Raw genomic sequence first — 72,089 nt, 5'->3', positions numbered from 1 at the left:
CGAAAAAGAAACATGGATAAGCTCTGAAGCCACCAAGAAAGACACAGAGGAGCCAAATCAACCTCCAGTCAGGAGATCAGAAAGACCAAACAAAGGTATCCCAGTTAGATGCCTTTCTTATATGGTCAGAAGTTGAACACTTCCTGAACCAGAACCACAGTCATGGCAAGAGATGCAAAAACTGCCTGTCAACGAGTAGCAGAAGTGGATAAATGCCGCTAATGAAGAAATGGAGTGCCTTCACCAACTCCAGACATGGGAGCTTACTGAGGTGATACAATGAAAAGGAAATTGCAAAGCTAGGTGACATTTTCAACCAGCACTTTGAGACTAAGGCCGGTTTCACATTAGCGCTTTTTCAGCGCGCGCACGGCCGGGGGTAGCTCCGCCCCCGAGCCGGCTCTCTGCCCGGCGTGCCCGCCCCTTGCTTGTAGCGCCGCCTACTAGCGGACAGCGGCGCCTGCGATCGGCGCACCCTATCTTTAGCATAGGGTGCGCAGATCGTGCGCAGGCCGTGCGCTAGTTGCGCTTTGACCTGCGCTGCGCACTTTTGACGGTGCGCCGTGCGCGCCAAAATCCGAAAAGTTTGATTTTGGCGCGCACGGCGCACCGTCAAAAGTGCGCAGCGCAGGTCAAAGCGCAACTAGCGCATGGCCTGCGCACGATCTGCGCACCCTATGCTAAAGATAGGGTGCGCCGATCGTAGGCGGCGCTACAAGCAAGGGGCGGGCACGCCGGGCAGAGAGCCGGCTCGGGGGCGGAGCTACCCCCGGCCGTGCGCGCGCTGAAAAAGCGCTAATGTGAAACCGGCCTAAGGACCTTGGAAATGTCACATATATTATTTGGGAATGGAATCCAAATCCAGAGAGAGGAAGATGGGAGTTTTCTTCTCAACCAAAGTTCTAAAATTTCGGCAATACTAATCCAGTTTGGAATGTCAGAAGCCAAAGGTGTGTCAACACCAATGGATCTGTCCTATTTATAGTTGGAAGGAGAAGAAGATCTGTTACCCAGCAATGAGAGTTACAGAGAATCATCTCGACAAGCTTAGCATGTCATTCTCCACAAGGAGAAATGATGCTTCTTGGATATCGGTCAGACGCCTCTCTCACAGCCAAACCAGATCTCACACTTTGCACTGACGAGGGGCAGTACCCCGAAACACAGTGTCTGCAAATTGAGATTCTGGCTTGGCTTTTATCCTAAGTCATGTAACAAGGCTTGTTAAAGGGTCAACATTGACTTCTAGGATTGCTACTTCCAATAGGTGGCACTAGAGTTCTAGTCCCCTTCCTCTCTGAAGAGACAATTTGCAGAAAAAGAATCAGTGGGGGCGCTTCTGTACAGGTAGCAACCACAACTCGTCCGGATATCACAGCCACAGTTGGAATTCTCTGCCGACGTGTAAGCAAGCTACACCAAAGAGACTGGAATGCAATTAAGAGAATTCTTAAATATCTTTAAGAATCTCAAAGGCTAAGTCTTAAGATATCTGCTTCAGGAGATCTCACTCATAGAGGTTATGTGGATGCAGATTGGGCTGAAGATTCAACTGATCAGAAATCAACAAGTGGTTACTTGTACAAGTTAGGAGAAAATTAAATTTCTAGGTCCAGCAGAAAACATGTGACAGTCGCATTATCTTCTACAGAAGCAGAATATATGTCTGCTGCTTATGCAAGTCAAGAAGTAATTTGGTTGAAACAACTTTTGGAAGATTTTGGCAAGCCATTAGCTCAACCAACAGTTATCAATGAGGACAACCAAGGATGCATTAAACTTGCCAGCAGTGAGACGATTAGTGCAAGGACTAAGCACATTGATGTAAAACATCACCACTTATGTGACTTAGTGGAATGTGGTGCACTCGAGTTTGTTTATTGCGAGTCTGACAAGATGATAGCTGACGGTATGACAAAGCCATTATCCAGAACCAAGTTCATGGACTTCAGAATCGCAATGGGACTAACAGGATAAGTAGTTGTTGAGTGGGGTGTTGGAATATGTTTAGTGCAACAAATCCATTCCTGTTTATGAGTGTTCAGTTGCTAGATTTGCATGCTGTTTATAAATTTTTTTTTTTTTTAAAAACTCACAGAGGCTCACACAGGGAGAGCATGTGACTGTATTTCCTGTTTCCTGTGTCTGTGTATAAGAGAAGCAGCCTGCTGTAGATGATGCACAGATAGAGAAACACAAATTATTTATTCCTGATCTATTAATCTTATCATATATTGTTCCTGTTTGCTCCTGAATAAAGAAGCTCTGTTGTCACACGCTTGGAGAGTATCCTGAATAATCCATTGTCAACAGGTTATGGACCCAGAGTGACACAGAACCCCAAAGTAACACACTAATAGAAGTCCAGAGCAAAAGTAGCACAGAGCAACAGTGAAGATGTCCACTAGCCGCAATCCTGCAAAGCTCTCAGTGCCAAGCCTCACTAACCAGAACTACCAGTCCTGGAAATTCAAGGTGAAGATGCTGCTCATAAGAGAAGGTACGTGGAAATATACTCAGGAACAAGTGCCTCATCCATTACCAGATGATTGGCTAGAGTAGAATCAGAAAGCACAAAGCACGATCTCCCTCAGTCGGGTGCAAACATACGGCATATGCAACCGGTAGTCAAACTCGAATGAAGACAGGCTTAGATATACGCCAGTCATTGCAAAAAAGTCTCAAGTCCCTCAAAATAACTTCAAATTTGATGTGGTCCCTAAAAAAATGGTTTTGTAAATTTTGCTGCAAAAATGAAAAATCACTGGTCAACTTTTAACCCTTATAATGTCCTAACAAAAAAAATTGGGGTTCCAAAATTGTGCTGATGTAAAGTAGTCATGTGGGAAATGTTATTTATTCACTATTATGTGTGACATATCTCTGTGATTTAAGGGCATGAAAATTCAAAGTTTGAAAATTGCGAAATTGTGATCAATTTTCAGTTTTTTTTCTCATATAAACGCAAGTCATACCGAAGAAATTTTACCACTATCATAAAGAACAATATGCCACAAATAAACAATCTCAGAATCACCGGGTTTCATTGAAGTGTTGCAGAGTTATCACCTCATAAAGCGACAGTGGTCAGAATTGTAAGGCTATGTGCACACGCTGCGGATTTTGCTGTGGATTCGCAGCGGATTTGGCCTCTGCAGATCCGCAGCAGTTCCGCAGACAGTGTACAGTACCATGTAAGGGTACGTGCACACGCTGCGGATTGGGGTGCAGATTTGGCCGCGCAGATTTTGTAAAATCCGCAGGTAAATCTGCAGGTCAAAAGACCTGCCGTTTTACCTGCGGATTGGCCTGCAGTTCTGCCCTAAAAGTTGGCCCGGTTGCTAAGGTGCAAAACACCTTGGGGGGTAAAGGGGTTAATAAATTACATGCAATTTTGTATCAAAGTAATTGTTTTGGTTGTGGTTTTAACAAAAGTTTGAGCAGTATAACAAATTTTACACAAACACAAAATATGAAAAATAAATCACTTTTTTCCACCTATACCTCATGTAACTTGCCAGTAATTATTATTTACCTGTGTGAACAGTGCTTAAAATGGTTTATTCTGCATAAACTAGTGCTGAAATTAACACTGTTTCTGCTGCATAAAAAACAGCCTTTTGTGTGGGAGCTGGTCATTGAGGCCAAGATAGACCTGATTATTATGTTGTTAATATACATGTGTGTAAATGACAGTCTTTCTATAAGCTGTTGATTATATACCGTCGTTAGTGATCCTTTAAACCTCATTTCATACCTCACTGTGCAGTTCATTGCTAGATCACTTATCATGCTGCTTTAAAGTGATAACATAAACTTCCTGCAAATTCGGCCAGTAGGATAAATAATCCCTGTTCTAGTTGTCACGGTCACGTGTATCTGGATGCAGCGAGTACCGCAAGGCGAACCCATGACACGCGTGACCCTGGATACACTGCCTCCAGTAGGGCGAATTTAAATAATAAAGCGTGCAGCTGGATACACCGCCTCCAACTGGCGAATTTAGGTAATACACGTTATATATACAGTAGTCTGGAAACCCTGCCTCCAGTAAGGCGAATTTAAATAATAAAGGGGAAACCTGGGTAACAATAACAATGGAGGGCCCTGCAATAGGGAAACGGGGAAGTGGAGAGCTCCTGCACTCCCCTGAGTCAGTGTCCCTGCACTCCTAACGTTCCCTATGCCAGTTCCGCACCGGGCGACGCACGCGTACCTCAAACCCTGACTCACCCTGCACCTAAACCCTCACTAGGGAATTGGTCGGTGCGGAAACTAATCCCACCACTGCACTAAACACACATAAGGGAAAATGACAATACAGGGGGAACACCACTTAGCTTTGCTCTGTTGCGTACGCTCCTAGCAACAGAGCCCAACACCTGCGTGCATCTTCTCCTCCAACCGGATCCATCACCATAACTGGATCCATCACCATAGTGCAGCCTTGGAGAGTCCACCACCAGTTGCAGCTGCCCAGTAAACAGAGTCCCAAAGATGAGTCCAGCTTCTGCCAAAAAGTCCAGCATACTCGAGTCCAACTTTTCTGCCAATAAGTCCAGCATGCTTGAGTCCAGCTTTCAGCAACCAAGTCCAGCATGCTGAATGCAACTCTCACCATAGTCGCCACTCCACCAAGCCATGCAAGCACTTCCTGCTGACACCATAAACTGCGACTCCACCATGCCATGCCAGCCCTTCCTGCAGACACCAACGTTGAACTCCACCAATCCATGCCAGCACTCCCTGCAGACACAATAGCTGACTTAACCCCTCTGGCTGGGCTGCCCTGGACTCTCATTCAGCTCCTTCATCACCCAGGCTTGCTTCCCAAATGACGAACTATCAATATCACAAGTGATCATCAAACACACCTGAAACTCTTTTATAGAGCCTCACACCTGATTTGTAATACGTGCACATTAAAACTAAAGTGTAATACCACTCACCACCACCGGGGCAACTTAGAACAAACAACACCACGTGTAATAATTCTAATGGCCACCGGGGGCAATCAACCCATTTTGGCACCAAGCCAAAGGAAAAAAAGTTCACTTTGTCCATTTACTTGTCAGATCGACCTTGGATGAGGGGCCTCTGGACCCTCAAGACCACTCCCCATAAGGGAAACACCTACAGCGGGGACGCCCAGATCCTGGGTTCACCCCACCACCACCTGAAACTTCAGGTTTATGACAAACGCACCACTGGTATTGGCAATACATGTTCTGGAGGCACCACTCATCTCCACAGCGCTGACCTGGGGAACGAGTTTATGTATGTGTATGTTTGCTATGAGCTGATCAGACTCCACAACACACTTCCACAAGATGTTTTTTGGTGGCCACCCATACATGCTCGTTCACACACAGGTCCGGACCTGAACGTTTTTTGCCACACATTCGTTTGACATATTTTGATGAACTCATTCTGGACTCGACAACAGAGGCATCCCCCTGTGTCACCACACTCACACCCTCGCTATTCACCAAGGGACACCACCCTCCAACCCTTTCACCATGAGGTCTGCACCTCCCAGGGTTGGTTAATGGCGAGGGGTGAGATTTGTTCCTACTCCCCCGCAGCACACCTGCTGCTCACACCTGGAGGAGAAGGGGACAGGAATATGGAGGGAATATACACTCGCTGGTCGCCTTCCTCCACACGACCAGGAGGGGGCGGCTTCTTCGGTGGTATTGAAGATTTGGCGTGAGCCCCGCGGACTATACACCAGTCTGCTCACTACAGGGACGTACCCCTTCACCTCAGGGAACCCCAGACAGCACCATGGGGATCACCAACTCCACCCACCTGTGTGGGTACGTCCGCCTGTATGAACAAGTCCCGCTCCCCAGCAGTGACTCTAGGGGGCACTTTGCTAGAGCTGCAGGAATATGGAGGAAAAATACACTCTCTGGTTGCCTCCACACGACCAGGAGGGGGCGGCTTCTTCAATGGTATGGAAGATTTGACATGAACCCCGCAGACTATACACCAGTCTGCTCACCACAGGGATGTACCCCTTCATCTCGGGGAATACCAGGCAGCTCCGTGGGGCACCAACTCTTCCCACCTGCCTGGGTACCTCCGCATGCATGAGCAAGTCCCGCTCCCCAGCAGCGACTATAGGGGCTTTTTGCCAGACCGCAGCTGCCTTTTGATTTTCTGGTTGAGCCCAAGGAAAGTCCCCAGACCCTGAATACTGCTGCTGGAACTGCTTCACACCATGCAGCTTCTCACACACCTCAGTGAGGCCCGGCAGCAATTACTTACAGGTCTCCACATGGCCAGGGCTCACCAGAAAAAAAAATGTAAGGTTGGTGATAATGTCACGGTCACGTGTGTCTGGACGCAGTGAGTACCGCAAGGCGAACCCATGACACTCGTGACCCTGGATACACCGCCTCCAGTAGGGCGAATTTAAATAATAAAATGTGAAGCTGGATACACCGCCTCCAACTGGCGAATTTAGGTAATACACGTTATATATACAGTAGTCTGGAAACCCCGCCTCCAGTAAGGCGAATTTAAATAATAAAGGGGAAACCTGGGTAACAATAACAATGGAGGGCCCTGCAATAGGGAAACGGGGAAGTGGAGACCTCCTGCACTCCCTTGAGTCAGTGTCCCTGCACTCCTAACATTCCCTATGCCGGTTCCGCACCAGGCGACGCACGCGTACCTCAAACCCTGACTCGCCCTGCACCTAAACCCTCACTAGGGAATTGGTCAGTGCGGAAACTAATCCCACCACTGCACTAAACACACATAAGGGAAAATGACAATACAGGGGGAACACCACTTAGCTTTGCTCTGTTGCATACGATCCTAGCAACAGAGCCCACCACCTACGTGCATCTTCTCCTCCAACCGGATCCATCATCATAACTGGATCCATCACCATAGAGCAGCCTTGGAGCAGAGTCCACCACCAGTTGCAGCTGCCCAATGTCGTGGTCACTGTGTGTCTGGGCGCAGGTGTTACCGCAAGGCGAACCCATAACACACGTGACCCTGACATTATCACAGGCCCTACAGTTTTTTTTTTCTGGTGAGCTTTGGCCATGTGGAGACCGCTGAGTAATTGCTGCCGGGCCTCACTGATGTGAGTGGGGAGCGGCAAGGTGTTTAGAGCCGCTGCAGCAGCAGTTATCACGGTCTGGGGCCTCTGCTCAGATAACCAGAGAAAAAAAATGGCGGCTGCGGTCTGGCAAAAGCCCCTAGAGTCGCTGCTGGGGAGCGGGACTTGCTCTCGAACGGGGAGGTACCCAGGCAGGTGGGAGGAATGGTGCCCCACGGAGCTGCCTGGTATTCCCTGAGGTGAAGGGGTACATCCCTGTATTGAGCAGACTAGGTGTGTAGTCGCTGCTGGGGAGCGGGACTTGCTCTTACAGGGGACGCACCCAGGCAGGTGGGAGGAATGGTGCCCCACGGAGCTGCCTGGTATTCCCCGAGGTGAAGGGGTTCATCCCTGTAGTGAGCAGATTGGTGAATAGTCCGCGGGGCTCATGCCAAATCTTCGATGCCGCCCCTCCTGGTCGTGTGGAGGCGACCAGCGAGTATATATATTTTCCTCCATATTCCTGCGGGGCTGTGATAATATCATGGTCACTTGTGTTATGGGTCCGCCTTGCGGTATCATCTGCGTCCTGACACACGTGACCATGACACCCAGTAAATAGAGTCCCAAAGATGAGTCCAGCTTCTGCCAATAAGTCCAGCATGCTTGAGTCCAGCTTTCAGCAACCAAGTCCAGCATGCTGAGTGCAACTCTCACCATAGTCGCCACTCCACCAAGCCATGCAAGCACTTCCTGTTGACACCATAAACTGCGACTCCACCATGCCATGCCAGCCCATCCTGCAGACACCAACGTTGAACTCCACCAATCCATGCCAGCACTCCCTGCAGACACCATAGCTGACTCAACCCCTCTGGCTGGGCTGCCCAGGACTCTCATTCAGCTCTTTCATCACCCAGGCTTGCTTCCCAAATGACGAACTATCAATATCACCAACGATCATCAAACACACCTGAAACTCTTTTATAGAGCCTCACACCTGATTTGTAATACGTGCACATTAAAACTAAAGTGTAATACCACTCACCACCTCCGGGGCAACTTAGAACAAACGACACCACGTGTAATAATTCTAATGGCCACCGGGGGCCATCAACCCACTTTGGCACCAAGCCAAAGGGAAAAAAGTTCACTTTGTCCATTTACTTGTTAGATCCACCTTGGATCATGACACTGGTTGTGCAGACTAAAATTCCTGTTTATTTGGTATAGAGCATGACTAATACCAATGCAAGTTTTTCTGCAAAACACTCAATGACTAAACATTTTCAAGGATGTCAGACTAATAGCCCTTTAAGACAAGCCGAAATTTGTCGAACAAGCGTTTGTAGAAATGATTGTTCCTGATTATTGACTCATGTAAATATGCCAGCAATCAATCACACAACGAAAAAGCTCATTCATAGGGTGATTTGATTTTTTGCCAGCATAAAAATGTTTGTTATTTCCAGTACATTGTCAGCAATGGGTGGCTCAGTGGTTAGCACTATTGCTTTGCAGCACTGTGGTCCTGGGTTCAAATCCTACAAAGAAAGGAGTTTGTATGTTCTCCCCGTGTTTGCGTGGGTTTCCTCCCGATTCTCTGGTTTCCTCCCACACTGCAAGGACATACTGATAGGGATTCTAGATTGTGAGATGCAATAGGGACTGTGATGATGATGTCTGTAAAGCCCTGTGAATATGATGGCACTATATAAGTAAGCATAATTAATAACTAATAAATTACAAGCTGATAACATGTAATGTATAAGGAGACAGAATTATCATATGAGCCATCATCCTGTCCCCATCATTGCTCGTTTGATCACCAAACAGCTTCTATATAGACGATGTTGACATCAGCCAACATAAATGGGCCCTAAACCTGTGGCTATTAAATGGAAGGCCTCAGCTTGTAAACTCAGTCTCTGAGGAACCTGTAATGATGGTGACTTCACATATTAATCATACCATTTACTAAGTTCAGTTTATAGTTATATTTTGATTTGTACAAAGGCTTTGGAACATATATATTTCCTTTTTCCACTGGCCTTATTGTTTAAATGTCACTAACAATTGCAGTCCTTTTACAAATTGCACATTAGGGACGTAAGAGAAATGTTAGATCTTCTCTAGCCTCGCCAGCATGTCCAGACATGACTACATTCTTCAGCCAGGCTGCCTGTGATACTGAAGTTATAAGCTTCCTCCTCTAGAAAATGGAAGATGTATGTTATTACGAATGCTTTGTATGTTCGTATATGTATAGGAGAATCCATAATCCCATTCATAGTCTTCACCGTAGTAATGTGCTTTCTATAATCTGATACCTGCAATATACATACATCTTATAGGGGCATGCTAATCATCAATTTTCAGGAGAACACTGTTCCCCTGCCGCCCGGCTTCCTGCTGCCATAGGAAATGTGCTTCTGCACATTGCCAGTGCAGGGCCAGCTTCAGGTTTTCGTGGGCACTGGGTAAAAGAGTCTCAGTGGACCCCATTAACATGTATGATGATACATAATGTACAGATGCGGAAGACAAATATAGGAATATAACACATATGCAGACATGCACACACATACAGTACACAGACATGCACAAACATACAGTATGCAGACATGCACATATACAATATGCAGACATGCACATATACAATACGCAGACATGCACATATACAATACGCAGACATGCACATATACAATACGCAGACATGCACACATACAATATGCAGACATGCACACATACAATACGCAGACATGCACATATACAATATGCAGACATGCACGCACACAATACACAGACATGTACACACACAATACTGTTAAAGCAGCGGCAGCACCCATGCATCAGTACCCTTCCTCCTCTCAGTAGGGACTACGCGATGCTCCTGCAGTGTCTGTTTCCTCCCAGGACCTACGCAAGGGACAGCACGCATGCTTCTTAAACCATCCCCAGCCAATATCTTGGAGATGCCTGACATTTAAGGAACCCTCCCCTATTTGGAGGTGCCTTAGCAACCTTAGTTTCAGTGTGTTTCCTGCTACATAGTTGTAAGGTCCCTGTACCTGCGCTCCCTGAATCTGATCCTGTCCTTTATGTCCACCTGAGCCTGTCCGTTCTGTTTGATCTTCCAATGTAATCTGTTCCTGTGCCCATTCTGTCTCTATTGGAGCCTGAACCCCCTTGTCCACACCTATAACACTACCCTTATCAGTCCAGTATGAGCATGCACCATTGACCCTGAACCTATCCTTTCATCCTGTCAGTTCCTGATCCTAAGCCTGTTCTGCCAACCAGCCGTGTAATCCTATACGGAACCTGTTCTGTCTAACCAGTCACACATCCTCCTGTTTACCAGTTCCTAGCCTGTCCTGCTTCCATGCCCCTTTGGGGGTCAGCTGCTGCGACTCTGTGGTTTGTCATGGAATAGCACCTGAAGTCCAACTGGGTTTAAGTCTTACCACACCATAAGGGGTTCTAGTGAAGAACCAGGTGGTAGCTTAGTTACACCTATCCAAGCTCTGCCAGGAATGGGGCACAGTGGTTTCACAATCACATGCGCAATATATACGCAGACATGCACGCAAACGGTATGCAGACATGCACACACACACATAGACATCCATACACATGCAAACACCCAAACACGCAAATATGCACACATGGGCAGATATGCACTACACAAACGTATACACAGATACATACGTACATACAGTTGTACTCAAAATTTACACACTCCTGCAGAATTTTTGCTTTCTTGACCTTTTTATCAGAGAATATAAATGATAACACCAAAACTTTTTCTCCACTCATGGTTAGTGGTTGGGTGAAACCATATATTGTCAAATTACTGTGTTTTCTCTTTTTAAATCATAATAACAACTCAAAACATCCAAGTGACCCGGATCAAAAGTTTATATACCCTGGTAATTTTGGCCTGATAACATGCACAGAAGTTGACACAAATGGGTTTCAATGGATACTAAAGGTGACATCCTCACCTGTCACCTGTTTGCTTGTAATCAGTGTGTGTGCATAATAGCTTAGTGATTTTCTAGGATCCAGACAGACTCTTGCATCTTTCATCCAGCCACTGACGTTTCTCAACTGTGAATCATGGGGAAAGCAAAAGAACTGTCAATGGATCTGTGGCGCCCCTGAGGCTCAGTCGCCACAGAGGTACTGCACCTTCTCCTAAGGTGTGGTGCCCCACCATCCAGGTAAGTTGGAGGCTCCTGACCACGCTCCAACACTCGCACCCCACACAATAGAGTAGTTCAGCAAAACCACATTGCGGCTCCTTGCTTAGAGAGAAGCAGAGCACCTTTGGTGGTTCCCTGCTTGGAACACTAGACGTGCTGGGAGGTGGGTGGAGTTGAGAATACATATAAAAGAGCGGGAAGGTTTAGGATTAGAGGTCTGTCTGAGAGAGGAAGCCACTCGGAGAGGAGTGGGGATCCCTGGAAGAGGGATGGAGGAAGGAGTGCTGCAGCTGCCTCAGTGATCTGAGCCAGCTGGCATGGGAAAGGAGAGAAGGAGAAAGACATTGAACTGAAGCCTGAGCTTCCATAGGAGAGAAAGACAAGTACGGAACGTAGGAGTGAAAGGGAACACAGAGGACGTGGGTTAGAGGAAGAACCTTGCCTAGAAGTTCTAAGCGCAAGGCCGGGGCCCGGTCCCCGAGGTTGTATGGACACTAATGGTTCTGCAGCAGACACCGGTGGAGTAGTGGGCTGTAAATGCACTACTCCCATCTAAGGCTTGGGGGCATAACAGCAACACGGATAGAGAGCCGGGACTCAGGAGTAGAGAGTCCCCGAAGCAGGCTACAGCTGTCTACCATACAAGTAGAGTTCTTGGGAACATCTGTCAGGAGGAACTCCAGTGTAACTCAGTACTAGGAGATCTTCACACTCAAAGGCGCTATAGAGGAGACGTTCAGAAAAGGCACATAAGTTGGCGGAGTGTGGAAGGGAGCATTCCATCTTGCCTGGAGGTTGACTGAGTCCCTGACCCGGAGGACACGGCACAGAAGCGGGCACTACAGACTGTGAGTAAAGCTTTGGAACTACATGTGGGTCACCCTCCCAGGGCTGTGGGGTACTCGGTACCGGGCTGGTGTCAGTGGGATATGTCACGGCAACTGTGACCCGGTCCGTGGCCTGGGCGCCCAAATCAATGGTGGTTTGTGATATAGTTTATGTGATAGTTCGTGACGCCACCTGTGGTGTTTGGTAAGCAAGATGTTAAGCCAACGCTGCGTGCAGATCCTCTGGAGCTGATGTTGTGTTGCAGCATAGATGGTGTAGCTCCCCACAGGTGAAGCTGTAACCCCAGGGCAGTGTATAAGCGCAGGCGGTGTGAGGATTGTTGGTACACAGATGTAGCAGTGCTGATGGTGTTGGCGCACAAATGAATGGAAGACACCAGGGCCTGCAGTTCCAAAGCTTTACTCACAGTTCGTGGTACACACTGGTGCTTGCCTCCGTGCCGTGTCCTCCGGGGTAGAGACTCAATCAACCTCCCGGGCAAGTCAGGATTCTCCTCTCCAACACTCCGCCAACATGTACCTCTCCTGAACAACTCCTCTATTGCGCCTTAAGGTGTGAAGAGCTCCAGTACCGTGGTACTCTGAAGTTCCTCCTGTCAGATGTTCCTAACAACTCAACTTGTATGGCAGACAGATGTAGCCTCTCTCGGGGACTCCCTTCTCCGGAGTCCTGGCTCTCTATTCAGTTGCTGTTGTGCCCCAAGTCTTAGATGGGAGTAGTGCTTTTACTGCCAACTACTCCACCGGTGTCTGCTGCAGAACCATAAGTGTCCATACAACCTCGGGGACCGGGCCCCAGCCTTGCGCTGAGAACATTTAGGCAGGGTTCCTCTTCCAACCCACAACTCCTCTCTGTTCTCCTACTCCTTCGTTCCACACTGTTCCTTCTCTCTCTTATGGAAGCTTAGGTTGCAGTTCTACGTCTTTCTCCTTCTGTTCATTTCCCGTGCCAGCTGGCTCAGTTCACTGAGGCAGCTGCAGCACTCCTTCCTCTCTCCCTCTTCTAGGGATCTCCTTCCTCTCGGACCCGTCCTCACACTCTCCTTACTGACTGTCCAGACTCCCACCTGACCTCCCATCAGACTGACCTCCAGACTGATCTGTAATTCTAAACCTTCCCAACCTTTTATATGGATCTCAACTCCACCCACCTTCCAGCGCATCTCGTGTTATGAAGCAACCCTCTAAGCATGGAGCCACAATGTGGTCCTGCTGAACTATCCTGTGTGTGGGGTGCAGGTGTTGGAGAGTGGAAAGGAGTGCCCAACTTACCTAGGTGGTGGGGCACTACACCTTAGGATAAGGTGAAGTACCTCTGTGGCGATTGAGCCTCAGGGGCGCCACACATGCCCTGGTGTCCTCCATTCCTTCCTGCGTCCGTCCGCCTGGTACTGCTACATCCCCTGTGCCAAACACTACCCCATCTAAGTGTCTCTTCACCTATCCTGCCCTGGGACAACAGCCCTGCCTGTTGAGGGCTATAACATCATTGCTGCACCACACCATCTGTCCCGGAGGATCTGTCTGCAGCGTCGGCTTAACACCTCCCTTGCCGAACACCACAGGTGGCGTCATGAACTATTCATCTAACTACATTCCACCATTCACATCTTCCTATTACTTGAGCGCCCAGGGCCACGGTCTGGGTCACCGCTGCTGTGACACATCCCACTGATACCGGCCCGGTACCGAGTACACCACGGCCCTGGGAGGGCGACCCTGATCTACGGGACAATGTAGTTGAACTGTATGAAACAGGAAAGGGATCATCTCCACAAGGTCTTTTGCCTTTGGGTTGATATACACATGCCAGACCAAAGCACGTTCATCTCTGGGACACAGAACCCATCTCTTTCCTGAGCAGTATGATGGCTGGACATTCCCATCTTGTTTGTACTTGAGGCACCTTCAGCTATCGTGAAACTGTACCCAAGGATGAGTCAGACTTGGGCCAGACTTGTGCAAGTCCACAATTCTCTTACTGATAGCTTGGCTGATTTCTTGACTTTCCCATTATGCTACACAAAGAAGCAGTGTGTTTCAGGTGTGCATTAAAATACATCCACAGGTGTGTGTTTAATTAACTTAGATGTTGCAACAAAAAAAAACTATCAGAAATTTCCAAACACAAGACATCATCATATGGGCAGTCCTAAACTTTTTAAAGTCATATTAATCTTAGTGTATGTAAACTTTTGACATTGTAGTACTTTCTGATTTCATTTCAGATATTGAGAAAAACATGCATATGTGTCTTTTTATATAGTGTATGTAAACTTCTTGTTTCAACTGTACATACCAGACATGCACACACACAGACATACAGACACATTAGAAATATTTTTAACATGGGAAGGTGGACGCGTGGTGAACGGCAAGTTGTGCGGATGGTGTCCCCGATGATGAGTGGGCCCCCTCTGTTTGTCCAGGGCCCCGACACTTGAATGGGTGTGCCATGTGGTGACGTCGGCCCTAAACCAGTGGCATGGTTCTGCCGCTGGTCAAAATTGTGTGATCTTCCATGCTGCAAGCAGACAGCTTTACTCAGGAACCTAAGCATTGAGCATTAAATTATAGCATTAAAACTCCCACCGTTCTTGAGGATTTTTAATGAGACAAAGTTGCTTGTTTTCTAAAGTACTTTGTACTTTTATCCATTTAACAAGATGATACACCCTCTTTAACCCCTTTATGACCCAGCCTATTTTGACCATAATGATCTGGCCATTTTTTGCAATTCTGACCAGTGTCCCTTTATGAGGTAATAACTCAGTAATGCTTCAACGGATCCTAGCGATTCTGAGATTGTTTTTTTGTGATATATTGGGCTTCATGTTAGTGGTAAATTTACATCAATAATTTTTGCGATTATTTGTGGAAAAAATCGGAAATTTGGCAAAAATTTTGAAAATTTCTCAATTTTCAAATTTTGATTCTGTTAATTAGAGAGTTATGTGACATAAAATAGCTAATAAATAACATTTCCCACATGTCTAATTTACATCAGCACAATTTTGGAAACATTTTTTTTTGTTAGGAAGTTATAAGGGTTAAAAGTTGACAAATCAATTTCTCACTTTTACAACAAAATTTACAAACCATTTTTTTAGTGACCACCTCACATTTGAAGTCAGTTTCAGGGGTCTATATGGCTGAAAATACCCAAAAGTGACACCATTCTAAAAACTGCACCCCTCAAGCTGGTCAAAACCACATTCAAAAAGTTTATTAACCCTTCAGGTGTTTCACAGCAGCAAAAGCAACATGGAAGAAAAAATGAACAATTAACTTTTTAGTCACAAAAATGATCTTTTAGCAACAATTTTTTTTATTTTCCCAAGGGTAAAAGGAGAAAGTGGACCCCAAAAGTTGTTGTCCAATTTGTCCTGAGTACGCTGAAACCCCATATGTGGGGGGGAACCACTGTTTGGGCGCACGGCAGGACTTGGAAGGGAAGGAGCGCCATTTGACTTTTTGAATGGAAAATTAGCTCCAAATGTTAGCAGATACCATGTCGTGTTTGGAGAGCTCCCCCACAAATGACCCCATTTTGGAAACTAGACCCCCTAAGGAACTTATCTAAATGCATAGTGAGCACTTTGAAGGTGCTTCACAAATTGATCAGTAAAAATAAAATATTTTTTTTCACAAAAACATTTTTTTAGCCTCAATTTTTTTCATTTTCACATGGGCAGCAGGATAAAATGGATCCTAAAATTTGTTGGACAATTTCTCCTAAGTACACTGAAACCTCATATGTAGTCATAAACCACTGTTTGGGCGCATGGCAGGGCTCGGAAGGGAAGGAGCGCTATTTGACTTTTTGAATGGAAAATTAGCTCCAATCGTTAGCAGACACCATGTCGCATATTGAGAGCCCCTGTGTGCCAACACATTGGAGCTCCCCCACATGTGACCCCATTTTGGAAACTAGACCCCTCTAAGGAACTTATCTAGTTGTGTGGTGAGCACTCTGAACCCCCAAGTGCTTCACAGAACTTTATAAAACAGCCATGAAAATTAAAAATAATTTTTTTCCTTAAAAAATGATTTTTTTGGCCCTCAATATTTTATTTTCACAAGGGTAACAGGAGAAATTGGACCCCAAAAGTTGTTATGCAGTTTGTCCTGAGTACGCTGATACCCCATATGTTGGGGTAAACTACTGTTTGGGCACACGTCGGGGCTCAGAAGGGAGGGAGCACAGTTTGACTTTTTGAACGCAAAATTGGCTGGAATCAATGTTGGCACCATGTCGCGTTTGGAGACCCCCTGATGTGCCTAAATAGTGGAATCCCCTCAATTCTAACTCAACCCTAACCACAACACACCCCTAACCCTAATCTCAACCCTAACCCTAATCCTAACTACAAGCCTAACCTTAATCCCAACCCCAACACACCCCTAACCCTAATTTTAACCTTAATTCCAACCAAACCCTAATCCCAACTCTAATTCCAACCCCAACCCTAATTCCAACCCTAATTCTAACCCTAACACAAATTTTAACCCTAACCCTAACAGAAAAATAAAAATCTATTTTCTTTATTTCATTATTTTTGCCTACCTATGGGGGTGATAAACGAGGGGTTTATTTACTTTTTTTATTTTGATCACTGTGATAGGGTTTATCACAGTGATCAAAATGTATCTGGAATGAATGAATCTGCTGGCCGGCAGATTTGGTGGGCGCACTGCACATGCGAGCACCATTTTGGAAGATGGCGGCACCCATGAAGGATTCGGGAGGGACACTGGGAGGTACATCGGGACTCAGGAGGTACCGGGGGGGTGAGGGGGGGATTGGAAGGCGGGGGAAGCGGAGGGCAGGGGAGGGGGATCAAATACTGATGGCGGCGGGGGCAGATTGCCCCCGTCAGTCGGTGGAGGGTCAGATTGAAGTCTCCAACCATGATAGTGCAGCATCGGCCATGGCTGGATTGTAATATTTCACCAAATTTCATTGGTGAAATATTACAATTGGTCTGATTGGCTGTTTCACTTTCAACAGCCAATCAGAGCGATCGTAGCCATGGGGGGGCAAAGAGACCCCCCTGGGGTGAAGTACAAAGCCTCCTGTACCTGCGGGTCGGGTGACCTTTCATTGACCCCGGTCACCCGACCCGCAGGAACGCAATCATTTCATGAAACAGCATATGCGTCACAGGTTGGATTGGCACCGACTTTCATGATGCATACGCTGTGTCAAAGGTCGGGAATGGGTTAACCCCAAGCCTGTTGTCACCTTTGTGACCAGGCCAATTCTTATAAATTGACCACTGTCAGTTTATGTGGTTATAACTCTAGAACACTTCAACGGATCCCATTGATTCTGAGTTTTGTTTTTTCATGAAATATTGTACTTCATGATAGAGGTAAAATGTATTCAATATAACTTGCACTTATTTGTGAAAAAAAATGGAAATTTGGCAGTTTTCAAACTTTAAATTTTTTAGCCCTTACTGTACAGTTATGTCACAAAATGGTTAATAAATGACATTTCCCACATGTTTACATTATTTCAGCACAATATTTGAAACATATTTTTTTCATTTGAAGTTAGACTTCTCAATTTTCCAACAAAACTTAGAAAAACATTTTTTTAGCGGCCACATTATTTGAAGTGACTTTGAAGGGTCTGTATAACAGAATATGCCCCAAATGACACCATTCTAAAAACTACACCCCTCAAGGTGCTGAAAACCACATTCAAGAAGTTTATTAAGCCTTCAAGTGCTTGTTAGGAACTGAACCAATATGGAAGGAAAAAAATGAAAATTTTACTTTTTTCACAAAAGTTTTACTTTGGACCCATTTTTTCTATTTTTACGAGGCTAAGGGTATGTTCACACTGGCCGTATTGGCTGCATTTTTTATGCTAGTTTTCAGCTGCTTTTTACAGTACCAGAAAAGCCTATGAGATTTCAGAAATCTCGTGCACACACATTGCCATCAGAATTTTGTGCTTTGTAGCATTTTTTTTTAAATAGAGCCTGTCACTTCTTTCAGCGTTTTTGCAGCATTTTTCACTGATTGACTTGAATGGATGGTGAAAAATTCTGCAAATACGCAGGTTGACTATTTTTTGCAGCTTATTTGCTGCAGAAAAGTCAAGGATAGCAGAATGTGACCTCACAGTCAGCTATCCTACATCTAGATGGCAGGCTGCATGGTTGCATGATGCGTCCATACAGCCTGTCATCCAGCAGAGCGGACCCGAACCCGTTTCACTTCAATGGGGGGCCCGACAATACAGTGTTTGACACCCTGTCATATGCATAACAGTGCGGCAAACACCACTGCTGATCGGCGGTGAAACCATCCCCGCAGGTCAGAGAAACACGGTTCCCACACTGTTTAAATCGGAGGTATAAAGTCTACCTCCTGTCACTGGTGTCAGCTGATGGGACTACCGCTCCCATCATCTGACACCTGCTTCCACTAATAACAGTGAGAGCAGCAGCGGCAGATGGAAGTATTCATCAGCCGCTCCTGCGCTGTAAATGAATTAAAAAAAACCTGCGTGGGTTCCCTCATATTTTTGATAACCAGCCAGGCAAAACTCATAGCTGGGGGCTGCAACCCTTAGCTGTCAGTGTGGCGCCCCTGCGGTCTCAGTCGCCACAGGGTACTGCACTTCATCCAGAGGTGTGGAACTCTGCTCTCAGGTAAGGAAGGGGCACAGCCAGGACTCACACACCTGCACCCAACATTAGTCCCCATCTGGCCAGGGGGGAGTTAAGTAGAGGGTGTGGGTGAAGAAAGTAGAGAAGGGGCGGAGCTTAAGTGAGTGACAGTTGGTGGGAGGAGTCAGTGCTGAGGTAAAGAGATTGTTCTGGAAAGAGTCAGTTAGTCAGAGAGTGGTGTGAGAGGACAGAAGTTAGTCACGAGGGAGAGAGAAGGAGTCACTTGTGGAGATTGAAGCTGAGTGCAACTTGTCTTCAGAGAGTGAGAGAGATGGAGTGAAGATAGGGAAGACAGGAAAGAAATCTCCAGGAGGAGAGGAAGAAGAGGTTTTAGGGGCACGGATAGCGAGCAATCCTCCGTCGGGCCCGCATCCACCGGCATGGTCAGTGGCGGGACCAGGTTGCAGTTTAGGGGACCGGCCCCAAAACTAGTGGAGAAACTAAGGACTCAGCTAGGAACCTGGAGGTGACAGTATCTTTAAGTGCTGCAGCTGACCCCACACTCATTCGCCTAAAAGGCAGACATGTAGGATCCAGGTGTCTGACCAACATCGCCCGACAAGATCTGAGTCTGCTTGCGCGGGACTCTGTGTGTGAAGGCGCAGGGCAGGAGAGGTGGTAGCCAGTGTAGTGAGAAGGCCAGGAAAGGGAGCCCTGGCAATGTACACCCCAAGCTACCTGAAAGCTGTCTGGTTGACATGCCTTGAGGACACAGCACCTCGGCTGGGGACTAACTACAGAACTGTGAGTAAAAGAGTAAAAACTGCAACCTGCTGTGTCCTCAGTTTATTTGCTGCATCATCTGCCCTGCACTACAACCACCATTATCTTCCACACCATAATCTGCCCTGAGGAATAGCTCTGCATGTGGAGAGCTGAACCAACTCTGCTGCATCAACAACTGCCCCAGTGGACTGAATCTGCAGCGTCGGCTAACACCTTACTTGCCGAGTACCGCAGGTGGCGTCACAAATCTTTTATAAATTTTATACCCCTTTTCATTATCTTTATTGGACGCCCAGGGCCACGGACAGGGTCATTGATGCCGTGACACATCCCTTTAAGAACTGACCGGGTCCAGTAATGAGTAACCACCAGCCCTGACGGGCACTCCATCAGGGTTAGCAAGGCTGGTTATCAAGAATAGAGGGGTCCCCATGCTGTTTTTTTAATTAAATAAGTTAAAAAATGGTATGGGGTCCCCCTCATTTTTGACAACCAGCCTTACTAAAGCAGACAGGTGGGGCTGGTATTCTCAGGCTGGTATGGGTCAATGGATATTGCCCCCCCAGCCCAAAAATAGCAGCCTACAGCCACCCAGAAAAGGCACTTCTATTACACACATGGTCAAAATTGTTGGTACCCCTCGTTTAATGACAGAAAAATCCACAATGGTGACAGAAGTAACTTGAATATGACAAAAGTAATAATAAATCAAAAATCTATGAAAAAGAACAAATGAAAGTCAGACATTGATTTTCAAGAATGCTTCCACAGAATTTAAAAAAAGTAAAACTCATGAAATAGACCTGGACAGAAATTATGGTACCCTTAACTTAATATTTTGTTGCACAACCTTTTGAGGCAATCACTGCAATCAAACGATTCCTGTAACGGTCAATGAGACTTCTGCGCCTCTCGGCAGGTATTTTGGCCTACTCCTCAAGAGCAAACTGCTCCAGTAGTTTCATGTTTTAAGGTTGCCTTTTCCATACGGCACGTTTCAGCTCTTTCCAAAGATGCTCAACAGGATTTAGGTCAGGGTTCATAGAAGACCACTTCAGAATAATCCAATGTTTTCCTCTTAGCCATTCTCAGGTGATTTAGCTGTGTGTTTTGAGTCATTATCCTGTTGCAAGACCTATGACCTGTGACTGAGACCAATCTTTCTGACACTGGGCAGCAAATTTCTCCCTAGAATCCCTTGATAGTCTTGAGATTTCATTGTACCCTGCACAGATTCTAGACACCCTGTGTCAGATGCAGCAAAGCAGCCCCAGAATATAACAGAGCCTCTTCCATGTTTCACAGTAGTAGATGATGACGTCCTCCGCCCGCGTCCATGTGTCGCTCGTCGGCGCCAGCAAGAAGCTCTGCAGGAAGCCGCCTACGAGAAACAGCCCAGGATGTTATCGCGCGATCAGTGATAGCCAGCGGGGGGAGCCGGTCGGAGGTAAGTATCACATGTAGCGATATCACTAACAATATCGCTGCTGTGTCACAAAATCGGTGACACTTTAGCGATATTGCTAGCGATATTGCTATGTGTAAAGCCCCCTTAAGACCTCACAGCTCACAGTGCATGTCAAACCATTTGAGAATCATGAGGTCAAAGGAACTCGCCAAGAAGCTCAGAGACAGAATTATGGCAAGGCACAGATCTGGCCAAGGTTACAAAAGAATTTTTGCAGTACTCAAGGTTCCTAGGAGCACAGTGGCCCCCATAATCCTTAAATGGAAGAAGTTTGGGACCACCAGAAGTCTTCCTAGACCTGGCCGTCCAGCCAAACTGAGCAATCGTGGGAGAAGAGCCTTGGTGAGAGAGATAAAGAAAAACCCCAAGATACCTGTGGCTGAGCTCCACAGATGCAGTAGCGAACTGGGAGAAAGTACCAAAAAGTCAACTATCACTGCAGCCCTCCACCAGTCAGGCCTTTATCACAGAGTGGCCCAACGGCAGCCTCTACTCAGTACAAGACATATGAAATCCCGCATACAGTTTGCTAAAAATCACTTGAAGGACTCCCACACAATGAGAAATAGGATTCTCTGGTCTGAACAGACGAAGATAGAACTTTTTGGTGATAATTCTAAGCGGTATGTGTGGAGAAAACCTGGCACTGCTCATCACCTGCCCAATACAATCCTAACAGTGAATCATGGTGGTGGCAGCATCATGCTAGTGGGGGTGTTTTTCAGCTGCAGAGACAGGACGACTAGTTGCAATTGAAGGAAACATGAATGCGGCCAAGTACAGAGATATCCTGGATGAAAACCTCTTTCAAAGTGCTCTGGACCTCAGACTTGGCTGAAGGTTCACCTTCCAACAAGGGAATGACCCTAAGTACACAGCTAAAATAACAAAGGAGTGGCTTCAGAACAACTCTGTGACCATACTTGTGTTAGGAACGGTGGAACGCACTAAATAAAAATAAATAATAAAGTGTGTTCGCCGCTCGGGGTCCACCGTGCAGTAGATGTTACACCGCGCTAGATAATGACAGACAAGCAATATGGCGATATAATGCGTGCGGGTTAGACTTCACCCAAAGTGCGCAAAGCGGGCTCTGTTCACACACAGAGACGCCGCAACATAAACACACAAAAACGCTGAGCCTTTTAATGTCACAGACCACAGGAAAATGCACACACGCTATCTGGTCACAGGACCCAAGGCAGAGGAGCTGCGTCCTTCTAGACCTACCGTGTGTGCAGCGTCGCTACTGCGGACGCCAAGGAGGGCTGCAACTGCAGAGTGGCGTAGGGCACGGCCGCTAGTCGACAAAGCTAGGAGGCAGGTGTAATGTCGGACGCTAGAGTAGAGGTGCGGAGAGCACAGTGGCCTAAGGCTTGCCACTGACTGGCGCTGACTGCTGCACTAATTCCCTAACCACATGCGTAATATCAGAGGGAAGGGGTTTCAAATGAGTCAGTCACCAGAGTCATACATCCGTCACCATTCACACATTAGCTTGAAAAGTCTATACTAGCGCATGGCCGAATGGTCATGCGCACTTTTTATAGCCGTGCGGGACCTTCCAGATCTCCGAGATGGACCAATGAGATCTGGAGCAGGACCTGGGCACATGACTCCCTATCTCCAATGGGAGATCGCCTCGTAAGCATGCCCAGTAGGAGCACAGAGGAACCTAGTCTCTGGAGCGGTCTGCTGCAAAGTAATCTTCTCTGCAGTAGATATACAGCAGGAGACCGCAGAATGTGAGGCTCTGGATTCCTGTAGAGCAGGCGCAGAAACCAGACGCCTAACAACTTGACTGCACCATCCAGAGCCCTGACCTTAACCCAATTGAGCATCTCTGGAGAGACCTGAAAATGGCTGTCCACCAACGTTCACCATCCAACCTGACAGAACTGGAGAGGATCTGAGAAGAATGGCAGAAGATCCCCAAATCCAGGTGTGAAAAACTTGTTGCATCATTCCCAAGAAGCTTCATGGCTGTACTAGCTCAAAAAGATGCTTCTACTCCATACTGAGCAAAGGGTCTAAATACTTATAACCATGTGATATTTCAGTTTCTCTTTTTTAATAAATATGCAAAAATTTCTTCATTTCTGTTATTTTCAGTCAAGATGGGTTGCAGAGTGTACATTAATGAGAAAAAAAACTTTTTTAAATTTACCAAATGGCTGCAATGAAACAAAGAGTGAAAAATTTAAAAGGGTCTGAATACTCTCCATACCCACTGTAATTATTATTATGAAATTCCCTTACTAATCAGTTAAAAAGCATTGTGAATAGATTAATAGTATAATATACAGGTAATGTCATATAAGGAAATAGCACCATCTAGTGAGTAAAGGGAGAATCACATATCCATTTCTAAAGTGCTAGTGAAACCAAAACCATTATAAAATATAAATAACTCTATAGCGTAATTCAAATGGTTGTTAACCCTATGTAGATAAATATATAAAAATATGTAGAAATTCATAAAGTGCATTATACAGTGATGAGCAAAAGGGTAAAAATGTTTTGCACTTTTGACTTTCAGGCTTCATATCTCACTATCCACTACTGCTTTGATCGTGAGACTGCCATCATTTTATAGACAATCATCTTGGCTGTCTCATACATAAATTTGACCTGCAACTATTTAGCATATGATTAGTTATGCAGATTCATGTAATGTCACTGCATTGTTACTGTTTGCTCCTGGTTGTGGAAAAAACTTTTTCTTCCTTTATAATACACACTTAAATATGTTCTCACATTTCCTAATAGCTCAGTGTGTTTTTATGTTGATTCCCAAGCGAAAGGTCACTGGTTCAAATTGAGGAGCAGCCATGAAAACTATTTGATAGTGATGAGCGAGCATGTTCACTCAAGTATCGCTATACTCACAGTACTTGGCAAGCACCAAGCATTTCCGGGATTATTTGGCGGGAGCTCGGGTCTCCACCCTGCAAGTTTGGCGCCCTTAAGAGCGCCAATCGACATGCAGGGATTGTCTGCCACGCACTGTAATGCCGCAGCCATCTTTGTTGTGGTATTACAGTGACCTGCCGTCGCCCTGCTCATCACAGTGACATCCGGAATCAGGCAGGGTACGGAGAGCTGCTGCTGAGATAGGGAGAGATTTGTGCTTTATTAGTTAGTGTGGGTATACCATTGTTGAATCCACATATCCAACTAAACCAACAGTCCTTCTAAGGACTAATTACGGAATATATAGATTGCATGCAATGCTAGGTAGGCAGGGAGTGTATGCGCGTATATATGTAGGAAGATGGACCGGGTCAGTGGTGCCTCTCGTGTGCCAATCCCGGAACCAAAGGGACTCTCATCATTGTTGCAGGGGGAAGGCATTCAGACCTGGACCAACCTTTGCACTGGACTGAAGGGGGCATGACTGAGATAAAAGGGGCTGTGCGTGGGAACCGGGGAGACTTGGCGGGAAGACAGAGTACGCAGCAGGAGACAGTTCACTCTCTGTGAGATGACTCCTGGATACCGTTCCTCACTGTTGTACTCTGCCGGACATCTCCCCTGACCGTGAAGGCATTGACTGCGTGTCTACACCTAACTCTGAGACAGAATTGACCGCGTGTGCCATTCTGCAGACCAATGTGGGCGCACGGCCTACCCTTGAACAGCGTTGTCAGCTGGAGCCGGCTGGCTTACATCCCTTCTCTGACTCTGAATTCAGCATAACTCTGGTGAAGTTAGAGACTGCTCCACGATCCGCACGTTGCTCCATCTCTGAAGGACCTCACCCAAGTGAATCCGGACACACCACTTTTGTCAGGAAACAGTACCTTGACTATCTTCGGGACCAAGCAAGAGACTTCACGCGCTTCCTTTGGTGCCACTGTGGGAGCACCAACAGGCATCGCCCTGAAAACTTCAGACTGATAAGTTTGCCAGTTATTTAGCTAACTTTATTGTTTCCAATGTGTTTTATGCGTTCGGCCTTCATCCCCTTCATTATCAATAACCTCCCTGCTTGGAGTATCCTCTGAAATAAATCCCCTTTAACTCTTGATCTGCCTTCTGCTCATCACTGCGTAAGATACCGACAGGGTTGTAGTCATGGCCCCATTCCCAGGGCTTCGCTTACCCTAACTCTTCTCTTCGGACAGACAGGGTCTCTCTGTCATATCAGCACAGCCCACACTCACTGTGCTGTCGGCTCCTTCTTCCCTGCTGTGTCCCCCATTCTTCCTGGTGTTCAAAGGACAGGAGGCAGAGTCCAAAGCAACTTTAAACAACACAGCTTTATTATCTTCAGGACACAGCACATCCATTACACATCCAGCACAGTCTTCACAATACCAGCAGCACATTTCTCTGTCTTTCCCTGCTTCTTCCTCCACTTCATGGAATAAGCACAAAGATATAACGGGACTAGGTGCCCGGTGAAAACGCCACTGCGAAATATCCCCCTTCAGCCTGCTTCGACTCAGACTCAGAAATACTGTCTACAGGGTGGTCCACCACGTCAACGGTTAACCTGTCCGTGCACTTTTACAATGGCCCACTCTATCTTCTTCTGCTACTCACTTCACTTTCCACTCCACTGCTGTGCATACTGTGCTCTTTACTCTTCTCTTTCTTTCTTACTGTTCTACTACTTTCCAGCGATGGCTGGGCTTCTGCTTATGACATTACATGGCAGCTGAGCAGCCCAGGCCAAAGGCCACCTGAGCACACACAGGGCTCTACCCCTGACTGACTATGTACAGGAAGACTATCTTATTCCCAGCTAAACCCTCCTATTGTTAACTCCCAAGTGTCCTACAGCTAAACCTTGCTACGCAGTGTACTCAGTGCCCCCACCTAGTGGCCCTTTTCCCTGTCCCTATCTTACATATAGTATAATGCAGATAACAGCAATAAATATATGATATATAGCAATTATATACACGTAAATATAAATAGCAACATAAGAATTTAAAGGGGTAAAGCTCACACCCCTTACAACTGCATCCCACATTCTTGTGCTTTCCTACACTCGGCGTAATCGGTAGGATGCAGTCTAGCAGCATAGAGGCGGCAGATCAAGCAGTTGTGGTTAGCCCACGTACCAGCATTTCTCTGAGGGCAATGTTGAATAATCTGCCAAAGTTCACAGGGAGTAATTCTATGTTATGGAGCTAGACCGAACACATGGGGGAATGCTGAGAATGCACCCCATGATCCCTGCTCTAGAAGCCGAAGTGGGCATGATGGCTTTATATGGGGAGCCTAGAGACTCCGTCATTGTACGACCCCCGGGGGACCGAAATACTTTTAACAATGTGCTGTAAATATTAGAGGAGACTCATGGGGACCCCACGGATGTAGGGGAGTTAAGGTCACGTCTATTCAGCCATATTCAAAAGGAGGGGGGAGATGGTGACACAATACGTAAATGCCCTCCAAGAGATTCATGCTGCTGTCATTAGAAAAGGCGGCATGGGTGTAGGACTAATTGACGTAGTCCTGCACAATCAAATGGTGATGGCCTTGCGGGAAGTGTTGGCAAAGCAGGCTCTGTGGGAACATTTGTGGGTTAACCCTCGCATGACCTTGTCTCAAGTGGGTAGCGAGGCATGCACATGCGAGCAGGAACAGGGTGTGACAGTCCCGGTGGGAAGGGTCCGCAGTGGAGAGGTATCAGTTAATTTGACCAGAGAACCCCAATGGATGGAAGAATTACGGGGAAATCCAAGAGATTCAGGGAGAGCTGGCAGAAAGTAAAGAAACCAATTGGAACTGCCGAGTCTCTCAGGGGTAGAGGGGGCCCCGAACCTTGTCCAGAAGTCAGGATGTTCCGTAGAGGGAGACGTCTCGCTTGTTACAATTGTGGAGAAGTTGGACATTTGGCTCGGGAATGTCCATGGCGGGGTAGGCCCTTCCGACGACGTCCATTAAACTAGAGGGCTCTGAGCCCGGGTGACACCTGCCAGAGCCTGAATTGTCATGAAGGAGTAATAAAAGTCCTACAAATTTAGTTTTCACGTGCCCCCTCGTGTGGGCTGAACTGGACGGCAGAGCAGTACGTTGCCTGGTGGATACAGGCTCACAGGTGACAACAATGTCTGAAACCTATTTCCGAAGACATTTCACTGAAGCGAAGCGACCTGAGTGGGGCCCCATGATATAATTAATAGCTGCCAATCACTTTCCCATCCCGGTCGCAGGTGTGGTCTGGATGCAGGTGACCATTTGTGGCAAAGATCTGGGGCGTAAGGGGGTAGTGTTGACTCAGGGAGAAATCGGTATGAACATTTTGAAAGAGTTTGGAAATCTTCTTCTTAACGAGCCCCCAGAAATAACCCTGAAGCAGTGGAGCCCACACCCACCCAATGGAGAGTGTTCCAGCAACTGATATGTGTGGTGCAGGCCCAGTAAACGGTCATTGATGGAGGAACGTTGGGGCAGGTAATTGTACTGACTTCTGCCAAACTCGTCTTGCCACCAGGACAGACTGTGCTTACCTTACCTGTGCGGGCTTGCACCCCGTTGGAAGGGGTTGAGATCCAAATTGAACCAGCTACTACTGAACAACTGCCCTCGGGACTCCTTGAGGCGCAAACCCTGGCCATTATATGTGACGAGATGATACCAGTACGTTGGTAAATTTAGGAGAAGATAACATCACGCTAACATCTAGGAGTGAGGTAGCCTGAATCACTGGGACGCCAGAAGAAGTGATACTGTGCCAGGCTGTGCAGTTGACTGTGAAACAGGGGGACCCCTGGGTTGTGACTGTAGATACGTCCTTGACCCCGGATCCTCAGCATGTCTGTGAAGGGCAGCGTTTATTAGATCAAATGCGGGCCGAGTTGACCGACCTTACTCCGTTGCAAATTCAATCAGTGGAGGCCCTGTTGGGACATGTTTTCCCATCATGAGGATGATTTTGGCTGTACTACAGCAATCACTCACAAAATTCCGACTGGGGATGCTGCACTCATCAGGGAGCGGTACCAACAGATTCCACCACAACTCTATCAGGAAGTGAAGGGTATGCTAACAAATATGCTCCAGAGGAGTGTTATACGTTGAAGCCAAAGTCCATGAGCTGCCCCCATCATGCTGGTTCGGAAGAAAGACAGCACTCTGCGGTTCTGTGTAGACTATCAGAATATCAATGCTTGCACCCTGCAGGATTCTTACCTGCTACCTCGGATTGAAGAATCCTTGTCTGCCCTGGGAAAGGCCAACTTTTTTCCATGTTGGCTCTAGCCAGTAGCTACTGGCAAGTGCCGATGTCCGAGAAAGACCGGGAAAAAAAAACAGCTTTTATACTACCCATGGGACTATATGAATTCAAAAGAATGCCGTTCGGATTGTCCAACTCTCCGGGAACATTTCAGCGGCTAATGGAGAAGTGTCTAGGGGATCTAAACTTTGAAGCCACGCTTACCTACCTAGATGACATCATAATTTATGCAGCTTCGTTTGAGGATCATCTGCAGAGATTGGAACAGGTGTTGAGTCATCTCCAGAGACATGGACTAAAAGTAAAGTCTCAGAAGTGTCATTTGTTCCGTTCCCAAATAGAGTATCTGGGTCATGCCGTTTCCATGGAAGGGGTGAAGCCATCTAAGGAAAAGATCGCTGCAATATGGGATTGGCCCACACCGAAGACTGTAAAAGATGTCTGAGCATTCTTGGGACTGACCAGATATAATTGTCGCTTCGTGAAAAATTTTGTGAGTCCCCTACTGGAGCTTCTGAGGAGAGTGCCTTCTGGTGCCAAACATCAGAAAATTTGATGGAAAGAACATCAGGAAAAGGGGTTTTAGGACCTGAAGAAGGCACTAACAGAGGCACCTGTGTTGGCTTACGCGGACTCGTCTCTGCCGTTCATTCTCCACACTGACGGTAGCTTACTTGGATTGGAGGCCGTGTTGTCACAGATGCAGGATTGGAGAGAGAAGATGCTCGCTTATGCGAGTCAGTCCCTTCATGATTCCAAACAAAATCCTGACAACTACAATTCTTTCAAGCTAGAGTTGCAGGCGTTGGTGTGGGCTATGACAGAGAAGTTCACAGAATATCTGCCTGGGTCTGAAGTGCTGGTATGTACCTATAACAATCCTCTGGCCCATTTAGAGAATGCGAGATTGGGAGCTCTGGAACAGCAGTGGGTGGGTAGGATGGCGATGTTTCAGTAGAAAATCGCCTACAAGAGAGGGGCGGAGAACACTCATGCAGATGCCTTGTCCCGGGCGAAACATGCACAACCAGGGCAGAACAGGGATGAAGAATTGGAAGATGAAGTTTTCCCCAGATTCCAGAACTCTACCAGAATGGTGGTAGCTATGCAGGAACAGATGCAAGTGTTGACCCATCAGGGAGTTTTTAGTCACTCTCGTGATGAATGGGTTCGATTGCAACAGGAAAACAAAGACCTAGCCCAACTCCTGTGGTGGGTGATGTCCAAACAGCTTGCCAGTCAGGAAGAAAGAGATGCTTTATCCCCAAAGACTCTGAAGATTCTTCAGCAATGGAAAATACTTCAGATGCAGAATCGACTGCTGTATCGAAAGGTTCAGTTACGGCAGGAGTTCGGCGCCACCTGGCAAATAGTGATCCTGGAGATGCTGTTATCTGATGTGACCACAGAAGCACATGAACAGGGGGCACACTTCAGCCAGGAAAAGACCTTCCAATGGTTACAAAGACTCATATAAAATCCCCGGTTAAGACCAGTAGTGGGGGAGACTTGTAGATTATGCAGGAACTGCGAGTTGGCGAAACCACCAGAGCAGAGAGCTCAGATAAGAGAAATATCCAGCTCCACACAAGGATCGATTTCCAAATTTATTCCAATAGAGATAATATACAGATCAGCTCCAGGGCTGCATCAGCTCACACAGGAGCGACATAAGCGACGCGTTTCGATCACTACATGCGATCTTTATCAAAGCTACCATATCAAAATCACACACAGGTTAAAAAGGAGCAAAAACCAATCCTGAGTCTAATACAAGTCACATGATTGGAAGGTCCTGTTCTAGACAATACAATAAAGAAAGTCAATAAAAATGCATCAATGTTGCCCATAAATATACAAGAATGAACCACAAAAATATAGAAAAAATATATAATAGAAAATGTTCACAATTCCATCAAAAATTGCTGAAATTACATGTAAACATGAATCATGTGATCACGAAAACTTGTCTCCTATCACATATATCCATTAACGATATCACATATAACTTTAAAGATTCATGAAAAAAGGATGTGATTATAAAAAAATCTTTGATAGAAAATATTCACAATTCTACCAGAATTGATGCAGTTAAATGCATGATCATGAATCTTGTGACCACGAAAAATTATCTCATCATCACATATCTATTAGCAACATCACATATAATTATCAAGATTCATAAATAAGGAAAGAATATGAAGAGAAAATATCCAAGATAAAAAATATTCATGAAACAATTATGAATATATAATTATGAATTATGTGATCACAAAAACTCATTTCATCGGCACATATAAATCGCATATATCCATTAGCGGTATTGTATATAATTTCAGAGATATTGTAAAAGGACATGAATATATAAAAAAGTCCAAAATCAAAATATATTCATAATTCCATACAAATTAATTCACTTACATATATGTAAAGAATATGGCCGAAAAATCATTTCACCGACACATGTATCTATTAACAGCATCACAAATAATTTTCAAGGTTCATCAAATAAATGTACAAACAAAATCATACAAAAAAAGAAAACAAATTAGTTAAAAAAACATTATTAATACAAATATGCTCTGAAATATTAATAATGGAACATGATTTCATTCTTTTTGTTTAATCCATCAGGAAATCTCGTTCCCAGATTAATAATCCAGAAAGCCTCCCGGGTAAGCAATGTTCTTCTAATATCACCACCCCTAGAAGGTTTCTTGATTTTTTCAATACCCGTGACCTGGAAAGAAGCAATATTATGAGAATGGAAATTAATAAAATGTCTAGCTGCAGACGAAATATTGCGGACTCCATTAGTTACATTGGTTACATCATATAAATGTTCAGCTATTCTAGTTTTTAATTTTCTAGATGTGCACCCTACATAAGACTTAATACAAGTAGTGCAATCGATTTTATACACCACAAAGTCAGTATTACAATTAATAAAATTATTAATCTTGAAAGATGTAGTATTGTCATTATTATAGAATATTTTAGTATTTTAGTTTTTACCATGTGTTTACAGGTCCTACAATTATTGCCTCCACTAGAGTTGAGCGAAACGGGTCGAAAAAATTCAAAAGTCGCCGACTTTTGGCAAAGTCGGGTTTCATGAAATGAAACCCGACCCTAGGATGAGGTCGGCCACGAGGTCGGCGACTTACGCGCCAAAGTCGCGTTTCAAAAGTTTGTTTTGCGCTCTTTTTCAGCCAATCAGGATCCACGGACACTGTGGGCAATGTGATGACATAGGCACGGGTCACCACCATCTTTCAGAAGGGCATGCAAGTGATTGGCTTGCTTTGGTGGGCGTCACAGGGGGTATAAAAGGGCGTGCACGCCGACCGCCATCTTACTTCTGCCGATCTTAGTATAGGGAGAGGTTGCTGCTGATTCTGTAGGGAGAGCGTTAGGCAGGGAAGAAGACAAAAAAACTGCTTCTGCTGCTAGCGATTTGGCCTGCACAACACACCAGTCACTGTGTGTGCAGTGCAAGGGGAGGCTATATAGTGGTGTATCAGTGGTGTTGGTTGTTGGGCTGCCTTCTAAGGCTTCCTGACATTCCTGCATTGCTGTTTACCCACTGCTCCGCAAACTGCTTTTTTAAAAGCAATCCAATCTCCCTTATCCTCTAGTCACTTTTGTCACAGCTGTGCCATCGAGCCTGTCACATAGCGCTCAGATATTCATTGGGCCTCACACAATCCAAAAGTGTCCAGTGTCCAAAAGTGTGTGCAGAGATTCAAAATCTCCCTTATCCTCTAGTCACTTTGGTCACAGCTGTGCCATCGAGCCTGTCACATAGCGCTCAGATATCAGTGGGCCTCACACAAACCAAAAGTGTCCAGTGTCCAAAAGTGTGTGCAGAGATTCAAAATCTCCCTTATCCTCTAGTCACTTTGGTCACAGCTGTGCCATCGAGCCTGTCACATAGCGCTCAGATATCAGTGGGCCTCACACAATCCAAAAGTGTCCAGCGTCCAAAAGTGTGTGCAGAGATTCAAAATCTCCCTTATCCTCTAGTCACTTTGGTCACAGCTGTGCCATCGAGCCTGTCACATAGCGCTCAGATATCAGTGGGCCTCACACAATCCAAAAGTGTCCAGTGTCCAAAAGTGTGTGCAGAGATTCAAAATCTCCCTTATCCTCTAGTCACTTTGGTCACAGCTGTGCCATCGAGCCTGTCACATAGCACTCAGATATTCATTGGGCCTCACACAATCCAAAAGTGTCCAGTGTCCAAAAGTGTGTGCAGAGATTCAAAATCTCCCTTATCCTCTAGTCACTTTGGTCACAGCTGTGCCATCGAGCCTGTCACATAGCGCTCAGATATCAGTGGGCCTCACACAATCCAAAAGTGTCCAGTGTCCAAAAGTGTGTGAAGAGATTCAAAATCTCCCTTATCCTCTAGTCACTTTGGTCACAGCTGTGCCATCGAGCCTGTCACATAGCGCTCAGATATCAGTGGGCCTCACACAATCCAAAAGTGTCCAGTGTCCAAAAGTGTGTGCAGAGATTCAAAATCTCCCTTATCCTCTAGTCAATTTTGCCACAGCTGTGCCATCGAGCCTGTCACATAGCGCTCAGATATTCATTGGGCCTCACACAATCCAAAAGTGTCCAGTGTCCAAAAGTGTGTGCAGAGATTCAAAATCTCCCTTATCCTCTAGTCACTTTGGTCACAGCTGTGCCATCGAGCCTGTCACATAGCGCTCAGATATCAGTGGGCCTCACACAATCCAAAAGTGTCCATCCAGTGTCCAAAAGTGTGTGCAGAGATTCAAAATCTCCCTTATCCTCTAGTCACTTTTGTCACAGCTGTGCCATCGAGCCTGTCACATAGCGCTCAGATATTCATTGGGCCTCACAAAATCCAAAAGTGTCCAGTGTCCAAAAGTGTGTGCAGAGATTCAAAATCTCCCTTCTCCTCTAGTCACTTTGGTCACAGCTGTGCCATCGAGCCTGTCACATAGCGCTCAGATATCAGTGGGCCTCACACAATCCAAAAGTGTCCAGCGTCCAAAAGTGTGTGCAGAGATTCAAAATCTCCCTTATCCTCTAGTCACTTTGGTCACAGCTGTGCCATCGAGCCTGTCACATAGCGCTCAGATATTCATTGGGCCTCACACAATCCAAAAGTGTCCAGTGTCCAAAAGTGTGTGCAGAGATTCAAAATCTCCCTTATCCTCTAGTCACTTTGGTCACAGCTGTGCCATCGAGCCTGTCACATAGCGCTCAGATATCAGTGGGCCTCACACAATCCAAAAGTGTCCAGTGTCCACAAGTGTCTGCAGAAATTCAAAATCTCCCCTGTCCTATAGACACCTTGTACCTTGTTTTACATTACTATATAGTTTGTTGGATTTTGTCTACATTTCTACCAAAAATGAGGAAGGCTGGTGGAAGAGGCCGTGGAATTGGGCGGGGGTTGGCAGCTGGTAATGATGGTGTTGGTGGTGGATCTGATGGTAGTGGCAAGAGCAAAATAGGACCGAATGCAGGAGGTGCTGACCCTGCGTCATCATCTGGCTACATAAGGCCTCGAACGCTTAGTTTTCTAGGAGTTGGCAAACTGCTTTTAAAGCCAGAGCATCAGGAAAAAGTTTTGTCTTACATTGCTGACTCAGCCTCCAGCTCTATCGCCTCCTCTTCTTCAGTTGTAAAAAGTAAAAGCACTGAGTCGTCATTGGAGGCTCATGTTCATGAACCACACCTTTCCTTGTGTCCTTCACCCCAACCAAGATTGAAGGATGACGCAGGCCATACTACTGATTACTCCATGGAGCTGTTTTCACATACCATGCCTGGATTATCAAGTGAAATGGTGAATTACCCAGGCCAAGATGAATCTGACATGGAGTGCACTGATGCACAGCCGCTGATGGATGATTCTGCTGGTACATTCACTCAGAGCACTACATTGTCCTCGCAGTGTACAGAGCCAGATTCTGACCCTGATGAGACTCAGGTGCCCTTTCCCGCACACTATACCACCATACACGGTGACACAGAGGAAGGTGCACATGACATAGAAGAGGAGGTGATGGATGACCCAGTTGTTGACCCAGATTGGCATCCATTGGGGGAAGAGGGTGCTGCTTCCAATAGCTCAGATGAGGAGCATCCACAGCAGACATCGACATCGCAACAGCTGTTATATGGCAGGCCCGGAGCACTCCAAAGACAGGTTCCAAACATCAAAAGAGTTGCTGGACAGCTTGTCCAGAGGGTCAAAAGATCACAGCGTGCTAGGCCGCAAAATGTCTGCCAAAGTAGGAAGAGTGCAGTGTGGCACTTTTTTGAACAAAATCCTCATGATCAGGCCAAGGTTATCTGTAAGAAGTGCGCAAAGACCTTTAGCCGAGGGAAAAATCTGAAAAATTTGAATACCAGTTGCATGCTTAGACATTTAACCAGCATGCACTTGCAAGCGTGGACACAACACCAAACCTCAAGTGCCACATGTGCAACTGATCACAACGAAGGTAGTCAGCAACGCTACATTGTTTCCCCCACTGTAAGCCCACCGGTTAGCACAGCAGCAAATGTTGAGGTGTCGTTGCAAGACCACAGCAGTCAGGGAATCCCACTGTTATATCAATGAAAGACTGATTCTAGGCCATCAGAAAGAACACCAACTCCATCACCATCATCAACCCTCTCTCAGTCCGCCCTGTCCACCGCTACTTCCACCATATGCAGCTCTCAAGTCCAGCTCACCCTCCCAGACACTATGAGTAGGTCAAGAAAGTACTCAGTCTCTCATCCGCGTACACTGGGTTTGAACGCCCACATTGCCAAACTAATCTCGTTTGAGATGATGCCCTTTCGGTTGGTGGAAAGCACAGCTTTCCGCGAACTCATGGCCTATGCAGTACCACGCTATGACCTACCCAGTCGCCACTTCTTCTCTCGCAAAGCCATCCCAGCCCTCCACCATCATGTGAAAGACCGCATTGTCCATGCACTCAAGCAGTCAGTGAGCGGAAAGGTGCACCTCACAACTGATGCATGGTCCAGTCGGCATGGCCAGGGCCGTTACGTGTCCATCACTGCGCACTGGGTTAATGTGGTGGATGGAGGGTCCACAGGGGACAGCGGTGGTGGGACAGTGCTGCCTAGCCCACGGTATAGGAAACAGTTGGCTGTAGGCGTTCGACCCTCCTCCTCCTCCTCCTCCAGAAGCGAAAGCTCGTCCACAGAGCGCAGTCGTACGAGCACTCCATCTGCAGCTGCCACTGTTGCACACGATGTGTCCCCCTATCGAGCAGCTAGTGGAAAGCGTCAGCAGGCTGTGTTGCAGATGATGTGTTTGGGCGACAGACACACCGCCGAGGTGCTGGCCGAGTACTTGAAGCGACAAACTGAGTCATGGCTGGGCAGTGTACATCTTGAGGCAGGCAAGGTAGTTAGTGATAACGGCCGTAATTTTGTGGCAGCCATAGCCCTTTCAAAACTCAGCCACATACCTTGCTTGGCTCACACCTTGAACCTGGTGGTGCAGTGCTTCCTCAAAAATTATCCGGAGTTAACAGCCCTGCTCCAGAAGGTGCGAAGACTGTGCTCGCACATCCGCCGGTCGCCTGTACACTCCGTTCGTATGCAGAAGCTGCTGCGATTGCTCCACCTTCCCAACCACCGCCTCATTATCGACATTGCAACAAGGTGGAACTCCACCCTGCACATGGTGGAGCGGCTGTGCGAGCAGAGGCAGGCCATAATGCATTTGTGGGAGGATACACGGCCAGGCACTTTGAGAGCAGACATGGAGTTGACAGGTGTGCAGTGGTCGAAGCTGAAAGACCTTTGTAAAGTCCTTCAGTGTTTTGAGGAATGCACACGGCTGGTAAGCGCAGACGACGCCATCCTAAGCATGAGCATCCCACTTATGCGTCTGCTCATGCAAACTTTGACGCACCTTAAGGAGCAGGCGTCTGCAGCCAATGTTGATGAGGAGGAAGAGGAGGAGGGAATCCTTGATGACATTCAGCCATTGTCTGCTCAGGGACCTCTCCTGGACGAGGTGGAGGAAGAAGAGGAGGAGGAGGATGATGATGGGGATGATTACTTAGGGGAGGAGGATGCATCTCGTGGGGCAAGTGAAAATGTTGGCGTGGCAAGGTCTGGTACAGGGTTTGTGCGTGACTGGAGGGATGTGGATTTGCCAGAAAGTGCTCCTCCACCCAGCACTCACAGTGCATCATTGACACCGGGAACATTGGCCTACATGTCAGATTATGCCTTGCGGATCCTAAAAAGGGACCCATGCATTGCCAAAATGATGAACGATGACGACTACTGGTTGGCCAGCATCCTGGATCCACGCTATAAAGGCAAATTACAAAACATCATGCCACAGGAGAACCTTGACCTAATATTGGCTAATAAACAAGCAACTCTGGTAAATCGGTTGCTTGAGGCATTCCCAGCACACAGCAGCGGTGATGGTTCTCACACGAGCCGTACGGGCCGGGGGCAGCTTGGCAGAGGTGTTCGTGGTGCACACAGCAGAAGTGGCGTTGGAGACAGGGGTTTCATGACAATGTTGTGGACTGATTTTTCAAATACCGCTCACACAACTGGTAATACTGCATCGATGGAAAGTGACAGGAGACAGCAGTTGTCAACTATGGTTACAAACTACTTTTCCTCCCATATCGATGTTCTCCCACACAGGTCATTCCCCTTTGACTATTGGGCCGCTAAACTGGACACCTGGCCTGAATTGGCCCAATATGCCTTACAGGAGCTCGCTTGCCCAGCTGCAAGTGTGCTATCGGAAAGAGTCTTCAGTGCAGCTGGATCAATCCTGACAGAAAAAAAGGACCCGTCTGTCAACCCAAAATGTGGATGATCTAACCTTCATTAAAATGAACCATGCATGGGTTTCCAAGGATTTTGTCCCACCTTCCCCTGATGACACATAGGGTGACAGAAAAATGGCTTGCTTTGGTCCACCTCTTCCTGGTACTTCACCTATTTCGCTTTTTGCATCAGCTGAATGTCCAACATCAACATATGCCACTTTCTAAAACTCCCTAACTGTGCTGCCTCCCCCCCCATGGCCGGGGTCACCGCCTAGCGCACGACACCGTGCGAGTGACGTTGCCCTGGACAGGTGGGTAGGCCGACTCTTGGGCGCGGGCACTGGCACAGGGTCCCTCATAGTGCAATCAAGTGTCTCTGACGGTGGTGGTGCACACCCGCCGTCAGACACACCGCTGTACTATGAGGGGCCCAGTGCCAGTACCGACGCCCACGAGTGGGCCCCCCTTGCTTGGGCAGGGCCCCAGCATTTGCAATCTTTACCTCTCCCTGCTCCTCCGCCTTGTAATCTGGGCCGTCAAATCCATACTGTGCCTGACACCGTCTGAGCCTGCCTCCTGAGACATATATTTTGAATGTGTACGCTATCCATACATGTTATCTGGGGATACGGTACCCTTTCTAACCTTTGTGCAATCACATGCAATCCATACTGGGCCTGACACCGTCTGAGCCTGCCTCCTGAGACATATATTTTGAATGTGTACGCTATCCATACATGTTATCTGGGGATATGGTACCCTTTCTAACCTTTGTGCAATCACGTGCAATCCATACTGGGCCTGACACCGTCTGAGCCTGCCTCCTGAGACATATATTTTGAATGTGTACGCTATCCATACATGTTATCTGGGGATACGGTACCCTTTCTAACCTTTGTGCAATCACGTGCAATCCATACTGGGCCTGACACCGTCTGAGCCTGCCTCCTGAGACATATATTTTGAATGTGTACGCTATCCATACATGTTATCCGGGGATACGGTACCCTTTCTAACCTTTGTGCAATCACGTGCAATCCATACTGGGCCTGACACCGTCTGAGCCTGCCTCCTGAGACATATATTTTGAATGTGTACGCTATCCATACATGTTATCTGGGGATACGGTACCCTTTCTAACCTTTGTGCAATCACGTGCAATCCATACTGGGCCTGACACCGTCTGAGCCTGCCTCCTGAGACATATATTTTGAATGTGTACGCTATCCATATATGTTATCCGGGGATACGGTACCCTTTCTAACCTTTGTGCAATCACGTGCAATCCATACTGGGCCTGACACCGTCTGAGCCTGCCTCCTGAGACATATATTTTGAATGTGTACGCTATCCATACATGTTATCTGGGGATACGGTACCCTTTCTAACCTTTGTGCAATCACGTGCAATCCATACTGGGCCTAACACCGTCTGAGCCTGCCTCCTGAGACATATATTTTGAATGTGTACGCTATCCATACATGTTATCTGGGGATACGGTACCCTTTCTAACCTTTGTGCAATCACGTGCAATCCATACTGGGCCTAACACCATCTGAGCCTGCCTCCTGAGACATATATTTTGAATGTGTACGCTATCCATACATGTTATCTGGGGATACGGTACCCTTTCTAACCTTTGTGCAATCACGTGCAATCCATACTGGGCCTGACACCGTCTGAGCCTGCCTCCTGAGACATATATTTTGAATGTGTACGCTATCCATACATGTTATCTGGGGATACGGTACCCTTTCTATCCTTTGTGCAATCACGTGCAATCCATACTGGGCCTAACACCGTCTGAGCCTGCCTCCTGAGACATATATTTTGAATGTGTACGCTATCCATACATGTTATCTGGGGATACGGTACCCTTTCTAACCTTTGTGCAATCACGTGCAATCCATACTGGGCCTGACACCGTCTGAGCCTGCCTCCTGAGACATATATTTTGAATGTGTACGCTATCCATACATGTTATCTGGGGATACGGTACCCTTTCTAACCTTTGTGCAATCACGTGTAATCCATACTGGGCGTGAGAACGGCTGGCGAGCTGTTAAACAAGATACAGCACATGTGGTTTGCACACGTAAGTTTTTCATTTTTTCAGGAATGACGGTTAGGCCTAATTCCGGAACTGCGGTTGACCTGCACTTACTGGGAAATCATTGTTCGCGGGTAATAATTGTAATCAGTGATCCCCATCACTAACGTTGTTCAGCGGGTTATCTGCACCTGTAAGCGACAAACGCTGGCCTTTTCAGTGTAGCGCACATGCAGCCATGGACATGTAAGGGCATGACACACCAGTTATTGGCCAATCTCATGTGCCAGAGCCTCACGTGTCCCTCTAGTAAGCCGGACTCGGACCGCGGGGCATGACGGAGTCTTGTTCGTTAATGGAATTAAGCTTGCAATGTGTGCATCTGTTCTGTAGCTGGCATGGTTGAGGTTTCCCAGGTGGAGTCGAATTTAACCGTAGGCTCCACTCCTGGTGGTGCCCTTCTGGACATTCCTTTAAGGTTCAGCTTTGCAACCATACTGCCCACGTAAAACAAACACTTTGCCTTCATGAACGCTGTTTGGAGGGTCATGACTCGTGGGAATAACGCCGCCCAATCAGTTAACCTGCTAGAGAGATCCTTCGTTGCTCCCAAGCATGACATCACACTCCCTAGGAAGAAGGTAATGCCACTGTGGCGACCGTACTTTGTGGAATACATTAATTCCAATGAATATAATTTAAAATTTACTTTTGTGCACAATCAATATGAGATTTCTTTTTTGGATTTATTTTTGCAGGGTCTTCCAGGTCAGCTCATTTCTACCTGTACTTATTCCAAACCAATGTCAGGAAATACTATCCTGCATGCTAATAGTGGTCATCCTAAACATACAGTGAAGTCGATTCCTGTTGGTGAGCTAACCAAAATTAAAAGGAATTGTAATAACAATGATAATTTGCAGCAGGAATTCAACAAATCTTGTAATAAATTGAGAGATAGGAATTATTCGGGGTAGATGTTGAACAGAGCTTTGAATCTAGTAACAGAAGACAGTCAGTCTTCAGGTGACAATAAAATGAAAAAAATCTATTATGTCCAAAAAACCATTCATATGCTTTCAATTTAGCTCACAATTTAATGAAATTAGAAAGATTGTAAATAAATTTTCACCTCTATTACATGAGGACCCTATATTAGCTGCAGTTTTAGAAGATGGTTGTAATGTAGTGGCTCGTAGAGCCCCCACTTTAGGTAATATTTTATCATCGAGTCTTTTTTCATCTAGGAATAGCAGAGGTACATGGTTGGATAATAAAGGGAATTACAAATGTGGAGGCAATAATTGTAGGACCTGTAAACACATGGTAAAAACTAAAATATTCTATAATAATGACAATACTACATCTTTCAAGATTAATAATTTTATTAATTGTAATACTGACTTTGTGGTGTATAAAATCGATTGCACTACTTGTATTAAGTCTTATGTAGGGTGCACATCTAGAAAATTAAAAACTAGAATAGCTGAACATTTATATGATGTTACCAATGTAACTAATGGAGTCCGCAATATTTCGTCTGCAGCTAGATATTTTATTAATTTCCATTCTCGTAATATTGCTTCTTTCCAGGTCACGGGTATTGAAAAAAATCAAGAAACCTTCTAGGGGTGGTGATATTAGAAGAACATTGCTTACCCGGGAGGCTTTCTGGATTTTTAATCTGGGAACGAGATTTCCTGATGGATTAAACAAAAAGAATGAAATCATGTTCCATTATTAATATTTCAGAGCATATTTGTATTAATAATGTTTTTTTAACTAATTTGTTTTCTTTTTTTGTATGATTTTGTTTGCACATTTATTTGATGAACCTTGAAAATTATTTGTGATGCTGTTAATAGATACATGTGTCGGTGAAATGATTTTTCGGCCATATTCTTTACATATATGTAAGTGAATTAATTTGTATGGAATTAGGAATATATTTTGATTTTGGACTTTTTATATATTCATGTCCTTTTACAATATCTCTGAAATTATATACAATACCGCTAATGGATATGCGATTTATATGTGCCGATGAAATGAGTTTTTGTGATCACATAATTCATAATTATATATTCATAATTGTTTCATGAATATTTTTTATCTTGGATATTTTCTCTTCATATTCTTTCCTTATTTATGAATCTTGATAATTATATGTGATGTTGCTAATAGATATGTGATGATGAGATAATTTTTCATGGTCACAAGATTCACGATCATGCATTTAACTGCATCAATTTTGGTAGAATTGTGAATATTTTCTATCAAAGATTTTTTTATAATCACATCCTTTTTTCATGAATCTTTAAAATTATATGTGACATCGTTAATGGATATATGTGATAGGAGACAAGTTTTCGTGATCACATGATTCATGTTTACATGTAATTTCAGCAATTTTTGATGGAATTGTGAACATTTTCTATTATATATTTTTTCTAGATTGTTGTGGTTCATTCTTGTATATTTATGGGCAACATTGATGCATTTTTATTGTCTTTCTTTATTGTATTGTCTAGAACAGGACCTTCCAATCATGTGACTTGTATTAGACTCAGGATTGGTTTTTGCTCCTTTTTAACCTGTGTGTGATTTTGATATGGTAGCTTTGATAAATATCGCATGTAGTGATCGAAACGCGTCGCTTATGTCGCTCCTGTGTGAGCTGATGCAGCCCTGGAGCTGATCTGTATATTATCTCTATTGGAATAAATTTGGAAATCGATCCTTGTGTGGAGCTGGATATTTCTCTCCTTTCTTCATTGAACTGACCATTGCAGGATGGTGATCCGTGCTCCCATGGAAGTCGGTGAGCTGGCTTTACGCTTTTGAATGACAGAGAGCTCAGATACAAACCGTCATGACTTGGGCCCCCCTGGAGGTGCTAATGATTGACAACCTGACGATTGGGCCAGCCCATCAAGGGTATAAACACTGTTTAGTGATGGTGGACCACTTTATGAAGCTTGCTGTTGAAACTCCTACCAGAGATCAGACAGCCAAATCCACCGAGAATGCCATATGTATAAACTTCATTCAAGTATACAGCTGCCCAAAATGAATCCATTCTGACCAGGAGGCATGTTTCTTGGGGAAAGTGATGGAAGAGTTACATCGGTTATATCAGATCGAAAAGTCCCACAGTACACCCTACCACCCATGAGGAAATGGAGCCTGCGAGTGATTCAATTGTACTCTCATTCAAATGCTGAGGACACTGGAAGAAGATCGGAAGGCTCAAAGGTTTGCCTGCCGGATGCCCGGAACCTGCCGATCGTAAGCTGGATGACTGCGGCCTGATGTCCGGAGCTGATGTCCGCAGCCTGATGCCTTGATCATGTCGATCGTCGCCAGCGGTCCGGAGTCCGATGCTATTGTGCCTTTACCTGTACCTAGGCGTGCCACCTGGCACGTACTATGCTATAGACCTTGGCATGCCCACGCGCGCACCTTGCACGTTTTGCTTGTTTTCACGTTTGCACTGAATGTGATCCTGAAGATCTTAATGAAGATACCTCTTGTCTTTTCTTGCTTCCTGCTTGTCTCTGGTCATCAGACACTCCCATAGTGTCCCCTTGAGCCGGCCGTCTGGTCCCAGCAGTCATGGTGGCTCACCCCCTTGGTCTTGCCCCTGACACTCCCTGTATAGGGGGTGGATTCTCACAAGGTCAGCTCGCCCTCAGTGGGTTGGTGCCACAACCCAGAGGGTCCACTCAAAAAATGGGCTCAGCAGGAGCTGAGTCCGTCACAGGTGAGCACAAGGAGAGGGGGAGTGTAGGAAGATGGGCCGGGCCAGTGGTGCCTTTCCCGTGCCGGTCTTGGAACCAAAGGGACTGTCACCATTGTTGCAGGGGGGAAGGCATTCAGACCTGGACCAACCTTTGCACTGGACTAAACTGGGTGTGACTGAGATAAAAGGGGCTGTGCGTGGAAACCTGGGAGACTTGGCAGGAAGACAGAGTACGCAGCAGGAGACAGTTAACTCTCTCTCCGTGAGACGACTCCTGTATAAAGTTCCTCACTGTCATAGTCTGCTGAACATCTCCCCTGACCGTGAAGGCATTGACTGCGTGTCTAAACCTAACTCTGAGACAAAATTGATCTTGTGTGCCATTCCGCAGACCAACGCACGGCCTACCCTTGAACAGCGTTGTCAGCCGGAGCCGGCTGGCTTACAACCCGCCTCCAACACTGAATTCTGCATAACTCCAGTGAAGTTAGAGACTGCTCCGTGATCCGCACGTTGCTCTGTCTCTGCAGGATCTCACCCAAGGGAACATGGACACACCGCTTTCGCAGGAGACAATGCATCGACTATCTTCGGGACCAAGCCAGAGACTTCATGCGCTTCCTTCGTCGCCACTGTGGGAGCACCAGGCATCGCCCTGAAAACTTCAGACTGATAAGTTTGCCAGTTACTTAGCTAACTATTGTTTCCCCTGTGTTTTATGTGTTCTGCCTTCACCCCCTTCATTACCAATAACCTCCCTGCGTGGAGTATCCTCTGTAATAAATCCCCTTTAACTCTTGATCTGCCTCCTGCTCATCACTGCATCCTGCGTTCCTGTGTTTTCCTACATATACACATCAGTGCAAGGCATGCAGGCACTGTATGTGGGTATATAGATATCATTGCATACATCAAAAGGGACCATTACTGTCTGCTGCTGCTGCCTTTATATACACCTAGCTCCAGATATCAGTGACTAGGAATAATTTTTTTTCCACCTTAATCCTGATTATTTTGTTCCAGAGCAATCCTGAGCCCCTCTTTTACTCCATTTGCTTGTTGACACTGCAAACTACAGCCAGATCCTTTTAATACTACAGCGTGAAAATCCAGAAATTTTAAACGGCTTTGCCCATCACAGGCATCACATCTGAAAAAAAAATTCTGGCATTTTTTGTGGTACTGTAGTATTTTTTGGAGTATCTTATAAAAATTTTTGACACAATTTTGCTGCCAAAAAAACAAAAAAATTTTTAGCTGCCAAAAAAATATTTAGCTGCTCAAAAAATATTTAGCTGTGTGATAAAACACTCCGGGATCGCCTTTGCTGGGGTCAAAGGTCACGTGCATTCAGCATGAAACTCAGGCGCAGAGCTGGGATTTGGGTGTAACTGACCCTGGGTCAGGTTTATTAATGGTGAAAGCAATGCAAAAGGAAATAAAACATAAAACAAATCCTTGCCTGTCCGGCACTAACTAAACAATGGACAACCTAACTACTGACTGGCGGGCTTCTCCTGTCCAGCCAAACCACAGTTGCAGTGGGCACTGCTTCCACTCACGTGTGTCTCTCACACAGACAGGCTCTCTGTGTTCCCAGGCTGAGACACTCACACAACCACCTTGCATCCTTTTATATCCACCTCCCATTATCCATTAGTAAGCAGGTGCGATACTGACCAGACTAGGCCACATAGGAAAGGAATCTGGGCGAGATATACCTGCCCTCATCCACTATTCCCACATGATTCTCACAGCTGCCAAAAAAATATATTTAGCTGGCAAAAAAATTTAGCTACAGTTCATATATTTAACACTGTTTTTCCACCACATGCATCACATATCATTGCGCTAAATATTTTACAATTTTAGCCCTCCAAAGAATTTTTTTTGTATCATCATAGCCTACTTATTGACACAATTTTGAAGGCAAAAAAAAAATACAGGCCACATATTTAGCAGTGTGCTATCTCCACAATGCTCACACCACCCACTAACTGAGATACAACAAGAAAACACAGAATGACAGATTTGCAAAAATACTCTGCAATAAAAAATGGCAGTAATCAGCAAGTGCTGGATAACGAATACAGGGTATTTAGTTGATACTTTTTTTGCGCAAAAAAATATAAACCAAGCTGCTCCACCACGTCAAGGTAACCCTATTGAAGCAGTCCCTATCTAATGTATTAAAAACCTGAACATGTGAACAGTGTCTAATAGGAACAGGATTCAGACAGGCCGCTCCCTAGTATGGGCTTGTGGTCTGAGAGAGCTCTTATGTGCACGTCACAAATGAGAGGGGTGGGGTCTCCTAAACCATGCTAAGCAAGGAAAAAACAGATTAAAAACACAAATGTGACATGCACACGTGAACACATCGATCAGACAATGCTCACACCACCCACTAACTGAGATACAACAAGAAAACACAGAATGACAGATTTGCAAAAATACTCTGCAATAAAAAATGGCAGTAATCAGCAAGTGCTGGATAACAAATACAGGGTATTTAGTCGATACGTTTTTTTGCGCAAAAAAAGTGTGCTATCTCCATCAAAACCTGATCTATCTCTGGGATACAAATTTGGGCATTTCAAGCCTGCATTCACCTTTTTTTGCTGTGTCTTACCGTAATTCTATACAGTATTTTTCTGTAAAAAACAAACATACAAGCCACATATTGATCAGTGTGGTATCTCCATCACAAGCAGATCCGGCAGCTCTGGGTAGCTTTTGAGAAACTGTTGAACAACAAGGTTAAGCACATGGGCCAGGCATGGTACGTGTGTGAGCTTGCCTCATTTCAGAGCTGCTACCAGGTTCCGGCCATTGTCACACACGACCATGCCTGCCTGTAAGTTCAGTGGTGTCAGCTACGCATCTGCCTGTTCTTTTAGAGCTGTTGACAACTCTTCAGCATTGTTCGGTTTGTCACCTAAACATATTAGCTTCAGCACAGCCTGTTGCCATTTGGCTGAGGCAGTGATGAGAGCTTACAGCTTGTGACAGCTTGTGACTGATGTGATTCATTTCGGAGATGGAGGCTCAAGAGGAGGAGGTGCAGGAGCTGTAGACTGGGGGCAAGCGTAATTGATGTAGGGCCCTCAATCCTCGACATTGGGAGGTCGTGTTCCATCACAATGTCCGACTGGGTCCCAGCTTCCATTATGTGAAACCAGTGTGCTATCTGTGAGATCTGCCATCCCTACCCGCAAGCACTTGTCCACGTGTCCGTGGTTAGGTGGACTTTGCCAGTAACAGCATGGTTGAGGGCTCAGGTAATGTAGTGGGACATGTGCTTGTGTAATGCCGCTATGGCACACCAGGAGAAATAGTGGCGGCTGGGGACAGAGTACTTTGGAATGGATGCCGAAATCAGGTTGCAGAAAGCTTCTGTCTTTACGAGGCTAAAAGACAACATTTCGAGCACACGCAGACGAGAAATTTGTGGATTTAGTATTGTGTTCTTTGGGGCGTTGACTTAATATTTCCGCTTGCATTACAAGGACTGGGGTATGGACAACTGAACACAGCGCTGGGACAAGGACGTGCTTTTTGATGGTGCTATTTTGAGTTTGTGTGCAGCGACAGATGCAGGTCAGGAGGCATCCTCGCCACCTGTGTTTCTGGCTCAGTTCTAGGACCCCTACTCTTCTCCATCTACACCTTTGGCCTGGGACAGCTTTTAGAATCCCATGGTTTGCAATATCTCTACATCGATGACAAGAAAATCTACCTATCTCGACCTGACATCACCACCTTACTGACCAAAATCATACAATGTCTGTTATCTATTTCATCCCTCTTTTCTGCTCCCTTTCTAAAAGTGAACATGGACAAAACAGAATTTATCATCTTTCAACCATCTCACTGTGTCCCTCCACCAGAACTATCCATCAATGTTAATGGCTGATCACACTTTCTCCAGTCCCACATGATCGGTGCCTCGGGGTGATCCTCGTCTCTTGCCCTCTCTTTCAAGCAACATATCCAAGCCCTTGCCTCCTCCTGTTGACTCCAACTCAAAAACATTTCCTTACATTCCTTGACCAAGAAACTGCAAAAATGATTTTGCACGCTCTTATCATTTCCTGCCTCGACTATTGCAACCTTCTACTCTCTGGTCTCCCCTCTAGCACTCTTGCTCCACTCTAATCTATCCTGAACTATGCTGCCTGACTAATCCACCTGTCCCACTGTGATTCCCCAACCTCTCCTCTCTAAACCCTAAAATTATGACATACAAAGCCATCCACAACCTGTCTCCTCCATAAATCTGTGACATGGTCTCCCTGGAGTTACCTACACACAACCTTAGATCGTCTCAACATCTTCTCTACTCCCCTCTTATCTCTTCTTCCCCCAACCGCATGCAAGGCTTCTCCCATGCTTCACTCTTACTCTGTAACTCTCTACGCCAACACATCAGTCTACCGCCTACCGCAGACACATTCAAAACGAACCTGAAGAACAACCTCTTCCGACAAGCCTACAACCTGCAGTGATCTTCAGTCTACTGAACAGTATGACCCACTTTACCCTCTCCTAGTGTATCCTCACCCATCCCCTGTAGTATATGAGCCCTCGCGGGAAGGATCCTCTCTCCTTCTGTACTTGCTTGAGCCTTGCATTGCTCATGTTTAGTGTACTTGTCTATGTATGGCCCTTTTTCACATGTAAAGCACCATGGAATAAATGGCGTTATAAAAATGACTAATAATAATAATATCCTCCACCACCTCATCTTCCACTTCCGCACCCTGGTCCTCCTCCTGACTTTCTGGCAATTGTGTCTCATCATCGTCCAACTTTTGTGTCACGCCTTCGTATGACCATGGCTGCTCAAATCTTTGGGCAGCACTACATGCGATATCATCTTCAAGTGTATCGTGCAAGAGGCACAAATCTATAAATGGTAAAGTGAACAGCTCTTGGGAGTGTCCAAGTGTGGGATCAGTTGTCTACAGGCAATCGGCATGGTGGGAGGAAGGAGGATCAGGGTGAAGAATATGCGGTCCAGACTCAAGGCTACTCAGACTTGACCATGTGGAAGACAGGGTGCTGGTGGCAAAGTGACTGATGGTGGCAAAGTGACTGGAGGCATTATCCACTATCCAACCAACAACCTTTTGACACTGCTGTGGGTTCAATATGTGGTGTGCTGATGCGTTCCCCTAGGAATTGGGACAGGAAGGTCGAGCGTGAAGATGTGGGTGTGTGGTGTGGCCCAATTTCAGCTTGCCCACAGCCTCAGCCTCTGCATGCACCCTCACCATCATGTCCACTGCCCCATCCCTTGCTACACGCCTTGCCCCTTTTAAATGTACTACATTATTTTCCACATTCACTCCAAATGGCTGAATTTGGAGCGAACGTACATGTTATCCGTGTGTGTGAAACCTACAGTTTAAAATATCTGGCCTGTAGGTAAAAAAATGTTTTTCATCAAACTGGTGTCAACAACTTAAGTAAGAGACAGGAAAAACAGTTCAATGGAGGATTCAAATACCACAATTTGTAGCCCACAGATAGATGAGGTGTCTGACAGAGAAAGGCCACTATCAAATATATTGCTTGTATTTTTTTTTTGGGGGGGGGCAGAAAAATTGTGTGAATAAGTAGGTTAGGACACAACAAAAAAAAATGATGGAGGCCTGATACCTTATGCATATTAAAACTGAGCTGGGTCACCTGATCAAGCCTGGGAGGAGAAGATTAACCCTTTTTGTGCTGCCTGTCAGCAGGTCTCACAATGAATTTAAAATGCCCAGTCCACATAAAAATGGCGAGCATTTATATGACAACGCACAATATATACAGTATCCCATACAAATGGCTTCTTAGTGGGATACCACACATCCTCCACATCTCTTCAGACACCACATCTCTTCAGACACCACCACTAAAACACCAGGGTGAACGTGTTCTGTGATGCAACAGCCACGTATTTGCTTGCAAAGGGATGTTTGGTCTCAGCAGAGTTCACCTATCGTTTCTTGTGTCTCCCCCCCAATGAGGAATACAAATAAATATCAATTATTACAAAAATTATAGGGTTGTACAGGAAGACCAAATAGATAGTCGTGGTATGGCACTGCGCCCTGTCAACACTAGCGTACCTTTTTTTAATTACCAGCATTACATAAAAATTTTAAAATGCAGCTGAAGTTGATAGAAAACCACAATCTATGTCCTCCCATCTGTACACATCTCAGTATTTAGATCACTATTAGCGTGATCTATTTCCCTTTAACATTTCTCTGTCTTTAGATCACAGATATCACAACATGCTTCAGCCGCAGGGCAACAAATATGGCCACAATTGAACAGTTCTGGATGACATTATTAAAGTGTGAAACATTAATTAATCATAAAAAAAAATATTTCTCTAGAACACAGTCTGTGGACACTTAGTAATTCCTCCCCCCCATTTACTGGAATATGAAGGTCTTGAGATCCATTTGTAGGAATCCAGGTATTAAAGCTACCAAACAACAAATATTATCTTTTAAGTTGAAACAGATAATTGAAGACATTTAAACAAGTTATTCAACATTTATTTAGCCCCCCTTGACAGAACAGTAGAACCATGATCGTGCTGTATCACAATACTAGAGCAAGGGGAAAACAGAAATTCTTGATGAAATAACGCAACTGCGCCACAACAAAGGTCAACTGTACTACAATGCTGTGAACAGGATAAATTGTCCAATGTCTGATACCAGACTCCTTCAAACATCAACTACCTGCTGGTGTTCATCACCAGCATTAAACAAAAACCAAAAAGAAAAAAAAAAATTTAAAGGAGTCTCTGAACGAATATGTGAATTGCAAATCTCTGTTATTACAGTCTCCAAGTTGTGTTGGTGTCATCAGAGCTTAATCTTTAATGCCGGTGTTTGGGTGATTGCTGATGACCCTGAGGATTTAAAGAGTGCTTTTAAGATCGTATTAGGATCAACTTTAGCTGGAGGATTTTAAGCAATGCTGGTGGAGGAGGAGTTTGTGTTTCTTTGACATTAACCTTCATTCTTTCATGGGGAGTCACTTATGTGCTGGTCTGATGTTATCACACTACCATTCAAAGGAAGATTGAATTTCATTGGTTGTCCATCAAGGTATCTGTTGTTGTATTTTTTGTAGGCACCAACTGCGTCTTCCTTTCTTACAAACACATCCTCTGCAACTTCAGAACTCAACAAGCAGGTGCGCTTCAAGGCACCGCATACACAGAAAAGCTACATGATCCCTTCCTCTGTGACTTTTGGATGCAAATTATTAATGGTCATTTTTGTGCCTTCTAAAGAGCTAAAGACAGACTCTTTATGAGTGAGCCCTACTGATGAACTGGTCTTTTTTGTGACAAGTGTCTGTGACATGTTGGTTACAGACATTGTGTGCAAAAGAGGTGGCAATTGGTGAAGTGTCGTGCTGAGTAGACATGGTAGCTGTGTATGCATCAAGAGAAAATTAATTTCCAGACATTCACGGCCTTTTTTGCACATTGTTTGCAGCTGTGATCTTCATCTTCTTGGTGTGTTTGTGTTAAAGTTCCAAGTCGTCATCAATACCATCATCGTTCATATCTTGCAAAGAGGAAATCAGTTGTTTCCCAGGTTTGAGGTTGTTTCCACTCCTCTTTAAACTTAGTTTTTCATGAACATCCATCAGTTTGTTTGGTTTTCCTCCAACACTGATCTGCTTTCTAGAATTCATCATCTCACGAGCATGTTGCACTTTGCCCTTTATACAGACACGAGTGTCTTTGGCAAACATATTTCTTACAGGCATCTTTTATGTAGAGCTTCAGACACGCATCTGTTACACGGATCTTCTGTTGGGCATGAAACGCATTCTGGTGTTTGGTGGTGGCTAAACAACTAATCATTGTAAGCTGTATCCTGTACCTCCCATAACCACCGCTGTTATCAATCCTGTACATTCTCATTCCAACTGCATCTTTCTTTCTTACAAACACAACCTCTGCAACTCCAGAATTCAACAAGTGGGCGCGCTTCAAGGCACCGCATACTCAGAAAAGCTACATCCTATCTTCCTTTGTGACTCTTGGATGCAAATTATTAATGGTCATTTTTGTGCCTTCTAAAGGGCTAATGACAGACTTTTTTGGAGTCGGCTCTACTGAAGAACTGTCCTCCTTTGTGATAAGTGTCCATGACACGTTGGTTAGAACCTTTGTGTGCAATAAAGGTGATGAATAGTGATGGGCGAGGATATGCTCGGGTGCTCGTTGCTCGGGTTGAGCAAATTGAAATACTCGGGTACTTGAACAGAACAACGAGCCCAATGTAAGTCTATGGGAGACCCGAGCATTTTTACCGTGATCCCCCCCCGGTGGTCCTTTTAAGGTCTAAAAACATCTGAAAATGATGTAAACACTGCTCAAATGACACAGGGACATCATGGGTATCGCCCCTGGAAGCATTCCTGACTCCTAGTTCACAGATTTAAATAATGTTGTCAGAGTTTCATGCCATTTTTACCGATGCACCAAAAAACATACCAAAACGGATTTTGCTGGGAAATATGTAAAGGTTCATCCTTTCCAGGTTAATGACTTGTATATAAGGAAAAATAAATAACCCCAGACCAAAATGTTCTTCCACCACTTGGACTATGTTCAGACGCAGCGTTTTTGAAGCGTTTTTCAACTTTAACATTGCTTTCAACCAAAACAAAGCATTCACTGGGAAATGTCATTGTAACATTTACCAACCCTAGCTGGCCATGTGGTGTGTGACACATAAGCAGACATATCTTCTTTCATTTATGGAAGAGGGACTCTTAAAGTCACAAAGCCTATTTTTACAAGGGCATCAGGCAGCATTAATCTGGTTAAAGGGCCATTATTAAACAGTGGGTCTCCTAAACTGTTATAGCCTATGTGGGTCGCCCTCCCAGGGCTGTGGGGTACTCGGTACCGGGCCGGTCTCTCAAAGGGGAATGTCACAGCAGTGGTGACCCGGTCCATGGCCCTGGGCGCCCGTGTAAAGGGGTTAAGTGATGGAATAAAGTTTATGAGTGGATGATTCGTGACGCCACCTGTGGTGTTCGGCAAGGGAGATGTTAAGCCGACGCTGCAAGCAGATCCTCTGGGACAGATGGTGTAGTGCAGCAATGATGGTGTCACCCTCCACAGGTAGGGCTGTAGTCCCAGGGCAGAGTAGGTGAAGTGACGGTGAGGGGAGGCGTGGATGGTGCAGTGTTAGGCACAAAGATGTAGCAGTGCTGAGTGGGTTGGCGCAGGAATAAGCGGAGGACACCAGGGCATGTAGTTCCAAAGCTTTACTCACAGTCTGTTGTGCATACATTTGCTCACATCCGTGCCGTGTCCTCCGGGTCAGGGGCTCAGCCAACCTCCAGGCAAGATGAAGTGCTCCCTTCCAACACTCCGCCAACATACTGTATGCGCCTTTTCTGAACTTCTCCCTTCTTGCGCCTATAGTGAAGTACTCACAGTACTGAGCAGAGGCGTATCTAGGCTTTCTGGCAACCGGGGCAAGAATTTGGTTCGGCGCCCCCCCCCCCAAAAAAAAAGTACATATGTGACTTGCACACTTAGCCATGTACCCACGAGCTGCTCTCCCTAATGCTCTCAATGTTCAGTAAAAAACTGAAAGCAGGAAGAGAAGCTCGTTGTCACAAGACCACATCTATGAAAATCGCATATGAGTGAAGTGTCCATGTGATGACTACGGCAACCTGCAGCGCTGAGTCCTGACATTGGAGCTTCTGAATTCTCACAACGAATGCACTGCACACTTTTAGGATTCTCCCTTGCCGATGTACAGTCATGTCAGCACAAGTATGTGATTTGTATACTTCTGGCCACATTCCAACTAGACGTGCCCGGCCTCGCTCTGTTCATTTTCATTGAGTGAGGCCACACACGTCTAGTCAGCATGTGACCGCATGTATGTAAATTACCGGCATGAGAGAATCCTGACAGTGTTCAGTGAGCACTGTGAGAATTCAGAAGTCTGCAGTCACATAGAATGACAGCAGACTCAGCACAAACCTGGACAACCCCTGTAATGTTCCTAACAAATAAAAACATGAGAATTAGTCAGTATCACTAATAATATTTACATCCAGGTACCTTATAGATGACGTCGTCTATGCAGTAGTTCTCCTTTTCTTCTTCTTGTCCAGACCCCATGATGAGTTTTCTCATCCACATCTCGTCTCAGCAGACTTCCATCTTCTCCGGTCTTCTGCAGCAAATCTTCACACGATGCCCTTAAAGATAGAAGTGTCATTATAATGCTCCTAAATAAAAATGTCTGCAATATACTGTCGCCTCACACTATTCCCCTCCCTCCTCATACTGTCTCCTCTATCATCCTCCTGTTCACCATACTGTCTCCTCATATATTTACCCCCTCACTCTCTATACTGTCTGCTCACACATATCCTCGACTCCCCATACTGTGTCTGCACACATCCCATCACCCTCACTCCCCATACTGTGCCCACATAAATTCATCCGTTCGCACCCCTTACTGTCTGCACCCATACTGCTTCCTCATATATGCCCTCATACATACTCTTCATTTTGTGTCCTCAAATCTCCCCACACACGTTAAATACCATCCCCACTCCAAATCCACCACACACATTAAGTACCCCCATCCCCACTCCAAATCCCCCCACACATTAAGTACCCCCCATCCCCACTCCAAATCCCCCCACACATTAAGTATCCCCCATCCCCACTCCCAAATCCCCCCACACATTATGTACCCCCACTCATTAACCCCCATCCCCACTAATTAACCCCATCTCCACTCATTAAACCCCATACATTAACCCCCTACACATTAACCCCCCCACTTATTAACCCCCATCCCCACATTAACCCCCATCGCCACTCATTAACCCCCACACTCATTAACGCCCCACTCATTAACCCCCATACTTTAACCCCCACACATGAACCCCCCCACTCATTAACCCCATCCCCACATTAACCCCCACACTTTAACCCCCATCTCTACTCATTAACCCCCATCCCCACATTACCCCCCATCTCCACTCATTAACCCCCCACTCACTCATTAACCCCTATCTTCACTCATTAACCCCCCCACTCATTAACCCCCATCTCCACATTAACCCCCTCACTTTAACCCCCATCCCCACATTAACCCCCATCTCCACTCAATAACCCCCCACTCATTAACCCCCATCCCCACATTAACCCCCATCTCCACTCATTAACCCCCCACTCATTAACCCCCATCTTCACTCATTAACCCCCCCACTCATTAACCCCCATCTCCACATTAACCCCCCCACTTTAACCCCCATCTCCACTCAATAACCCCCAACTCATTAACACCCATCCCCACATTAAACCCCATCTCCACTCATTAACCCCCCACACTTTAACCCCCACTCATTAACCCCCCTACTCATTAACCCCCATCCCCACTCAATAACCCCCCCCCACTCATTAACACCCCCCCATCTCCCATCTTCGGTGGTTCTTCAGCTCCACAGAGGAGCACACTTACCACCAGCGTTTGCTCTGGGCGCCGGGAAGTGACGTCAGCAGAGTGATCACATGACATGATCACGCTGCTGACGTAGCTCTGACCCGGCGGTCAGAGCTAATTGTACAGGCGTCTGTATAGACGCCAGTACAATTGCTGCCTGAGAGCCGGCGCGGCCTCCTTCTCTGCGTCGGCTGTCAGCTTGACAGCCGTCAGAGAGAACAGCCGGCTCACAGGATGGGGGGCGGCAGAGCGCAGCCACCGGGGGGAGACACTGCGGACCGCTGCATTAGGCGGCCCGACTGCGCCCCCCTGCTGGCTGCGCCCGGGGCAACTGCCCCGGCTGCCCCCCCCTGGATACGCCACTGGTACTGAGTTACACTGGAGTTCCTCCTGTCAAATGTTCCTATGAACTCTACTTGTATGGCAGACAGCTGTAGCCTGCTTCGGGGACTCTTTACTACCTAGTCCTGGCTCACTCACGTTGCTGTTGTGCCCCCAAGTCTTGTGTGGGAATAAAGTGGTGACAACTTCTATTCGTCCGGTGTCTGTCGCAGGACCATTAGTATCCATACAACCTCGGGGACCGGACCCCGGCCATGCGCTGTGAACTTGGGAAGGGTTCTGCTCTGACCCTAATCCTTAGTCCTCCTCTCCTTACGTTCCGTACTAATCCTTCTTTCTTATAGAGAGAGTCAGGCTTTCCATCAATGTTCATTTCCTGTGCCAGCGGACCCAGGTCACTGAGGTCGGCTGCAGCAATTCCTTCATCCATCCCACTCAGGGGATCCTCTCTCTTCCTCTGACTCTGTCAGACTGACTGACTGACTAAATCCTAAACTCTTCCCGCTCTTTTGGTGCCAACTAAACTCCACCCGCCTCCCAGCACGCTTCATGTTCCAAGCAGGGAGCCACCAAAGGGTGCTTTGCTACACTACTGTGTTGTGTGGGATGCAGGTGTTGGAGCTTGGTCAGGTGTCTCCACCTTACCTGAATGGTGGGGTACCACACCTCAGGAGGAGGTGCAGTACCTCTGTGGTGACTGAACCCTCAGGGGTGCCACATATGCAGTGAGTGAACGGGCTGCCAAGAATTACGATGAACTCCAATACCCCTTTCATGAGATGTCCAGGAGGGCTTCCATAAAAAATGTTGCATTGAATGCAAGGCCTGTCCTGCTACCAAGTCATATGCATATGCATCCCAATATGCTTTAGAACCCAGGTACTGGAATGGCCCAGGAAAATACACTTCACATTATGCATTTTGTACTCCCATTCTGTTTTCTTATGCATTCACTGCAATGCCTGCCCTACTACCAAGTCATATGCACCCCAATAAGCCTTTGACCCCACATACTGGATGGGCACGGGAAAATCCACTTCTCATTATTCATTTTGTACTCCCATACTATTTTCTTATGCATTGACAGCAAGGCCTGCCCTGCTGCAAAGTCATCTGCACCCCAATATGCTTTTGAACCCAGGTACTAGATGTGCACAGGAAAATCCACTTCACATTATTCATTTTGTACTCCCATTCTGTTTTCTTATGCATTGACTGCAAGGCCTGCCCTGCCACCAAGTCATATGCACCCCAATAAGCATTTGAACCAACATACTGGATGGGCACAGGAAAATCCAATTCACATTATTCATTTGTACTCCAATTCTGTTTTCTTATGCATTGACTGCAAGGCCTGCACTGCTACCTAGTCATATGCACCCCAATAACCCCAATCCCCCTGGAAGAAACATGGAGGAGGGCCTCTTAACAAAAAATGTCCCATTAAAAAGGAGCGGGTCTCCAAGACTTGGAATGCCCATACACTTAGTGTAGGGCTGGCAAGCATTTTCCCCTGTGGGGTGCACCTCAACCTTTTCCATAACAAGTACTTAACGCCCAGCAAAAACACCCACCCTTGTTAGGATTTTGACACTGGCTGTAGCAGCATGGAACACATTAACGCTGGCGATCTAGTGGTGGCGGATGATGAGACGTGGAGGAAGGCCTGATTAAAAACTATGCCCAATTTAAAGGAGCAGGTCTCCTAGACTTGGAATGCCCATACACTAAGTGTGTTGGCAGGCAAACATGTGGGGTACACCTCAACCTTTTCCATAACATGTATTTAATGCCCAGCAAAAACACCGACCCTTGTTTGGATTTTGACAATGGCTGTAGCAGCATGTAACATGTTAATACTGGTGATCTAGTGGCGGTGGATGATGAGACGTGGAGAAAGACTTGATTAAAAACTATGCCCAATTTAAAGGAGCAGGTCTCCTAGATTTGTAATGCCCATACACTAAGTGTGTTGGCTGGCAAACTGTCATGATCCAGGTTGGATTCTGACAGATTTTGCACAAGTAACCTTTTTTTTTCCTTTAAGCTGTTTGCTTAAAGTTAGTTTTGTCCCCGGTGGCCATTAGGGTCATTACACTGTGGTTGTTGTAGTTCTAATTTTGCCCCTGTGGCCGTTAGGGTTATTGCACTCTGGTTACTTTAGTTTAGTTGCCCCCGGTAGCCACAAGTGTTATTGCACGTGATAATGAAGCAGGTGTGATTCCTTGGCTGCTACCTATAAAGGAGTAGCAGGTGGTCTCACTCACTGTTGGTGATATTGCTCATTTCCAACCAAGTCTGGTGAAGGTAGGAACTACAGAGAGGAGTTCCTGGCAGCTCAGGGGAGCTCTGGTGTAATAGCTTCAGGCGGAAGCTGAATTCAGGTGTCGAGCTTCAGGGGTGAAGCTGAACTTTGGTGTTGTACTCTGTTGCTGGGAGCAATAGCAACAGAGCAAAGCTAAGTGGTGTTTTTCCCTGATTGTTACTTTCCTTGTGTGTCTATTAGTGCAGTGGTGGGATTAGTTTCTGCACCGTCCAGTTCACTAGAAAGGGATAGGTGCAGGGCGAGCTAGGGATTTGAGGTATCCAGCTCATCACCAGGTGTGGAACCTGCCTAGGGATCGTCAGGAGTGTAGGGACACTGACTCAGGGGAGTGCAGGAGGTCTCCACGTCCCCGGTCCCTATTGCAGGGCCCTCCATTGTAACGGTTTCCCTGGTGTTTCCCTTAACTCTGTTTAAATTCGCCCTGCTGGAGGCGGTGTATCCAGGTTCACGGGTGTAATAGAAATTCGCCCTGCTGGAGGTGGTGTATCCAGTCACACATGACATTACATTATCACCAACCTTAACATTTTTCTCTGGTGATCCATGAACCAAGTTCAGACTGGTGAGCAGTTGCTGCTGGCCCTCACTGAGATGAGTGAGGAGCTGAATGATGCGTTTAAGCAGCACCTGCAGCGGAATTATGGTTCTGAGGTCTACCCTCTGCCTCAACTTGAGGGTCCATTTGTGGCTTTGGCGAAGATGCGCCTTGGAGTCCCTGCTGTGGAGCAGGACTTGCTTATACAGGCGGACGTACCCAGGCAGGTGGGAGGAGTTGTTGTCCCCATGGTGCTGCCTGTTGTTCCCCCAAGGTGAAGGGGTATGTCCCTGTAGGGAGCAGACTAATCATTTAGTCCTTGGCACTGACGCAGAAACTTCTGTACTGTCAGAGAAGCCGTGCCCCCCTGGTCGTGTGGAGGAAGAAGACCTGGGAGTGTATATTTCCTCCTCGCCCTCAGAATGTACTATGTCAGCAGAGGTGATGGTTGGCGAGGTACCTGAGGGCATGCCGGTGCTTGTTAACAGTGGAGCAGAAGTCAGTCTGCTTGATGCTCAGTTTGTCCATGGTCTGAGGTGTGAGACACCAGACAAACCCAGAAGCGTCCAGGCCATTAACTCTGTCCCACTGAGCTGGGGGGTAAACCAAGTCGTAGAAGACATTGTGCTGCATAGTGGACATCATGATGAGTCCCAGTCATACTACGTCTTGGAGGGAAATCCAGCACCTATCGTTGTGGGCCCCCCTTGGTCTAAAAAACACAATCCGGTCTTAGATTGGCGGACTAGGGAAGTAGTCAGCTGGGAGCAGTTGTGAGAGGGCTGCTGCCTACGGGCTACTGTCTCTGCCGTCTCTCTACAAACGTCCCCTTCCTCTCCAGTGGTAGCAGCTGAGGTTCTGCAGGAGAGATGGGGCAAGGCTCAACCCTCGCCATTAGCCAACCCTGAGAGGCGCAGACCTTGTAGTGGGAGGGGTTGGAGGGTGATGTATCCCTTGGTGAATTGCGGGGGTGTGAGTGTGGTGACACAGGGGGATGCCTCTGTTGTCAGTTCCAGAAAGAGTTCACCGGATTGTGACAAACGAATGTGTGGCAATAAACGTTGAGGTCTGGACCTGTGTGTGAACGAGCATGTATGGGTGGCCACCAAAAACATCCAGTGGAAGTGTGTTGCGGGGGTCTGGAATTTTCAGGTGATCGGGCCGTATCTGGTGTCGGCCATCATCGGCCCGGAGACTTACCAGCTGGAGTTACCCACAAACTTGCCCATACACCACTCGATCCCCAGATCGGCACTTTGGAGAGGGGTGGTGCCTCTGGAACATACATTGCCAATACCAGCGGTGCTCGTTTATCATAAACCTGAAGTTCAGGTAGTTGTTGGGGTGAACTCTGGATCTGGGCGTCCCCACTGTAGGTGGGTTTTTTTGGTGAAGAGCGGTCTTGAGGGTCCAGAGGCCCCTCATTGAGGGAGGGTACTGTCATGATCCAGGTTGGATTATGACAGATTTTGCACAAGTAACCTTTTTTTTTTCCTTTAGGCTGTTTGCTTAAAGTTAGCTTTGCCCCCGGTGGCCATTAGGGTCATTACACTGTGGTTGTTTTAGTTGTATTTTTGCCCCCGGTGGCCGTTAGGATCATTGCATTCTGGTTACTTTAGTTTAGTTGCCCCCCGGTGGCCGCTAGTGTTATTGCACGTGATAATGAAGCAGGTGTGATTCCTTGGCTGCTACCTATAAAGGAGTAGCAGGTGGTCTCACTCACTGTTGGTGATATTGCTCATTTCCAACCAAGTCTGGTGAAGGTAGGAACTACAGAGAGGAGTTCCTGGCAGCTCAGGGGAGCTCTGGTGTAATAGCTTCAGGCGGAAGCTGAATTCAGGTGTCGAGCTTCAGGGGTGAAGCTGAACTTTGGTGTTGTACTCTGTTGCTGGGAGCAATAGTAACAGAGCAAAGCTAAGTGGTGTTTTTCCCTGATTGTTACTTTCCTTGTGTGTCTATTAGTGCAGTGGTGGGATTAGTTTCTGCACCGTCCAGTTCACTAGAAAGGGATAGGTGCAGGGCGAGCTAGGGATTTGAGGTATCCAGCTCATCACCAGGTGTGGAACCTGCCTAGGGATCGTCAGGAGTGTAGGGACACTGACTCAGGGGAGTGCAGGAGGTCTCCACGTCCCCGGTCCCTATTGCAGGGCCCTCCATTGTAATGGTTTCCCCGGTGTTTCCCTTAACTCCGTTTAAATTCGCCCTGCTGGAGGCGGTGTATCCAGGTTCACGAGTGTTATAGAAATTCGCCCTGCTGGAGGTGGTGTATCCAGTCACACGTGACATTACATTATCACCAACCTTAACATTTTTCTCTGGTGATCCATGAGCCAAGTTCAGACTGGTGAGCAGTTGCTGCTGGCCCTCACTGAGATGAGTGAGGAGCTGAATGATGCGTTTAAGCAGCACCTGCAGCGGAATTATGGGTCTGAGGTCTACCCTCTGCCTCAACTAGAGGGTCCATTTGTGGCTTTGGCGAAGATGCGCCTTGGAGTCCCTGCTGCGGAGGAGGACTTGCTTATACAGGCGGACGTACCCAGGAAGGTTGGAGGAGTTGTTGTCCCCATGGTGCTGCCTGTTGTTCCCCCAAGGTGAAGGGGTATGTGTGACGGGAGTATTCTCCAGAGCAAGGAGGGACAACAGGCCTGGGAACGATCCAACAGATTTATTGACCAGAAAACAGGAACAACACAAAGGTAATTTGCAGAGTCCCAAAATAAGTCCACAGAAAACTGATTCGGGGGCACCTCCCGACAATCCTTGTGCCAGATCACAAAACTATAGTCCTTTAAGAGTCCCAGAAATCCACCACGATCACACAGAGGCCGAGGCTTCCTCAGACAGCCTCGTCCTTCTCTTTTAGCATCCAACTCACATCTGATCTTAAAACAAGAATGTATTGTCAGGGCTCCTGGGATCAGCCCATCTGAAGGGGGGTAGGGGTCACACCTACTATTCAATGGTTTGGTCCATCAGAAGATTCTAGAAATGTAAGGGCTCCACTGAGTCTACAGGGTGTGTATTGTAGGTTATCTTCTGCTTAGGAAATCAATAGCCAAAGTTCCACTAGCTGTTGACACAAGCCTAAATTAGATTATGGTCCAGGTACATCACAAGACATTGCAAAGTATTGGGGGAAGGAGACATGGTTAATTTACAGCAAATGAACCAGAGAAAAGTTAAATGACATATTATACAAAATACAGGACAGGGCAAGACTACAAATCATGACAATCCCTTCCCCTCCCAATTTGTGTACGTACTAGGGACCTCTACAGGTCACTGGTTAAGTACACACAGGCATGGCTGACAGGACTCAGGGCTCCTCTTGCCTGGACAGTCCATCTGCATTTTGGTGTTGGCTGCCTCTTCTATACTGTATGGTAAAGTTATAGGGCTGCAGTGCCAGGCTCCATCGTAGTAAGCGTCCATTGTCCCCAGAGACTCTGTTCATCCAGGTGAGGGGATTGTGATCAGTAACCACAGTGAATTCTCGTCCATACAGATACGGCCTTAGTTTCCTAAGGGCCCACACTACAGCCAGACATTCTTTTTCAACAGTTGCATAGGCCACTTCTCGATCCAGCAGTTTCCGGCTGAGGTAGGCAATGGGGTGCTCGTCCCCAGCTGCATTCACCTGGCTGAGTACAGCTCCCAGTCCATAAGCAGAGGCGTCCGTCTGCACAATGAATCTCCTCTTGTAGTCTGGAGCAGCCAGAACAGGGTCACAGACCAGAGCGTCCTTCAGCTGGTTAAAAGCCTCATCACAGGCTGGAGTCCAGATCACCAGCTGGGGCATCATTTTCTTGGTCAGGTCGGTAAGAGGCTTGGCCACAGTGCTGAAATGAGAAACAAATTTTCGGTAATAACTGGCAGTGCCCAAAAAAGCCATAACTTGTTTCTTAGTTTGGGGTACAGGCCAGTCTCTAATAGCCTGGATTTTGGCAGGTTCGGGACGGAGCTTCCCTCCTCCTACTCTATGCCCTAGGTACTGGACTTCACCCATCCCCAATTGGCATTTATCTGGTCGAATGGTTAGGCCTGCTGCAAGAAGCAGGTCAAGAATAACGGCTACTTGGTTCAGATGTTCCTCCCACGTCTGGCTGAAGATGGCGATATCATCCAAGTAGGCACAAGCAAAGTCACCAAATCCCCGGAGGATCTGGTCCACCATTCTCTGGAAGGTGGCCGGGGCATTCTTCATTCCAAAGGGCATATTTATGAATTCATACAGACCAAAGGGGGTTATAAAAGTGGACAGTTCTCTCCCCTCCTCCTTCAGAGGGATTTGCCAGTATCCCTTACTGAGATCAAAGATAGTGACATTTCGGGATCCAGCCAGTCGGTCTAGAAGTTCGTCAATACGAGGCATTGGGTAAGGATCACTGACGGTATGGTCGTTTAGTCGTCGATAGTCCACACAAAATCGAGTACTCCCATCCTTCTTGGGTACTAACACCACAGGAGAGGCCCAAGGGCTATGGGAGGCCTGGATTACCCCAAGCTGTAACATCTCCTCCAGTTCATGCTGCATGGTGTTTCGAACTGATTCAGGTACCCGGTAAGGAGCCTGTTGTATGGGACGGATGCCCTGAGTGTCCACATGATGTTGGGTGACGGTGGTTCAACCTGGTTGGGATGAGAAAGCAGCACGTCTCTGTTGAAGCACTCCCAGCACCTGGTTTTTCTGTAAGGAATCCAGGTGATCTCCCAGAGGAACCTGTTCCACAGTGGATGGGGCTCTCGCTGCTTCCACGAGATCAGGTAGGGAGTCCTCATCCTCTTGACCGTCCTCTGAAGCTAGCCGACAGCTTGCTATCATTGGAAGGGTCCGGTCATGGTACTCCTTAATCATATTCACATGGACAGTCTTTTGTCTTAGCCCCTGATCATCTAAAGCAAGAAGGTAATTGGTGTCATTCAGTTTTCTGAGAACCCGGAAAGGACCCTCCCATGTTGTCTGCAGTTTATTCTGCCGATGGGGAACAATCATTAAGACCTGTTGTCCTTCTACAAACTCCCGGTAGCATGCTTTACGGTCATACCATGTCTTCTGTCTGGTTTGAGCCATCCGCACATGACTCTGGGCAAAACTAGCAAGTTTGGCAAGGGTTTCTCGCAGCTTTAGGACATAAGGGACAACAGGGGCCCCTGTATCTTCAACTTGCCCCTCCCAGTATTCCTTGAGCAGGGTTAAGGGTCCTCGGACCTTTCTTCCATAGAGTAGTTCAAAGGGGGAGAACCCAGTGGACTCCTGGGGAACTTCCCGATAGGCAAACAAGAGATGGGGTAGGTACTTCTCCCAGTTTGAATCTCTGTCAGTGAAGGCCCTCAGCATATTCTTCAGAGTGCCATTGAATCGTTCACAAAGTCCATTTGTTTGGGGATGATACGGGGTCGTGCGGATCGCTCGTACTCCACAGGTGCGCCACAGACACTGGACCAGCTCTGACATGAACTGGGAGCCTTGGTCCGACAAGATCTCACTGGGAAATCCTTCTCTGGTGAAAATGGTAACCAGGGCCTCGGCCACCTTGGCTGCAGAAATACTTGACAAGGCCACCGCTTCTGGATATCGGGTGGCATAGTCCACAACAGTGAGAATGTACTGCTTTCCAGATTTACTTGGTTTAGCCAGAGGTCCAATGATATCAACAGCTACTCTTTGAAAGGGTTCTTCTATTATAGGGAGCGGTTGCAGGGGTGCCTTTGGGTGATCTCCGGGTCGCCCTCTACGCTGACATATGTCGCAAGTTCGGCAGAAATGCGCCACTGCTTGGGAAATCCCAGGCCAATAGAAAGATTGAGTCAATCGCCTCTCGGTGCGGGTTTTGCCTTGATGGCCAGCAGTAGGAATATCATGAGCAAGGTGTAATAGGGGAATTCTGTATTTCTGAGGAACAATCAGCTGTTTGCTATAAGTCCAGGGCTTATCTAGGGAGTCGGCATTGGTAACCCGATACAGAAGTCCATTTTCTCTGATAATTCTTTCTCCATTCTCCCCTAGCTGCCCTATTTCAGCTCGAGCTCTAAAACTAGCTAGGGTGGGGTCAGTCTCCACTTCTTGTCTAAACTGAACTTTATCCCAAGTAACATTCATATTATCCCCACAAGAAGAATCACTCACCGGCTGTGACGGCGGTTCTGGTGGCCTCATTTCCATGGATGGGTTGTACACGTCCACATTTGCTGCTCTCTTGGCTTGACTTCGGGTTACCGCACCGACAAAGTGGCAATGAAGATTCCCCACATCATTTCCTAGAAGAACATCTGCAGGGAGGCCTCTCATCACACCGACCATGCATTGTTTGGCCCCAAAGCCATAATCCAGGGTCACACTCGCTCTTGGAATATATCTCTGGGTACCTCCAGCCAATTCAATGGCAATTCCTGGTCCCTTTTGAATTGCTTCTGGTTGAATTACTCGGGGATTGGCTATGGTGAGAAAAGCCCCAGTGTCACGGAAGCCAACAACTTTTTGACCATCCAGCACGACCTCCTGTAGATGTTTGTGCTGAAGATCAGAAGAACAGGTGGCTGGGGCTCGCACCCCATAGACTCCTGGTAGGGAAGCCAGGATATCAGAGTCACTTGGCAAGTCATCAGGCACTGAATCCATCTCTTCTCCAGGTGAGGGGGTCTGTAGATGATGAACAGGCAAAGGCGGTCTGTAGGTGTTCTGCCTCTGTACACCTGGACATTGGAATTGCATATGCCCGGGCTGCCCACATCCATAGCATCTGCGCTCTGGGATTCTTCCTCCACGTCGTAGTCCCAAAGGTGGAGCAGGAGTAATGCGAGGCACAGTCACACGAAGGTCACCATGAGTTGATGGTCTAGTGGGATGGTGAATATTGGAGGCAGAAGGACCAGGGGCCGCCAGCGTTGGGGGGCTGGTAGTGTTTTTCTCCCTGAGTAGTAATTTTTTCCACTGAGGCTTGATGGTGAGAGCCTCATCAGCTAGAGCTGCAGCTTCCTCCACTGTTGCTGGTCTCCTTTCACGCACCCATTCCCGTATCTCAGCGGGGCACTTAAAATAAAACTGCTCTTTTAGGATGACCTGCAGGAACGTTTCCCAGGTTATGGCCTCCTCTGCCTCCAGCCAGCGATGACATATATGTTTGAGTTTGTGAGCATACATCTTGAAGGACACTTCCTCATCACAGGCTAAAGTACGGAACTGAGTCCTGTAAGTGTCTGGGGTCACAGCATAATGTTCTAGAATAGTCTGTTTAATCTCCGCATACTCACAGTTCAACCGAGGGTCCATAGCTCTATAGGCTGTGGCAGCTCCACCCTCTAAGAGCCCCACAAGATGTCGGACGCGCTCCCTTTCCGGGACTTCCATTAATCGACACTGATGCTCAAAGTCCTGGAAGAAGCCCTCAATGTCACCGGAAGCCTCAGCTTGAAGTCTTTGCGGGACACTCTGGGGAGTTCCCTCATGGGGGATGCTGTGGGTACAGTCTGTCTGGAGCTTCTCGCTGCCTCCAAAGCGATCTCCCTCTCCAGCATTGCCCTCTGCCCCTCCAGCAATGCCCTCTCCTCCATCCTGCGCTGCCTCTCCTCGGCTCTGTGCATGACCTCCATCTTATATTCTATGGAGACCTCTTCTCCCAGCAAGGCCATCTCCTCCTCGTACCACACAACCCACTGACTTTTTTGGGTATTTACCTCCGGCTGCCGTCTTTCCTCTCTTTGCTGTGAGGATCCTTCCTCAGCATCATCTTGCAGGCGAACTGCTTCCAAAGTCTCAATCAGCTGCTCCTTGGAGAGTCCCTTGTAGCTGACTCCCAGTTCACGGGCCTTTGTTTGTAGGTTCACCGCAGTCCAGTTCTTGTACTCTGCGGTGCTGGTTCCCGATGTTGATGGGCCGTTCTCCTCCATTCCTTCTGCTCCGATCCCACCGCTGCCAACCAGTTTGTGACGGGAGTATTCTCCAGAGCAAGGAGGGACAACAGGCCTGGGAACGATCCAACAGATTTATTGACCAGAAAACAGGAACAACACGAAGGTAATTTGCAGAGTCCCAAAATAAGTCCACAGGAAACTGATTCGGGGGCACCTCCCGACAATCCTTGTGCCAGATCACAAAACTATAGTCCTTTAAGAGTCCCAGAAATCCACCACGATCACACAGAGGCCGAGGCTTCCTCTGACAGCCTCGTCCTTCTCTTTTAGCATCCAACTCACATCTGATCTTAAAACAAGAATGTATTGTCAGGGCTCCTGGGATCAGCCCATCTGAAGGGGGGTAGGGGTCACACCTACTATTCAATGGTTTGGTCCATCAGAAGATTCTAGAAATGTAAGGGCTCCACTGAGTCTACAGGGTGTGTATTGTAGGTTATCTTCTGCTTAGGAAATCAATAGCCAAAGTTCCACTAGCTGTTGACACAAGCCTAAATTAGATTATGGTCCAGGTACATCACAAGACATTGCAAAGTATTGGGGGAAGGAGACATGGTTAATTTACAGCAAATGAACCAGAGAAAAGTTAAATGACATATTATACAAAATACAGGACAGGGCAAGACTACAAATCATGACAGTATGTCCCTGTAGGAAGCAGACTAATCATTTAGTCCTTGGCACTGACGCAGAAACTTCTGTACTGTCAGAGAAGCCGTGCCCCCCTGGTCGTGTGGAGGAAGAAGACCTGGGAGTGTATATTTCCTCCTCGCCCTCAGAATGTACTATGTCAGCAGAGGTGATGGTTGGCGAGGTACCTGAGGGCATGCCGGTGCTTGTTAACAGTGGAGCAGAAGTCAGTCTGCTGGATGCTCAGTTTGTCCATGGTCTGAGGTGTGAGACACCAGACAAACCTGTGGGGTACACCTCAACCTTTTCCACAACAAGTATTTAATGCCCAACAAAAACATCCACCTTTGCTAGGATTTTGACAATGGCTGTAGAAGCATGGAACACATTAAAGCTGGTGATCTAGTGGCGGTGGAAGATGAGATGTGGAGGAAGGCCTGATTAAAAACTATGCTCAATTTAAAGGAGCGGGTTGTCAGGATCCTGTCAGCGCCGGCATGCTGCCTCCACTGAGCAGGGACTCACCCGCACTGTAGGGGGGCCCGGGGTCAGGTACAGCCGGAAAGTACAGATACACAGGACCTGTGGAGGCTGAGTTTAGCAAGCAGTCATAGGACCTACAGCCATGTGACTGCAAGGGGGCGGTGCTTAGCGTCCTGCTTTTAGAGATGGCAGGACACTATACAGAAATACTCAGAGTCAGGCAAAACGGAGGTCATACACAGAGATATCAGTAAAGTACCAGGGATGAGACAGAACGGATAGTCAGGGCCAAGCAGAAGTCAAAACCAAACAGACATAGAAGGTACCAAGCAGAATCCAAAGCAATATCCAGAGAACAGACCGAGTCATACACAGAGAATCAAGCAACCAGAACACAGCACAAACACACTCAGGGGTCACCACACAATGCCAAGGGCGAAAGTTTAACTGACGGGGGATGGGAGCTTCCTGAGGCTATAAGAAGCTTTCCCAGAACCAATGAGAGGCCACCATAATAGGTCCCAGGTGTGCAGGTAAGAGTCTGCACTGAGATCAAAACATTAACCCCAGAAGTCCCTGTCACTCAGCACTGGTATCATGACAGTACCCCCCCTGTCAACGGGGAGCCTCTGGACCCCCAGGCTTGCCCAGGTACCTAGCATGGAAAGCCCGAACCAGGCGATCCGCATGCATAAACCGGGCCGGCACCCATGACCTGTCCTCCGGCCCATACCCCTTCCAATGAACTAGGTACTGTACTGCCCGCCGTACCAACCTAGAATCTACGATGTGACCAATCTCATATTCCACATGTCCCTCAACCGAAACCGAAGGAGCCGCAGACTTGGATTCTCCCCGGACTGCTTCAAAAGGTTTCAGTAGAGATCTATGGAAGACGTTAGGGATCTTGAAAGAGGATGGAAGGCACAGCCTGTACGCCTCTGGATTGATTTTTTCCACAATCTTGTACAGGCCAGTGAATTTGGGGCCCAACTTGGCTGACGGAATCTTTAACTTAATGTTTCACGTGGAGAGCCAAACTTTCTCTCCAACCTGAAACATGGGACCAGGTGTTCGTTTCCTGTCCGCGAAAAACTTATACCTGCCTTGAAACCTAGATATACGCCGCTGGACTTCTGCCCATGTATCTTTTAACCACTGAACAGAGTCCTCAGCCCCGGGACACCCCGAATCCAGATGAGAAAACTCACCAAAATGAGGACTGAACCCATAGTTGATCAAGAAAGGGGACATACCAGTGGATTGACTCACCCGACTATTGAAGGCAAATTCAGCCAACGGCAGTATATCACACCAGTCATTCTGTCTAGCAGAAGTCAGACATCTGAGGATCTGTTCCAGAGACTGATTAGTGCATTCCGTCTCACCATTACTCTCAGGATGGTATGCAGACGAAAAGGACAGAGATATCCCTAATTTTTTGCAGAAAGCACGCCAAAACTTAGCCACAAACTGCACACCACGATCAGACACCACATTCAGGGATACCCCATGCAAGCGGACCACATGCTGCACAAACAATCTGGATAAGGTCTCAGCTGAAGGTAATGCGGACAGAGGAACAAAATGAGCCTGCTTTGAAAATCTGTCCACCACTACCCATACCACCATATTACCCCTGGAAGAGGGAAGATTGGTAATAAAATCCATGGACAGGTGGGTCCATGGTCTCTCGGGAACTTCCAAGGGCATCAGCTCCCCCGCCGGCCGGCTATGGGAGCTTTTAGAACGAGCGCAGACCCCACAACCAGAAATGAATTTCTTTATATCAGAACCAAGGGTAGGCCACCAGAAGATCCTAGCCTCCACCAGTCGCGTGGCTGATATACCAGGGTGAGCACACAGTTTGGATTCGTGGAACTCTTGCAAGAGTTTAAGGCGAAGTTGCTCTGGGACAAACAACTTGCCCCCTGGCTTGGCCGCAGAAGCCAACGACTGGGCCCCCTCAATTTCCCGTTCCAATTCAGACGAGATCCCTGCTAACACTAACACCACCCCAGGGTGCAGAATGGAGGACGGTGGCTCAGGGGCAGACACAGGGTGAAAACTACGAGATATAAGGTGTTAGCCTTCACATTCTTTTACCCTGGACGGAATGTAATAGTAAACTGGAAACGAGAAAAAAGTGACCAACGGGCCTGTCTGGGCGTTAATCTTTTAGCAGACTCAATGTATGACAAATTTTTGTGATCAGTGATCATAGTAACCGGGTGACTGGCCCCCTCCAAAAAGTGCCTCCACTCCTCAAATGCCAACTTGACCACAAGAAGCTCTCTATTGCCTACATCATAATTTCTTTCTGCAGCAGAGAACTTCCAGGAAAAGAAAGGACATGGCCTGAGGTTGGTTAGAGTGGCAGGCCCTTGGGACAACACTGCCCCCACCCCCACCTCGGAGGCATCCACCTCCACCAGAAATGGTTTGGACGGATCTGGCTGTACCAACACAGGAGCAGACATAAAACATTTTTTCAGCGTCGCAAAGGCCTCTTTTGCGAGCGAGGACCAATTTCTCACGTCCGCACCTTTGCATGTTAGATCCTTGAGAGGTTTGAACACCTGCGAAAACCCCCAGATAAATTTGCGGTAATAATTGGCTAACCCCAAGAAGCGCTGAAGACCCTTAAGATCTCGGGGTTGCACCCAATCCGCAATGGCCTGCACCTTCTTGGGGTCCATGCGAAAACCCTCACAGGATACAATTAATCCCAAAAAAGACAATTCTTGCACACAAAATACACATTTCTCCAATTTGGCATACAGATGATTTTCTCTCAGTCTTTGGAGAACAGTTCATACATGTACCAGATGAGAATGCCTGTCGGAGGAGTATATCAAAATATAATCTAAGTAGATAACGGCAAAACGACCAATGAGATCTGAGAATACCACGTTGATGAAATTCTGAAATATGGCGGGGGCATTGGTAAGACCAAACACATTGTAGAAGGATCAACTTTATTTTCATTTGCACAAGGAAAGACTAGAAGCAATGGGATGAAACTGAATGGGAGGAGACACAGATTAGATATTAGAAAAAACTTTTTGACAGTTAGAGTGATCAATGAGTGGAACAGGCTGCCACGAGAAGTGGTGAATTCTCCTTCAATGGAAGTCTTCAAACAGAGGCTGGACAGACATCTGACTGGGATGATTTAGGGAATCCTGCTTTGAGCAGGGGGTTGGACCAGATGGCCCAGGAGGTCCCTTCCAACTCTACAATTCTATGATTCTATGATTCTATGAAATGGCATGACTAAATTTTCAAACAGTCCCTCGGATGTGAGGAACGCAGTTTTCCATTCATCCCCCTCTCGGACCCTTATCAAATTATATGCCCCCAGAAGATCCAGTTTAGAATACCATTTTCCCCCTGATAGTTGGTTACACAAGTCGGGAATCAACGGAAGGTGGGTACGTATTCCGTACAGTAATCTGATTAACCTCCCGAAAATCGAGACAGGGACGTAACCCGCCATCTTTTTTCTTTACAAAAAAGAAACCTGCTGCCACAGGTGAGACTGAAGGACGTATGTGTCCCTTGCACAGACTTTCAGCAATGTACTCCTTCATAGCCAAGCGCTCAGGGCCGGATAAATTAAACAGACGGGCTTTAGGTAATTTAGCCCCCGGGACCAGCTCGATAGCACAGTCAAAGGGTCTATGTGGCGGTAATATCTCGGCCTCGCTTTCAGAGAATACATCTTCGAAGTCCTTCAGGCATTCCAGAATACCTTCCAGCTTGACAGATAATACAGACACAGATTTAACAGGTTCAACCAGCAGTGCGGATTTATCACATAACTTAAAATCATTAAACCCCCATTAAACAATCTCCCCCGTTTTCCAGTTAATAACTGGGTTATGGCGTTGTAACCAGGGCATGCCCAACACCTACCCTGCAGGTAGATTGTCCAGAACAAAACAACTAAGGTTTTCCACATGAGTAGCACCCACTCTGAGCGAAAACAAGTCAGGCATAAGGAGAATTCCCTCCTTAGTGAGGGGAGAGGAGTCAATGGCCACCACCTTGATCGGAACCTTGAGCCTAACTGTCACTATCTTGCAGTGTGTGACCAATTGGGAGTCAATGAGATTAATCGATGATCCGCAGTCTACGAAGCCTGTAGAGGGATAGAACTACCGTCCACAAACCGTCCATAAATAAACTGGAGAAGTGGGCAGCAACTAATAGAATGGTTTTTAACAGGGAAAAATGCAAAGTACTACATCTGGGCAATAAAAATGAAAAAGCATATACAGAATGGGAGGAATAGGCCTAAGCAACAGCACATGTGAAAAAGACTTGGGTATACTAATAGATCACAGACTGAATATGAGTCAACAGTGTGATGCAGCAGCAAAAAAGACAAATGCAATTCTAGGATGTATTAACAGAAGCATACAGTCTAGATCACGTGAAGTCATTATTTCCCTCTACTCCTCTTTGGTCAGACCTCATCTGGAATATTGTGTTCAGTTTTGGGCACCACATTTTAAAAAAGACATCAACAAACTGGAGCAAGTTCAGAAAAAAGCAACCAGAATGGTGAACGGTCTGCAAACCCTGTCTTATGAGGAAAGGTTGCAAGATCTGGGATTGTTTAGTTTGCAAAAGAGAAGACTGAGAGGAGACTTAATAGCTGTCTACAAATATCTAAAGGGCTGTCACATTGTAGAAGGATCAACTTTATTGTCATTTGCACAAGAAAGACTAGAAGCAATGGGATGAAACTGAATGGGAGGAGACACAGATTAGATATTAGAAAAAACTTTTTGACAGAGTGATCAATGAGTGGAACAAGCAGCCACGAGAAGTGGTGAGTTCTCCTTCAATGGAAGCCTTCAAACAGAGGCTGGACAGACATCTGACTGGGATGATTTAGCGAATCCTGCTTTGAGCAGGGGGTTGGACCAGATGGCCCAGGAGGTCCCTTCCAACTCTACGATTCTATGATTCTATGATTAAACAGTTCCACATGAAGCAACACTTTAGAAAATGAGGAAAAGGGTACCTGAGGGTCTGAGTAGTCTCCCCGTTGTCTACCCAGACCTAGTCGTTTCCCACCGAATGGGTCGAAGACGGGCAATCAGGACACTTCCTTTTCCAATGTCCCCTTTTACCGCAGTAAAAGCATAACTGCTTGTCCTTCCGGCGTTTCCTCTCCGTATCCTTCAGGGAGAGGGCACCTACATTCGTGAGCTCAGGGGCAGTTTCTTTTCCACTGGGGAACAATGAAGTCTCCACCTGCATCACCCCTCTGGCCCACAGCCTGCGGTCCATCCGGACGGCCTGGGTCATGGCGTCCTCGAGAGAGTTAGGTGGGAGATGTAACGCCCAGGCATCCTGCAGCCGCTCGGACAAGCCTCTGCGAAAGAGTCCTCGGAGTGCGTCATCGTCCCAAGAGACCTCTGCGGCCCAGCGGTGGAATTCAGTACAAAACCACTCAGCCGAGTGTTTCCCCTGACAGATGCTCATCACCATGTCCTCTGCCAATCGCACTCGGTCAGGCTCATCATAAATGTG

Source organism: Dendrobates tinctorius, unplaced genomic scaffold (assembly GCF_039654945.1).
Source record: "Dendrobates tinctorius isolate UK_male_01 unplaced genomic scaffold, ASM3965494v1 ptg000128l, whole genome shotgun sequence".
NCBI lineage: Eukaryota > Metazoa > Chordata > Amphibia > Anura > Dendrobatidae > Dendrobates > Dendrobates tinctorius.
The sequence above is the reverse complement of the archived record's forward strand: the minus strand, read 5'-3'. Positions refer to the sequence as shown.